Source organism: Trichosurus vulpecula, chromosome 3, assembly GCF_011100635.1.
Source record: "Trichosurus vulpecula isolate mTriVul1 chromosome 3, mTriVul1.pri, whole genome shotgun sequence".
NCBI lineage: Eukaryota > Metazoa > Chordata > Mammalia > Diprotodontia > Phalangeridae > Trichosurus > Trichosurus vulpecula.
The window spans coordinates 147445250-147517338 of record NC_050575.1 but is presented as its reverse complement, the minus strand read 5'-3'; the positions used below and the strand labels follow the sequence as shown (position 1 = coordinate 147517338).

The following is a 72089-nucleotide window of genomic DNA, read 5'->3' as shown; positions in this document are numbered from 1 at the left end:
AAGAATGATAGAACCTATAGAACCTAAAGGATAGAATCTTCAGGAATACCCAAATTTAAAGGGCTAGAAGAGAATGAGGAGCTAGTAAAAGGCACAAAAAAGGAATGTTTACAGAGGTAGGGAAAAAACCATGAGAGTGAAGTTTCAGAGGAACAAGAGGAAAGGGGAGCTATCAAGACAAAAGGAGTGGTCCACAGTGTCAAAAAGTATAGAAAAATCAAGACTACTCATATAAATGCATGATTTTATTGATTTAGGAGTTCCCTTCAACAATATAGATTAAAACCATCCATGTTTGCCCATTCTGTGTAACTCTTGTATATGTCCTCTTGTAGATTTGAACAGGAATGTTCAAATGCTCTCAATGTGCAGCAGGAGGCCTCTCTCTCTCTCTCTCTCCCTCTCCCCTGATATCTTAAGGATACCAATGGAACACTATGGTTATCCATCTGTCATTCCTCCCCCTCATCACATGATCAGGTCTTTTTTTCTTCCTAGTATACAATTCCTCAATTACATCTTTAACTCCTGATCTTCAGACTTCCTCTTGGTTATGTTGTAGCCAGCTCATATACACTATACTCCTCCCCATGGCCCTCCAGATGACATTCATTTTTAATACCCTGGATACTATTATATTCCGTGCTTTCTGCCATATAGCAACACTGGATATTGGAATTGAAAAGATGGGTCTTTGTTATAATAGGAATTTGGGGCTCATTTAAGAAGCTTTGCAGTTCTCTCTCTTTTCCTTTTCCACACTGTGGCTGCAGCCATGAGTATGCTCAGGCTTCAGAAGAGGCTTGCCTCTAGTGTCCTTCAATGTGGAAAGAAGAAGGTATGGCTTGACCCCAATGAGACTAATGAAATTGCCAACGCCAATTCCTGTCAGCAGATCTGGAAGCTGATTAAAGATGGTCTGATCATCCGGAAGCCCGTTACTGTGCACTCCTGTGCTAGATGCTGGAAAAATACTCTGGCTCGACGGAAGGGCAGGCACATGGGTATTGGTAAGAGAAAGGGTACTGCCAATGCTCGTATGCCTGAGAAGGTGACATGGATGAGGCGAATACGGATTCTGCACCGTCTGCTCCAAAGATATCGGGAATCCAAAAAGATTGACCGCCACATGTACCACAGCCTATACTTGAAGGTGAAGGGAAATGTGTTCAAGAATAAGCGGATCCTCATGGAGCACATTTGTAAACTGAAGGCAGACAAGGCCCGGAAGAAGCTCTTGGCTGACCAGGTTGAAGCTCGCCGGTCCAAGACTAAGGAAGCACGAAAGCGTCAGGAAGAGCATCTGCAGGCTAAGAAAGAGGAGATCATCAAGACTTTGTCCAAGGAGGAAGAGACTAAGAAATGATCCTCCCCTATCTCCTCTGTACATAGTACCCTTCTATTTGGCTTATACAATAAAACTTGACAGACTGTCAGCCCTGGGGAAAAAAAAAAGCTTTGCAATATCCTGAAAACAACCAAGTCCATGCTACTCCTTTTCATTTCTTAACCTGGTACTGTCTATCCCAGCCATATACTCTGATGGATAAGCTCTATAGGTTATCTATTTAAATGCATGTTATAATTGGGTCAATAGACATTCTTCAATCACTTGATCTTTCTTACATGGATGGTCTGGTAAAACTCCTTATAATGGTTACATCTCTTCCAGGAAGCTCGGTGATGTCCTAGGGCTTGTTACAATCAGCACAATCTTATCCATAAGCAGGAGCCTCTGGAGGATCTATCCAACCACAGGTAATCTCTCCAAACTCTACTCTAGCTCCCTATCACTACTGAAGGAAGGAAAGGAAATAAGCATTTATTAAACATTTACTATAAGCCAGACACGATGCTAAATGCTGTGCAAGATCTCCATTCTATCCTCACAACAACCCTGAGAGATAGGTGCTATTATTTTTCTCATTTTGCAGATGAGGAAACTGAGGCAGAAAGTGGTTAAGTGACTTGCCCAGGGTCACACAACTAGTGTTTGAATTGGGACTTGAACTCAGGTCTTCCTGACTCCATGGCTCAGTGCTCTATCCACTTTGCCTCCTAGCTGCCACCACAGTGGCAAATGCTTTTGGTAAACACATATTTCCTGTTTCATGCTAGCCTGATGTTTCTGATCAGAGGGTGGTAGAATAGGGTTAATATTGTTATATCTTGTAAAAGAATCTTGAATGATTTTGATATATGGACAGACGGTGCCTTGTTGTAAAAGCGATACTAAGGTAGTTTGTTCTATTAAATAAAATGCTTTTTCATTATTTTTAAAAAGCACAATAGAATTTTTTTGTTCTCTGCATACTTCAGTTAATTGCGAAATGGTAGCAATGTGATCCATTGTTTAATATCACTTGCAAAAGCCTGTTTGTTCCCTACTAATACCCACAGCAAGTATCTCCTTGGTGTAGAGATGATTCTCAAAAAGTTTTTTTTTTAATAATTGGGAGAGTAGACATAAAGGTTCATAGCTATTGAAGTTCTTTCAGTTACATTTTTCCCAGTATTTAAGGCTCAAGCCTTTTTTTTTTCACAGTATCCTTTCCCTTCAGATATTTTGTATATGTGACTCAACACCCTCACAAACTGTATTGCCTACAACACTGATCTCTATACATACACTTGGTCTCTTCTGGGTGCTTTCCCTGCTATTGTTCTCTTTAGTGCCTTTTCTACATTCTCTGTAAGTACAACCAGGACTCACAATGTTAGAGTTGAAGTATGGCACATCACTTGAAGTGCCAAGTATTTTGCTATGCCCTGGGGATACAGAGAAAAGAACATTGAGTCAGTCCCTGGTATGCAGAAACTCACATTCCAATAGGGGAAAAAACACTTGTAGGAGGTTAAATCAATCAATCAATCTTTATTAAGTACCTACTATGTGCTAGCCACTGTTAGGTGCTAGGGATACAAATATAAATAAGAAGACAACATATATAAATATATACAGAATATATTAGATGCAAGGGAGGGCCCTTAACGGAAGGATCAGGAAACACTTCATAGAGAAGGTATTGCCAGAGCTGAATCTTGCAGGAAGAAAAGAACTCTGTAAGGCAAAGGTGAGGAGGGCATGCACTCCACCAGGTATGAGAGACAGCCAAGGGCACAGAGGCTAGAAATGGACTGTCAAGCCTGAGGAACAACAGAAGACCAGTTTGGCTAAATCTAGGCTACTTGCTCAGGGTCCAAGTTTGAATGATGGGAGCTTCGGCCATTGAAAAATATGTTACAAAAGATCTTGAATTAAATTTATTATTAAATTAATTGAATTAAAGGTAAGCTCTGGTTTCCAACAACAAGTAGAAGACCCCTCCACCTAGAGACCCTTCAAAACAAAGGGCATCACCAACTCAATCTTGCTTGAAGCTTCATCTAACCTACTTTGGGTGGTGCAGCCCAGAGAAAATCACTAAGGTCTCTGCCAGAACAGATAAAGAAGTCTCTCTGGCTTACCTGCCTGAGTAGGTGAGGCATTTAACTGAATGCCTCAGGTCAGAAAGCAGTCACTCCAATGACTGGAACTAAGAGCAACTCTTGTTCGCTGGATTCCAGGGTTGTTGTGAGGATAAAATGACATGTTTGTAAAGCACTTTGCAAACTTGAAAGGGCTATGTAAATGTTAACTATTATTATCTTTTTGAATAAAGTCTTCCACAAGCTTCCTGTCTCCTGCAATCAATCCTGAAGAAAAGTGCTCCTGGTAGGTTGCTGGTTCTGTGAGAGGGAGCTTCAGGATAGACATTTGCATATATACATGTATACACACATAAATCTATACATATATATATATATATATATATATATAAGTACCTCTAATAATGACTTTAGGCCAAGTTGGAGGCATTTGAGCTTCTAATACAGTTTCTGATTTTCCAAACCACCTCCAAATCTTGGCTCTGCAGGGTTTCCCTTCAGACATGGCCAGTATCTGTCCCCCATACCAGCAGGGTCCCAGGCTGGACCTGGTGAAAGGGAAATAAATGAGGACATCTCACTAGATCATTATTCTGCTGCCCATGCTCTAACTCTGCTGAAGGTTCTTGGAGCAAAACCCGGGAAAGAAAGAAAAACAGCTACTTGGTGAAACATTTCCAGTGGAGAAAAACAAGTACCAAAATCTCCACATTTGTCCCACATAGCATCAGCCATGTTAATTTGGTCTCGTTGTAATCTCATAAATTCATAGTGGTCTGAGGATAAGGAGGAGGGAAAGAGGAGCTCCCTTTGCTTTACCAGCCACTTATCCTTTTCATCCTCCTATTGCTAAGCTCTTGTAGCAAATCTCTACTTGTCCCTGTGTACAATTTTTTAATTTCCCCGAGCGTTGTCTTCTTGCTGCTGTGTACTTTTAGCCTCTGCTTAGCACAAATGGTAATTCACATGGCAGAGCACAAAGTTCAGTAAGCAGGATCCATCTCAAATGCCCTCTGCTTGATCTCCATTTTCCAGCCTCAGCCCTAACAGTGAATTGGGCTGGGCTCAGCCAATCCTGCCTGCTATTGTCTGTCCCTGGCTTCTGCCTGGTCCAAAGCATTCACTCAGCTGGCAGATTGCAATGTCAGACCCAATCTAGATGCTCCTCCCTTGAACTCCGACAGACCTTTATTTTTAGGCTGACCCCGGCATGATTGCAGCTACAGGAACAGGGCTGTGGGAGCAATGGGAGGATTCCTTTATTTCAAGCAGTCTCCACCACAGAGTCCACATCAAGGACATGGAGGTAGACAAGGTCTCTATTCCCAGACAGCCACTGGAGCTAAATTGCTGCCTGATATTACCTTCTTTCATAAGGAGACCTCCTTTTTCTCTTCTCCTAAGCCGTAGATTACTCCCATCATGTTCTGAAGAGGGTAGAGGAGGTCACACAACTGGGTTGTGTACATTTTGGATTCGTGTTACCCAATTTCAGCTAGGCTGTGACAAGAAAGGGAGTCGCTTTATTCCTCCCTAGCTGATTTTCTTTCTCATACTCCACAAAAGCTATTCCAAATCTTCTCTTCCTTCTTCAAGCATCCTACACCTCTCCCTCTTGAGGACCTTGACTCTTAATTGAGAAAACTGAAGTCATTTAACATCATTTTCTACTCTTTCATTCTTTCTATCAGTCTCTGACAGAGGTGGCCATTCTTCTTGCCAAGGCCAATCTCCTTACCTCTGTGCTTGAATTCATTCCCTTCCATCTTCTTCAGCAGATTGCAACCTCCATCATCAACCCCATCATTCACCCTACTTTCTACTGGTTCTTTCCCTACTGCTTTCAAGCATGCCCAAGTCTCATCCTTAGTTTCCTTCATAATGAAATTTAAGTATTTATTACCTTCTCCATGAAGACTTTCCTGTTCTCCCCAACTCTTAGTGCTTTCCTCTCTCAAATTAATTTGCATTTTGCATATACTTATATTTATACACATCATCTCATTCAATAGAAAGCTTGAGGCCAGACTGTCTCATTTTTATTTTTGTATCCCTAATGTCTAACACAATACATGCTGGTAGATTTATCGATTTTGTAATTTGGGTGTTCCTAGTTCTGGGATTATCAGTATTCAGTGTGTGTATGGGTATATATATTTATCTCAGTGTATCATCTTTTATTTATCTCAGTGTATCATCTGTAAGCTTCCCTTCCTTTAATTAAAAAAAAAACACCTTTTTATTGATGCCTATTTTTTTGCAGTGAAATATCCTTCTTCCCCTTCCAGTGAACCCTTCCCTCTTTTACCAAAGATTAGAAAGAGAAAGGAAAAGAATGTTTAAAAACTAATCAACACACCAATAGTTTATATAAGCAACATTCTACACCTTGACTTCTTCAATGAAGGGAGGGATGTACATTTTATCCACTTTTCCAGGGTCAAAATTTGTCATTTTAATTTCATACAAATATAATTTTTTAGTTTTTTTAATTTATACACTTATCATTGTGTATATGTTCTCTTGGTTTTCCTTCTCATGCTTCTCTCTTCCTATTTGTTATTTCTTACAGTGTTATAACATTCCATCATAATCATGTACCACAATTTATTTAGTCCTTACCCAATTGAAAGGCATCTTGTTTCCAATTCTATGCTGCCACAAAATTCACTATTATGAATATTTTGGTGTACGTGGGCCATTTCATCCTTTCTTTGGCCTCCTTTAGGATATACGGGTAGCAGAATAGATCTGAATCAAAGCTTATGAACATTCTGCTTTTTTAAAAAAAAGAAACCATAATTCCAAATTGCTTTTGAGAATGGTTGAAATAATTCACAGCTCCAGCAGTACAGTGATGTGCCCTTCTTCCTCCATTGTCTGTATATTCTCATAGGGACTGAGGTTAACTATAATTTTAATGATTACTAGATTTTACTTTTAAAGTCTTCTCCCTTCCTAGAGGCCAAATGCCCTCCTGTCTTTTAATTCAAATTTAATTCCAAGTCCACACTTTCAAAAACATCCCAAATTAGTAAAATAGAATAAGGTAATGCCTACTCAAAAATATGAAAAAGGGCTTTCCTTTCCTCTATATAAACTCAAAAAAAAGGAAACAAAATTATATACAAAGTGAACACATATTCACATATGTATATCCATGGTCACACATATGTGTATGTGTGTACACACACACACACGTGTGTGCACATACATACACACACACACACGTTTCTTTAGAATTTAGGCTCCCAAAAAACCAAGGTAATATCCCCATGCTCAGTAAAACTTAGCATACTTTAATGTCTTTTGAAAAGTGTTTAACGGCTTTGGAATTACACATTTTCTTGCTACAGTTGCTCAACATTTGCCGAGTTGATAAATAGTGAAGAGAGAGCCGGTTTGGGCCAATTATCTGTAAGGAAAACGAAATGGTGAATTCAGATTCTTGCCTACATTTCTCCACATTTCCAACTGCCTACAGGGAAGCTCCATCTGAATATCCCATCATCACCTCAAAGTTAACATGTCAAAACTTAGCTTCTCTCTCCCTCTGAGCCCATCTTACTTCCAGCACACTTTGTTTTTCCTATTCAAAACCTTGGAGTTATTTTTGCCATTTCTCTCTGCCTCACCTTTTGTATTCAGTTAGCAAGACCCATTGATTGTACCTCCACATCTCTCACATCTGGTTTCCTCTTTTCTATTGCTACTGCCAACACACTTCTACAGGCTCTTGTTATTATTCGATAGTAATAGTATCCTACCAGACCTTCATCTCTCTTATATACTCTTCCCCCTCCAAACAACTTTTTTTAAATTTAATATTTTATTTTCTCCCAGTTACATGTAAAAACAATTTTAACATTCATTTTTAAAACTTTAAAATCCAAATTCTCTCCCTTCCTTCCTCCCCACCCTCCCTCAGTGAGAAGGCAAGCAGTTCAATATTGGGTATACATGTTTCGCCATGCAAAATATATCCATAACAGTCACGTTGTGAAAGAAAAACAAAAATTGAAGAAAAATAAAGTAAAAAAAAAGGATGCTTCAGTCTGTATTCAGACACCATCAGTTCTTTCTCTGGGGATGGATAATATTTTTCATCATAAGTCCTTCATAGTTGTCTTGCATTGTGAAACAACTCTTGATATGACTGTCAGCATAATACTTCTTATGTACAGCTTTGTTCCCACTAACCCACTACTCAAACCATCATTGGCTCCCTAATGGCAACCAATTACCTGGAAATTCCTTTAGGTTGCAAACTGAGGCCCTCAAAACCTAGCACCCCCCTACTTTTCTGGCCATATCACCTCCATGTTACTCCACACTGTAGCCAAATTGGACTATTTTGTTCTCCCATCACATCTTTCACTCTTTTGTCTACATGGTGCTTTTCCCTATGAATGGAGTATCTTACTTCTTCTACCTGTTGAATTCCTATCTATTCAAAGCCACCTGTTCCATGAACTAAATACTTACGCTTAGAGAGTGCTTTAAGGATATCTTATTCTGACCCACCCCAAGAAGGTAATGACCATCCCCCTCACGAATCTACACAGCACTTTTTCATTTTCTGATACATGCATGAAAAACCATACTAGTCCTTTGTGTTTATATCTTACACACCTACGGGGCTGTAAGGTACGTGATGGCAAAGACTATGTAACATTGGGTTTTTTCCAGTATCCAGAATGGTGCCCTGTTCACAGTAATCACTCTTACCAATGATCATTATTAAAACTAAGTCATGCTAAATTACATTGATAATTTCCCTAATGCTTTTTTGCTTCACCTACAAATGAGGAGGCCTATTCTGCTTGCCTCACATAGTTGTTGAGGATTAGATGAAGACTATGGATTTCAAAGTATTTTTGAGTCTGTAAAGCACCATTTCAGTGTCTTAGCACTTACACACAGCGGGATCGTAGGGATTATAGAATGTTAGAGTTGGAAGAGACCTTATAATACAACATGTCAGAACTGGAAGGAAGCTTAAGAGACAGTTTAATACAGTTGCCTATTAAACAGATGAGGACATAGGCCCAGAATGGAGAATCAGTTTGTCCAGGCTCAAGTAGCTAATTAATAACTAGTTAAGTGGTAGAACTTTGAATGAATGACTTAGCAATTAATGGTTTTTAAGAAGATTCTTCTCTTTTTTTTTAGCCACACTAGTCCCATTTAATTCACAGTAGATTCTTTTTTATTGCCACTATTTTTTAAAAGCATTTTTAGTCATCCCACACATAATAGGTTTCAATAAACAGGAAATGAATGAAACTCATAAGCTATTCTAAATATAATTCCCTCTATCAGTGAAATAATTACTACTTAGTATAGATTTGGGAAGAAATTAAGAAATCCAACTTGGCAGTGATGACATATATTTCCTGATCCATGATAAAAGTATAATAGATAAACAATACATTTAAGTCACTTGAAGTAATAACCATTCTATTATTTAACTACTTCTGAACTAAATTCAATAAATTGCTTTAGTCAGCTCTAAGGATATACAGGCTTAAAACACAGTGTGTGAATTATGAAATAGAAAACATATCGCCTCTTCAAAAAATGTGTTTCAAGCAATTAGAAAACCTATCTTATACAATCATTATTCATTCAACAAGCATTTATTAGTGCTTATGTACCAGGAACTGCTCTAGATCCTGGGGACATAGAAACAAAAATAAAGTAGCCCCTGTTCTCAAGTTTACATTCCTTGGAAGGAAACAATATGAACCTGGATAAATATACACGCAGAGACATTGTCATTTCCAGGGGGAGGACACAAGTAACTATAGGAATTAGGATAAAACTCATGGAGGGGCTTGTACTTGTCTGAGCCTCAAAGAAAGTTAAGCAAGCCATGAAGTAGGGCAGAGGGGGGCATGTATTCCCAGCCATAGAAGACATGAAGATAGTTGATAAAATGACTCAAATGGGGAAAAGGAGTTTGGATGGACTGTACATTGCAGGAAGAGAAGTAAAGTACAATAAGCCTAGAAAAAGTAAGGTAGATCAACATTATGAAGATCTGTAAATGTCAAACAGAGCAGACTGTATTATCCCGAAGGCAGTTGGGAGCCTCATGTTGGAGCTTCACATGTAAGAGGTGTCACATGGTTAATTTTGTGCTTTTGGAATATCAGTCTGGCAGCTATATGGAGGGCAGAATGAAGAGCGGAGATTTTAGGAGGGTGAACAATTAGAAGGATACTATAATAATATGCTTAGGATCATAGATTTAGGGCTTGAAGGGACTTTTGGAGGTCATCTAGTCCAATCCCCTAATTTTACAGATGAGGAAACTGAAGCATAGAGAGATTAGGTGACATGTTCAAGGTCACAGGGAGTTAGTGGTAGAGCTAGGATTAAACACTCAGGTCTTGGACCCTCCAAATTCAGTATGTCATGCTGCCCTGTAGAACTTATAATTTAAAAATTCAAGGTAAACTAAAAATATCAGTTGAGAAACCCCAAAATTTCTTCATTATCATTTTTATGTGGAAGTTTAGCATTTTGGGGAATTATTTATGGAACAGCAAATAAGGTATGAATTTTGATACAAAATATTTGTATGAAATAGAACAAGTGCTTTCATTAATATGATACAATGAAGAGTCCTTATTTAGCACCACAATTTTATGCTTATATCCTAGGAGTACATTAGTATTGTTAAAGGGAGTAAGAGGGATTAAAGGAAAAGAGATACTTTGATTAGGCAGATATTCTGAAGAAGGTAGCACTATGTAAGGGAGAACACTGGATCTTGAGTCAGAAAATCTAGGCTCAAAATCTAGCTCTTCACTTATACATGTGAAGTTGAGCAAGTCCCTGTGTCTACACGAGCCTGTTTTCTCATAAACAAAATAAGGCTGGATGAGATAGCCTCAGGTGTCTTCCACCCCTGAATCAATGAATGACACTTGTGTAAGTAAGGAAGCATGGCATAATGGAAAGAACGATGAATTTGAAGTTTGAGGACCTGCATTCAAATCCTTTTCAGCTACTTATTGTGTTTTGTTGCTCTTTTGTGTATACTAGGGCAAGTCATACATTCTGTGGGCCAGTTTCCTCATCTGAAAAATGAGGTAATTCTTGTCAACATAGCTATCTAAATTGAAGCAGAAAGCCCAGCTCCCACACACCTGGCTCTGGCAAATACCTAAAAATCTCACAGGACTGAATAATGATCAAGAAATGCAATGAGAAATTATGGTAAGTGACTTCGTCAACCCAGAAGGGTCCCCAAAATCGGAAGTCCACAGACAATTAAAAAGGTGGCCAACAAAGCCAATGCCCCACCAGGCAAACAAACCTACGTAATAGATTACCAGCTACAGAGACACTTATCTACAAGGCTCTTTCTCCCAAGGCAACAAGATGGAAAGCAACCCTAACAAAGTCCCAGCGTGACTGGAAACCCAGAGAGTAGACCCTGAGATGCCAGTGGGAGTGGCAGTGACTTATGCAGTTACAGGATTCAGACCCAGACACTCTAGACCCAGGTCTTCCAAGGTCCTTAGCATCCTGTCTTTAAACAGGAAAGAGGGCCCTGATGACAAAGAGCTCTGAAGCTCAAAGATCCAGGGTGTGGCCTAACCATTGGATGCCAATATGAGCACAGGAACTCAGGTGACCCAGATTGAGAGGCAGACCAAGTAGAACTGACCATTCCACCAAAAAGCACAGAAGGGAGAAATCAGCTCTGATATGATACCTCAATTCAGGAACAAAGATTAAAGCAGTATACACAAGAAAATACAGATGACTATAAAGACTTATAATAGATCCAGTGATGCCCAAACATCTAGAGAGTAACTCAGTAACTGCAAGTAGGGGCTCAATGGAAAAAAAAATGGATTCCATAAGGATTATATGAATACCTAGAAGACATGAAGCAAGAGATTTTTTAAAAATGAAATAAATGTTCTTGAGGAAAAACTAAAAGTAGAGTAAAACTTAAAAGATAAAGTAGCAAAGTACCCAAGTAGTGGACTAAAAGTAGAATGGACCCAAACAGGAACAATGGCTGTATAAGACAGCAAGAAATACTGAAATTTTTAGATTTTTAAAATTTAAAATTTATTTAAAATAAAGATTTTTAAAAATTGAAAATAGATGTTTGCTATAAAAAACCTCACATGGAAAATGGGATAATTTGGGAATCACTATCTCTGAAAACCATGACTTAAAGAAATAGGACATTGTGTTTCAAGAAATGATAAATGAAAATCATCCAGATCTATTAGTTCCATAGGGCAAAGAAAAAAAAAAACACGGAATCCACTGATCACCTCACAAAATAAATCCCAAAAGGAAAGGTCCCAGAAATGTCATAGCCAAAATCTAGAGCCTCTGAATCAAAGAAGAAAGAAAAAAGACTGCAGTCTGGACCATATAAAACCTGGCAGCATCTATTATAAACAAGATGTATTGGAATATAGTATTCCAAAAGGGAAAAAAGACAGACACCATCAGGAATAACTTATCTTGCAAAGCTGAGTATAACCCTACAGGGGAAAGGAGGGATTTTTAACAGAATAGAAGATTTTCAAGTATTTCTGATTAAAAGTCCACAACTGAGAAATAACTTTGAAAGTCAAAGTGAAGACCCAAGAGAAATCTAGAAAGGGAAATTCGAGTAACTGGCATCATAATGAGGGGTTAACATTCTAGTAGGAGGGGAATTTTCATTTCAGAACCTTAATGTCTTCAAAAGGTATTGATGGAGTTAATAAGAAAAAGGGAAGGTAAATAGAGAAATATACTAGTATGGAAAGGAGGAAGAAGCAGGGAAAACAGAACTGTTATTTCACAAGATTGGTGAGAGAAGAGTATACAAACGGGTGAATGGGAACCATGAACCTCACTTATCTAAACTGGATGAATACTCATACAACTTTTACAAATGACAAGTTGATGTAAAAATTAAAGCCAAAAACTACACTTAGACTTTTGGGCAACTTATATGTCAAAACGGGGAATGGATAGGGAGAGGAGGGTCAAAAGGGAGAATACTGGAGAGGAAATAGTCTCAATACAAACTTACTGATCCTGAATGGAGTATTTAAGGGGAGAACATGTGAAGGGACCATTCATCGATTGGGGAATGGCTGAAAAAATGTTAACATATGGATGTAATGAAATATGATACAATTTGAGAGAAAATGTGTGATGTACAGAGTGATGTGAGCAGAACCAAGAGAAACAAGATACTTTGAAACACTCAGGAATTGTAATCAGAGAAATAACCAAGCACCTTGAGAGGTGAATTTACCTATGATGAAGCTTATGTTACCTCCCCCCTCACAAAGAAGTGACAGACTCAGAGTTTGGAAGGCAATGTACATTTTTGGACATAGGTTACTGGGTACATGTTTTGCTTGATGACTTGGTTAGTAGAAGGGGTTTTTCCCCCCTTTGTTTCTAATTTGGCATTAGGGATTTTGAGGGAAGAGAGGAACACTGACGGTAATGCAAAAAGAAAAAAGGGGCCACTGAATCATTTCTTAAATGTGCACAGAACACAGAAGGAAGTTGAGAAGAAGCAAAATAAGGTTAGTTTTGAAAATAACAAGTTGGGTTTATTATACATGTTAAAAAAAAAAGCAGGCAATATGGAGATTTGTGGTTTTATACGCAGCCCTCTTTTTTTGTACTTTGTGTAAAGAAGTGTTTTTGTGCTGAGTTCAGAATAAAAATTTCTTTAAAAACCTTCTCAAAATGAACTTTTAAAAAAAGGCCATTCCTTCAAATATGAAGTTTCATGTATCATATTTATATCCCATAAACTCAATATTTCTGATGAATTTTTTTTCTTTTTGTACTCATAAACTAAACATTTAAAATGTCTTACTTATGGAAATTTTGTTTATATGCATATTAAAAATTCATTAAACAAATTATATGAAGAAACAGATTTGAACCCAACAAACTGTCAAAGTCAATAAAAGACAGGAATAGTCACTGTTAGAGGGGATGTAGACAGACCTACTAATATATTGTTGTCATACCTATAGATATGCTGAAATAGAAACTGAAATGCTCAAATCCTTTGATCTAAAGATACCACTGCTAGATATATAACCTCAAGAAGATAGAAAGGTCTCATACATATCAAAATAATTTTAGTAGCACTTTTAGTATTAGCAAATAACTGGAAATGTCTATGAATTGGGGAATAGCTCATCAAATTGTAGTACGTGAATATAATGAAGCTTAATATACTGTAGGGAATAATATGAATAGAGATAAACAAGGGAAAACTTACTAAATGCTGTGTAATTATAACTATCAAGGCTGGCAACTTTTCTCCTTTGCAGAAGTAGCAGAAAAATAGGTGTGGAACACATTGCATATAATGTTAGACTTTGTTAAGTCTATAATGTTAAGTCTAACTGATGTACTCATTAGTTTTGCTGAACTTCTTACCCCTCTCCACCTCTTTTTCTTTTAATTTTTTTTTTGTTATAATTAGTGGCTCTCTGGGTTGGGAAGTGGAGAGAAAGGTTATATTTGAAAATAAAGATGACATAAAAGCAAAAGATAAAAATTACATATAAAATTATTGTAAGTAGCCTAAAAAATTGGCGTTGAAGGAATACATAACCAAACACTTAACTGTTAAAAAGGTATTATTTAAACAGAATTCCTACTTCTTTGATATTACTAAAAGTCAAGTTTCCTAAAACGAGAGAGTATTCAACATAATCTACCAGGCGAATAATAGAAGTATTTACATGGACTTCCTAAAGTTTCACTTTATGTATTATTAGGAATTATGTGAACCAGAATCTCTTCTTGCTCTTATAGCTGAATTTGTCCTAACTAGGGTTTTAAGTGTAATCAAGAAAAAAAAATATTTTTTTTAATGTTCACTAGAACTACTGCCTTCCTTTTAATGTGGGTACAAACCATGTGACTTTATATTAAGAAAAGCTCAAGTTTTGAATATGATTCAAGACAAATGATTTCACAATGAAGAAGTTTTGATCTACAAGTAGATGACTTCTAAGGATTCTTCTCTCTAAATTTATCATCCTACCACTGATTTATGAGTCACTCAAGCTTTAATTTTAATGATGGGCAATATTCCAAATCCAAAGGCTTCTTCCCCTAAGAGACTACTATAGTTCTTTTGTGTCTTTCCAAAGGGTAAAATGGCTCAAACTAATTGCCAAACCCTGTTTAAAGTTAAAAAAGTAGTTTGAATAAAATACCACCTCCGTAGTAGACTAGAATTTCAGAAAACACAAGAATAATCAAAATTATTCTTGGTTAAACATAAAATTTATGTATTTTTGTCTCAAAGCAAACAAGAAATGATATTTGACCAAAATTTCTTACTACATTGAATCTGAGAGGTGGTGTGGTATAGTAAACAGCTGGTGTAAAAACCAGGAAGACCTGGGTTCAATTTCTGTTTTTGATCCTAGGTAAATCACTTAAAGTTTCATGTTTCTAAGAAGCTAAGGCTTGGTGGCAATTTGTGTTGATAAAAGGTGTTTCCTCAGGGGACAATTCACAGGTGCCTAACCTACATTCGATCTGTAAAAGCAAGAAGTAGGAAAAGGTGTTAACTAGGACAGGACTTTTTTGGGGGAAATGATTTCCATATAAAGAAATTAGTTTTCCTTAACAGCCCTCTCCTTCAATTCATGATAGAGGTATGCTCTGGATTGACAATATATTCATTATATTTAACTGAATTTTGGCAGAGTTTCTAATCTTCTCACTTATGACAAACTCTAAAATTAACCTAGCATTAGGTTACAAAAATATTTTTGATCTTGGGCCTCTTGTATTTAGTGTTATGTATGTCTACAGAACAGAGAGCCCCATTTGAAATGGTTTGGAATTAAGTCCAATGGATTAGGCAATTCAATTGTTCAGATCACACTTAAGGGAAAAAAACCAAAATATTTAACATTGCCATCTCAGAGAAAAAGCCAAGATAAGTTAGCTCTATAATAAGCAAAGCTTTATTTTTATTTGTTAGGATTTGAAAATGTACTTAAGATGAAATAACTTCCCAGGTTCAAGAGAATAGGCTTGTTCTTTTATTAGGTTATGATCGTGTTAAAAACTGACAGCAATAGGCAAAAAGATGGAACCAAGAATTCTTTTTCTAAAACAGCACATAAAGATTGTAAGGATGTTTAAAAGAAGTAACTGATATTGTTTAGTTCTGAATGCTTTTACTACCAATTAAAAAATTTACCTCTCCAGGGTAGCTAGGTGGTGCGGCCCTGGAGTCAGGAGGACCCGAGTTCTTTTGGGGATCTTTTTCAGGAGGCAATCAGTGGATTCTTTCAATTTCTATTTTACCCTCTGGTTCTAGAATATCAGGGCAGTTCTCCTTGATAATTTCTTGAAAGATGATATCTAGGCTCTTTTTTGGATCATGGCTTTCAGGTAGTCCAATAATTTTTAAATTATCTCTCCTGGATCTTTTTCCAGGTCAGTGGTTTTTCCAATGAGGTATTTTACCTTGTCTTCCATCTTTTCATTCCTTTGGTTCTGTTTTATAACTTCTTGATTTCTCATAAAGTCACTAGCTTCCACTTGCTCCAGTCTAATTTTTAAGGTAGTATTTTCTTCAGTGGTCTTTTGGACCTCCTTTTCCATTTGCCTACTTCTTTCTGCCTTTCAAGGTATTCTTCTCATTGGCTTTTTGGAGCTCTTTTGCCATTTGAGTCAGTCTATTTTTTAAGGTGTTATTTTCTTCAGTGTATTTTTCAGTATTTTTTTGGGTCTCCTTTAGCAAGTCATTGACTTGTTTTTCATGGTTTTCTTGCATCACTCTCATTTCTCTTCCCAATTTTTCCTCTACTTCTCTAACCTGCTTTTCTAAATCCTTTTTGAGCTCTTCCATGGCCTGAGACCAATTTGTGTTTTTCTTGGAGACTTTTGATGTAGGCTCTTTGACTTTGTTGACTTCTTCTGGCTGTATGTTTTGGTGGTCTTTGTCACCAAAGAAAGATTCCAAAGTCTGAGTCTCAATCTGAGTCCATTTTCACTGACTGGCCATGTTCCCAGCCAACTTACTTGACTTTTGGGTTTTTCGTTGGGGTATGACTGCTTGTAGAGTACTTTCTCCCAAGCTTGAGGGGCTGCGCTGTTTTCAGAGCTACACAGCAAGCTCTGCCACACCAGCACTCCTCCACCCCCAAGAACTGCCAACCCAGACCGTGACTCAGATCTAAGCTGGCTCTGCACTCCTGCTCTGATCTGCTGCTTAATTCCTCCCACCAGGTGGCCTGGGGCCAGAAGCAACTGCAGCTGTAGTTCTGTAGCTGCCCCACCTCCACTGCCCCTGGGGCAGGTGGCCGAATCAAGAACTCCTTTCACTCTGTCCCTGCAGCTTTTCCCACTAACCTTCTCTGTTGTCTTTGGTGTTTGTTGGTTGAGAAGTCTGGTAACTGCCACAGCTCAGTGATTCAGGGTGCAAGCGCCTGTTCCACCCTGCTCCTGGTCTGGTTGGTCTGCACTCCCAGGTCCCTGTGATAGACCTTACCCCATGACCATCCAGGCTGTCCTGGGTTGAAGCCCTGCTTCCCTCTGCTATTTTGTGGGTTCTGCAGTACTAGAATTTGTTCAGAGCCATTTTTTATAGGTTTTTGGAGGGACCTGGGTGGGAGTTTACGCAAGTCCCTGCTTTCCAGCAGCCATCTTGGCTCTGCCCCTCAGGAGGACCTGAGTTCAAATCTGACCTCAGACACTTGACACACTTACTAGCTGTGTGACCTTGGGCAAGTCACTTAACCCCAATTGCCCTGCCTTCCCCCCTCCAAAAAAAAAATGCCTCTCCATTTTCTTTAGAGACCTAATAAGAACTGCTACTTTTAAAGTGGGAAGTTAGTCAAGTTAATTTGCAGTTAAAGGGAATGGCAACTTTTATTTACATGGAAATAAAGGATGAATTAGAGATCCTCTGAGCAGAATATAATCTGTACATAGATTTAATGTAGGGGAACTAGGTGGCACAGTAGAGAGAGCATAGGGCCTGAAGTAGGAAAAACATCTTACTGAGTTCAAATGTGACCTCAAGACACTTCCTAGTTGTGTGACCCCGAGCAAGTCACTAACCTTTTTGCCTCAGTCTCCTCATTTGTAAAATGAACTGGGGAAGGAAATGGCAAACCACTCCAGTATCTTTGCCAAGAAAACCCCAAATGAGGTCACAAAAAGTCAAGACACTACTAAAACACCTGAATGACAGATTCAATATAATCAGGCATTGGCTTGATACACTTTAAAATGGGCACAAAATATATCGGGCAACAGAAATGAGTAGACATATTCTACAGGAATGAACCTTTTCCATATTCACAATTCATATGTATGGCTATGAAATATTAAACAATAATAAAACTAAAAAGACAAGGAAATTAAATTGACTATTTCAAAACCTGAATTCTATTAAAAAATACCACCCTTCATCTTTTAGTTTTTTTTTTTTTGGAGGGGGAAGGCAAGGCAATTGAGGTTAAGTGACTTGCCCTAGGTCACACAGCTAATAAGTGTCAAGCGTCTGTGGCCAGATTTGAACTTAGGTCCTCCTGATTCCAGGGCTGGTGCTCTATCCCCCTTCATCTTAATGAGCAAAAAAGCTCAAGGTTAAAAGCCAAAGCAGTGATTTTTATTGTTTTGTACTCTAATTTTTAAAAATACACTCACATCATTTAAGATAACTCAGGTATGGGGAGCTTATTTTATTAAAATTATACCACAAATAAAGTCTTCTGAAATCCAAAACATCCATCTATATATCCTTAGTATACCTCGCCGAGAGATCTTTAGTTTGTATGTCTCACACACACACACACACACACCCCACAAATGCCAGTGGATTCCTCTGGATGATTTATAAATAAACAATGTCCATCTGCATTGTCATACTGCCCTCCTACACTAGTAGTACTATGCTAGTAAAATAAGGTTTTACTGTTCTGCAAAGACTACTGCATAAACAGCTTCAGATATAAAATAGATTTAAATATCTTCCTTTTCCATTTAGTTGGGACATTCTAAATTAAATAGTACCAAAACTAAATTAAAATAGCTATTGCTCAGTTGAAATGTCTTCACCCTCTTGAAAATTTTTTAATCAATTTAGCCTACTCAACCTCCTCTTTTGTAGAAAATCAATTTCTGGGGAGGCATAGCCAAGATGGCAGCTGGAAACCAGAAACACCCTTAACCTTTCCCCCAGGACTCTCCAAACACCTATAAAAAAGGGCTCTGAACAAATTCTAGAGCTGCAGAACTCACGAAATAGCAGAGGGAAGCAAGTTTCCAGGCCAGGACAGCGTGGATAGTTGCTGAGGAGGGTCTATCACCCCATGCAGGGAGCAAAGCACAGCCTGGTGTGGGCTATGCCAGGCCAGACCAGTCAGGCTGGCGGAGCAGGCCTAAGGGCCATGAAACACTGTGATATGGCAGTTACCAGACTTCTCAACCCACAAATGCCAAAGACAACGGAGCAGGTTAGTGGGAAAACTGCCAGATCAGGGTGAGAGCAATCTGGCCCCAGCCCCGGGGGTGGCAGAGGTGGCACAGTGGTAGCAGCAGAAAGCTCCTATGGCTGCTTCCAGAGCTCCAACTGCAGTTACTTCTGGCCCCATGCCCACCTGGTGGGAGGAATCAAGTGGCATATCAGAGTGGGAGTGCATGGAGCACTTTGCTGGTGCAAAGGCAGGGTTCTCTTGCTTTGCCCTGCTTTGATCTGGGTCGCGGTCTGGGTTGGCAATTCTTGGGGGAGGAGGACTGGTGTGCCAGTACTTGTGGTGACAGTGGAGTAGAAGTAGCTCTGAAAACAGCAGTGCAAGGCTCCTAAAGCTTGGGACAAAGCACTCTCTACTCTACAAGCAGTCATATGCTGACAAAAAGCTCAAGGGTCAAGTAGTTGGCTGGGAACATAAACAGGCAGTGTAAAAGGACTCACACTCACTCTAGAATCTTTTATTGGTGATGCAGAAGATCAAAACATACAGCCAGAAGTCAACAAAGTCAAAGAGCCTACATCAAAAGCCTCCATAAAAATATGAATTCGTCTCAGGCCATGGAAGAGCTCAAAAAGGATTTGGAAAAGCAAGTAAGTGAAGTAAAGGAAAAATTGGGAAGAGGAATGAGAGTGAGGCAAGAAAACCATGAAAAACAAGTCAATGACTTGCTAAAGGAAACCCCCAAAAAAATACTGAAGAAGATAACACCTTAAAAAATAGACTAACTCAAATGGCAAAGGAGCTCCAAAAAGCCAATGAGGAGAAGAATGCCTTGAAAGGCAGAAGTGACCAAATGGAAAAGGAGGTCCAAAAGACCACTGAAGAAAATACCACCTTAAAAATTAGACTGGAGCAAGTGTAAGCTAGCGACTTTGTGAGAAATCAAGAAATTATAAAACAGAATCAAAGGAATGAAAAAATGGAAGACTGTGAAATATCTCATTGGAAAAACTACTGACCTGGAGAATAAATCCAGGAGAGATAATTTAAAAATTATTGGACTACCTGAAAGCCATGATCAAAAAAAGAGCCTAGACATCTTCTTTCAAGAAATTATCAAGGAGAACTGCCTTGACATTCTACAGCCAGAGGGGAAAAGAGTAATTGAAAGAATCCACTGATTGCCTCCTGAAAAATATCCCAAAAAGAAAACTCCTAGGAATATTGTTGCCAAATTCCAGGGTTCCCAGATCAAGGAGAAAATACTGCAAACAGCTATAAAGATACAATTTGATTATTGTGGAAACACAATCAGGATAACACAAGATCTACCAGCTTCTACATTAAGGGATGAAAGGGCTTGGAATATGATATTCTGGAGATCAAAGGAGCTAGGATTAAAACCAAGAATCACCTACCCAGCAAAACTCAGTATCATGCTCCAAGGTAAAATAAGGATTTTCAATAAAATAGAGGACTTTTAAGCATTCACAATGAAAAGACCAGAGCTGAATAGAAAATCTGACTTTCAAATACAACAATCAAGAGAAGCATGAAAAGACAAACAAGAAAGAGAAATCATAAGGGACACACTAAAGTTGAACTGTTGTGTTTACATTCCTTCATGGAAAGATGATGTTTGTAATTCATGAGACCTTTCTCAGTATTAGAATAGCTGAAGGGAATATACATATATATGGATAGAGGGCACAGAGTGAGTTGAATATGAAGGGATGATATCTAAAAAATAAAATAAAATTAAGGGGTGAGAGAGGAATATATTGAGAGAGAAAGGGAGAGATAGAATGGAGTAAATTATCTCACATAAAAGTGGCAAGAAAAGCAGTTCTGTTGGGAGGGAAGAGGGGGCAGGTGAGGGGAAATGAGTGAATCTTGCTCTCATGGGATTTGACTTGAGGAGGGAATAACATACACACTCAATTGGGTATCTTACCCCACAGGAAAGTAGGAGGAAGGGGAGAAGAAAGGGGTGATGATAGAAGGGAGGGCAGATAGGGGGAGGAGGTAATCAAAAGCAAACACTTTTGAAAAGGGACAGGGTCAAGGGAGAAAATTGAATAAAGGGGGACAGGACAGGATAGAGGGAAATATAGTTAGTCTTTCACAACATGACTATTATGGAAGTGTTTTCATAATGATACATGTGTGGCCTAAGTTGAATTGCTTGCCTTCTTAGGGAGGGTGGGTGGGTGGGGAGGGAAGAGGGGAGAGAATTTGGTACTCAAAGTTCTAAAAGCGGATGCTCAAAAAAAAAAAAGTTGTTTGTGCATGCAACTGGGAAATAAGATATACAGGCAATAGGGTATAGAAATCTATCTTGCCTGACAAGAAAGTAAGGGGAAAGGGGATGGGGGAGGAGAGTGGGGTGACAGAAGGAAGGGCTAACTGGGGAATGGGGCAATCAGAATATATGCCATCTTGGAGTGGGGGGAGGAGGGTAGAAATGAGGAGAAAATTTGTAACTCAAAATCTTGTGGAAACCGATGTCTAAAGAATATGAACTCACCAAGAGCTGGGACTGTCTTCCTTTCTATCTGTTTTATTTATTCCCTGTTCATAGCACAATACTAGCACATAGTGAATGCAATATAAATGTTAGGTATCATTATTCTAAAAAAAAAATAAACAAAAAAAGAGAAGCAATTTCTGTGTCCATCAGTAAATTTACAGGTTGATTTTCACTGGTTACAAGTACATATAACTACTGAAGACTACAATACAACATCACTACAAAATGATGCCAATCAAAAGAGAAGTGTAGTTTTGGAAACATACCTTATGTCACATGATTCATTTATTGAATATTCTTTATTTTCATCATCTAATATCCAATCTACTTTCTTTACCTTATCTACAAGAAATCTGAATTATGTATGCAAATATTGTAAAAGAAGACAGTATAAATGAAATGTGGAAAGGAGCTAATTATACAAAGCTATAAAACTAGCTAATTAAAATTAATATGGTGTTCATTATCACTTCCCAATAGACTAACTGTGCTTAAACAGTTAAGATTTGAGATAGACACTTCAACAGAGGTGTTGCTACCATGCCTGCCCTTCCTTCCCCACCAGAGGAGAATGACCATCTGGTAGTAGCCAGTCCTCTCTTCTACATTTCTTACTACCCAGCAACTGTAAATCCTCACCTTCCGATCCTCTAGTCTCAAAAAGGACTTGAGAGAAAGTTGGTACTCTTCAGAAAAAAGGCTGGGAAGCTCTACTATATACCTTATATATCTTTAAAAAATGCTATATACATTAATGAGTATTCAAAGTCTGAAACCTCCAAGTTATTAGATATCTGTACAGTTTCAATATGAAGTTTCTCCCCGTTTCCTAAGCACAGTAAAAAGAAGGGGTGAAGTTAGTATTATAACTTTGATTAGATTCTTTATCAAATTCTCACAATTACTACATACACTATTATTAACTTACTTAATTGCAAATTCCAAATTGAATCAGATCACAAAATCAGAAAAGATGAACAGGTGGTAATTTGCTCTTCTATGTTTTTTTTTTTAAGATTTAGGAAATGATATTAACTTCCTATCATAAATACTACTGTTGAGAATATCCATTTTGCAAAGTTCATTTAAACATGATCATTTAGTGGTTTCTCTACTACTCAGTTTAGTTAAGAACCATCCAATTCCTTTAAAATACTACTTTCCCTGTGAAATAATGACTATCCACAACAAAATATTTTAAAGCACAGTATCAAACTGTGTAGACCTTACCAAAGGCATTAAAAACTTATTTCTGCCATTTTAAAAAATATTTAAGGACTGCAAATATGCAGTTAATTTTTAAAAACTGCATATATTCTAAAATATATGTGACATTTAAGACAAAGTAAAGGCTTCAGTTGTACAATAGTAAACATTTTGTGGCAATTAAAATGAATTAAAGGAATCAGTTCAAGAATTTAATTTTTTCTCTACAGTCTCCTGATAAGCAATAAATCTTCTCAAGTTCATTTTCACATTGTCAAGAACACAGAGTTGATCTGTACTATATTTTCCTCTTCCTTCTTTTCGAAGCTGTAAATGGAAAAAAAAAAAGAGGAAAATTTGTTATATGTGACAATCATTTCACTAAAAAAACATGACTACTATAAACATAGTGGAGAATCTCTGACATGACAGCTACTAGAATATGGGTGGTATCTCCATTTTCCTCCTCTGAATATGACAGAGTACACTTGAGGCATGTAAAGCTCAAAATTAGTACCTTCAAAATTGCATTTGCAAGTCTGTGGTGCATTAGCAGTGAAACAGACTGTTACACAGCATAAACAGCTTCATAACCATGAGAAACAGAGCATCACTGACATCTGTTTAATACTATTGCCAGTATTCAATTTCAGTGTTTAACCTCAAGCATATACTAACCTCTAGAGAGTTCTTTGTTAGAAAGCAGTGTGTTTTGTTTAATGCAATTTGGGGTTAAAACATTTAATGAAGAATGTTTAATGCAACTGTGGTTTCATTTTACATTGTGCCATTTCACAGAAACACAAGCTTGATCTTAGAGTGGTTAATAAAGTACTCTAGAAACAAAACTTTTTTTTTTAAAAGAAGAATTAAGTGTGTCATTATTATTCAATAAACTGTTTAATAATTTGAAAATGCAGTACAGGTAACAGTTTAAATTAAGATTAGAGACATGTTCCCAAAACAGTTTATTTCTGTTGCATATGTAAAGCCTTAAAAATTATTTTGCTCTTAAAACTGAAAATATTTTGTGTTAAAAAAATTTAGAATACTGAAAAAAAAACTTTAAAATAGCCAACCTGCATAACCTCAATATGATTAATGGAGAGATGTTAATGTAAAATTACAAGCACTAGATCTTTTATCTCTTGTTACTCTGGGGATAAGCAGTAGAGACTAGATCTCAAATGCAGGAGGAAGATGTATTTCCAGCCCAACAAGACAAAATACATACAAAGTAATTTCTAGAAATGGTAAGATCAAAACTGGTTTCTTGTATGAGTAGGCACTTCAGTTTGAAAACTAGGGATTCTATGAACCAGAAGAGAGCATCATTATAAAAACCCAGGGAAAAGAAAGTAGCCAACAGTACTAAATGCTGCCAAGAGGTCAAAAAGCAGGACTGGGTGTCCAACTCAACCTATAAACTTGTGTTTTGTGGTTAAAAAAAAAATCATCTGATCAGTCTTGGCCTTGTGGTATTGAAAAATTATTTACAGTTAGTACAGGGTGTATATGTATGTTCAGAGAATCCCATTCTTAAATGTGTAAATGCTACTGGTTAGTATTTGTCAGTTAACCTCATCTTCAGTGTTAGGGTTAGATCAGGCATTAAGCAATCTGAGTTCAAGTTTCAGTTCTGCTTCTAATGAGCTATGTGTTCTTAAGCATATCAATGAATTTTCCTAAGCTTCAACTTCTACATCTGTAAAGAACATGTGGAGATTCATCCAAGTGCCCTTCTGTGACTTAAACTGTATGCTTCTGAATGCCCTGTCCTCCAACCAAAATATCAATACATGGAAGCTATCTGTGCTGTTATTTTGGAAAAAAAAAAAAGATTTGTACATTATCTTGAATTAAAAATACAACTCCATATGAGGCTTATTTATACACAAAGTTCCATTTAGCAGAAGTGATTCTTGGAGTTTTATCTTTTTTCCCTATCAATTTCTTTTTAGAAAGTGAGTGCTTGATACTCTGAAGTTGTATGTATATAACATACAGCAAACATAATTTTGTTTTACTGAAAGCTAAATTTTTGTTTCTACTTATGAACAGGAAAAAAATAAGAAGGTAAAGTACTTAAAGTTCAGTGACTTATATACCAATTTGTAACTGAAAACGAAATTACTTAAATTTCACTAGTATCAAATCTAATTTAATACTAGATAGTTTGAGTACATCCTAAAATAGTTCTCAATGAATCTACATACTGAAAAATTATGGTTAAAATATAAGTTATATTAAAATAAACTGACTTATTAGTGAATTCCATGCTAGGTGCTTCTCAGAATATTAAAAAGAACAGCTGTAGGAAACAAGTAAGTTAATTTTATAGAATCCTTATTTCTCCTCCTGTTTTCACCAAGGGTTTAAAAGAAATAAAACTGCTCCATATTTAAGAGTTCTAGATATACCAAATTACAACTTAATGTAATTTTATAAAGATTTTACATAAGAGAAATAATCTTTAGTATTAGGAATACTCAAAAGAAAAAGGGATTTAGTGTCTGTCTGGGTGATCCTCACTAAACAAATATGGAAAAGACAAGAGAGTAAAGTAGCATCAGATTACTTAACCTTTTCTTTAAATGGTAAGTAGAAGACAAAATTAAATTACTAATTACAATGAACTTAGTCTATACCATAATATTGTTAAACTGTTAAACCCTAAGCTACTTTTCCATAATGTCAAACAAATTATGAATTAGAGCATCAACATGATAAGTCTGGGTCAATTTAACACAATGTTAGAAATGGAAAGAAAATAACCTTCCCAACCATAATCTTTCCTTCCTTTTGGCAAGAAACACCTAATAAGTACTCCATGGAATATCTACTAGTTGGCGAGTCAAGGGAAATGTATTAATAAGCACATGCATGATCAGCTGAGAATCAATGGGATATAAGGATCCTATGCTCTAATTCGTGATATACATGCCCACTAAAATACATGATTTATGGCTGTTAAACCATATCCCCATAGCATGCTGAAACTCAACTGATTCTAAGCACAGGGCTATTACGTACCTTCATTTTGAAAACTGGCTGGAATTCTTTTAGGGCAGATAATAATTTGATCTCAACTGCTGCCTTCTCAGCCTCTTTACCATCTGCAAAAACATCAAAGATGGCATCCAGAGTTTCTCCAGCTACTACAAGAGAAGAATCTTTGGTGGCAACTTCAAGAAGAAATTTTCCAATAGTCTGAAACAAAACAGAATTATTCAATATCCGAAAGTTACAAAATATTTTTTAAAAGTACATATAATAAGAATACTATTGCATATAAAATTGTTTGAAAAACATTTAATACTCTTAAAAGAACAAGAGATTATAACAAAATTCATCTGGAAGAAAAAGAGATCCAGAATATCTAGGGAATTAATGAAAAGAAATGCTAGGGAAGGTGGCTGAGCCATACCAGATATTAAACTATACTATAAAGCAGCAGTCATCAAAACTACTTGGTACTGGCTAAGAAACAGTGGCGGATCAGTGGAATAGGTTAGGTACACAAGACGCAGTAGTCAATGACCATAGCAAGCTACTCTTTGATAAACCCCAAGAATCCAGCTTCTGGGCTAAGGATTCACTATTTCACAAAAACTGCTGAGAAAATTGGAAAATGGTAGGGCAGGAACCGGGCATTGAGCAATATCTTACACTGTATACCAAAATAAAGTCAAAATGGGTTCATGATTTAGGAATAAAGGCTGATACTATAAGCAATTTGGGAGAGCAAGGAATAGTTTACCTATAAGAAAATTGGGAGAAAATCTTTACAACCAGAGTCTCTAATAAAGACCTCATATCCAAAATACACAGGGAACTGAGCCAAATTTATAGGAATACAAGTCATTCCCCAATTGAGAAATGGTCAAAGGATATGAACAGGCAGTTTTCAGAGGAAGAAATTAAAGATATCTATAGGCATATGAAAAAAAATGCTCAAAATCACTACTGATTAGAGAAATGCAAATCAAAACAACTCTTAGGTACCACATCTCTCCTGTGAGACTGGTTAATATGACAAAACAGGAAAATGATAAATGCTGAAGAGGATGTGGGAAAAGTGGAACACTTACATTGCTGGTGGAGTTGTGAACTGATGCAGCCATTGTGGAGAACAATTTGGAACTATGCCCAAAGGGATATAAAATTTATGTTCATACCCTTTGACCCAGCAATACCACTTCTAAGGCTGTATCCCAAAGAGATCACACAAACAGGAAAAGGATCCATGTGTACAAAAATACTTATAGCAGCTCTTTTTGTGGTAGCAAAGAATTGGGAGTTAAGGGAATGCCCATCAATTGGGGAATGGCTGAACAAGTTGTGGTTCATGAATGTAATGGAATACTATTGCCCTATAAGAAATGGGGAAGATACGAACTTCATAATAACCTGGAAAGACCTACATGATATAATGCTGAGTGAGCAGAGCAGAACCAGGAGAACATTATACACAACCACAGATATACGGATTCTGTGAAGACTAACCTTGATAGACTTGGCTCTTCTCAGTAATACAAGGTTTAAAGGCAACTCCAAAGGACTCATGATGGAGAGAGCTATCTACATCCAGAGAAAGAACTATAGAGTATGAATGCAGATTGAGGCAAACTATTTGCTGTCCTTTTTTTCCTTTTGTTTTTTTTTTCCTTTTTTTTCAGGGGAGGAGGGGTTTGTTTCTTCTTTCTCATGATTCAATCCATTGGTCACAATTCTTCTTTAGAACTTGACTATTGTGTAAATAAGTTTAATGTGAAGTTATATTGGATATATAGAAGATACATCAGATTCCATGCCATCTTGGGAAGGGGAGGGGAAGAAAATCTCGAACTCAAAACCATGTAGAACTGAGTGATTACCCCAAAAACCAGATTTTTCTTCTTAAACTTCAATTTCTACACTTTCACTCACAGAGAAGCAACAGAATGAATTGTGAAAATGTATTTAAAGGCTGCAGCAGTGGTGCAATGGATAATAAGGTGGCTTTGGAGTTAAGGCCAAAGTTCAAGTCCTACCACCGACCTACCCCAGGTGTGTGAGACAAGTCACAATTTCTCAGTGCTCTAGGTAATTAATACTACAAATTTCAAAACTGGCATCTTAGTCTAGAAATATATTTTACCTTCAGTGTTTCAAGTGTACCATCTTCTTTGGCTAGGACACAGCCCGTGATTCCTAAAATACTGACAACATTTACTCTAACACCAATATTACTGCTATGAATCCCAGCTTCACATAATGACATCAGCTGCTCAGGAGTCATGCACTGTTGAGAGATAGTAGGGGACATATAATTTTAAGTTCAGTCAATTCAACACTCTAGGGCAACATGGACTTGACATTAGATTTCATAAACACACTTCTACAAGACAGACAGAAACCACTTGCTGTGAAGATACTGCATACTAATTAAGAATCCAGGGAATCAAAAAGGCAGATTTCTCATTAAACAATTTATTTGACTACCTAGAACTTTGCAGCTATTGCCAATATCAATGCTATCATAGCTCTACACGTAAAGTCTTACTCCGTATTATTTTTATAAGCCCTTCTTTTCTGCTGATTCTCAAATTATGTCTTAGATATATTAAGAATGTTATGAACAGCATAGTGGAGCAACTGTTCTGTTGCATTTGAAGATGTGGGTTTGTATCTTGCCTTGAGTCATGAGCAAGTCATCTAACCTTTCCATAAAATATTTTTTTTTTTGCTTTTTTGGCAGGGCAATTGGGGTTAAGTGACTTGCCCAAGGTCACACAGCTAGTACATGTGTCAAGTGTCAGAGGCCAGATTTGAACTCAGGTCCTCCTGACTCCAGGGCCGGTGCTCTACTCACTGCGCCACCTAGCTGCCCCATAAAATATTTTTAAAAAAATAAAAAATGAAGTAACAGATAAGGAACATGAATGAAATCAATTTAATTTCCAAGTCATTTGGATTCATTTTCTTCAATCTAGATTTAAAGTACAGATTCTGCGAATCTGTAGCACTGAAATCTGAGCATTCTGGATAAGGCAAAGTGAAATCCAAACATTCTGGATATAAGGCAAAGTGAAGGACAAAAAAGTATTCTCTACTATCATCAGAGGGTCAAAATCCAAAGGAAGGTTCTTATTCTGGAATTCATAAATTTTGGAGTTTTTTAAAAATGTATTTTGATAACTCTATCAATATACTTAGTTTTCTTTGTAATTCTATGCATTTAAAAACATATAAGTGGTCCACAGATTTCATGATACTGTCAAAGGGATCTATGATTAAAAAAAAAAGGTTAAGAATTTAACTGTTCAAAATTGAAAATCCCCAATTAGATACCAAATTAGAAAAACTGAAAATCAAAGAGATTAATAAAATTGAAATCAAGAAAACTATTGAACTAATAAATAAATCTAAGAGCTAGTTTTATGAAAAAAAAAAAAACAATAAAATTGATAAACCCTTGGTCAATTTGATTAAAAAAAAAAAAGAAAACCAAATTACCAGTATCAAAAATGAAAAGGGTGAATTCACTTCCAATGAAGAGGAAATTAAAACAATACTTAGGAATTATTTTGCCCAATTGTATGACCATAAATTTGATAACCTTAGGAAAATGGATGAATATTTACAAAGATACAAATTGCCCAGGTTAACAGAAGAGGAAGTAAATTACCTAAATAACCCCATCTCAGAAAAAGAAATTGAGCAAGCCATCAATGAACTCCCTAGGCAAAAATCTCCAGGGCCAGATGGTTTTACATGTGAACTCTATCAAATATTTAAAGAACAACTAATTCCTATACTTTATAGACTGTTTGGAAAAATAGGTGAAGGAGTCCTACCAAATTCTTTTTATGACACAAATATGGTACTAATACCTAAACCAGAAAGAATCAAAACAAAGAAAGAAAATTATAGACCAATTTCCCTAATGAATATTGATGCAAAAATTTTAAATAAAATATTAGCAAAAAGACTGCAGCAGGGGCAGCTAGGTGGCACAGTGAGTAGAGCACCAGCCCTGGAGTCAGGAGGACCTGAGTTCAAATCTGGCCTCAGACACTTGACACATGTACTAGCTATGTGACCTTGGACAGGTCACTTAACCCCAATTGCCCTGCAAAAAAAACAAACAACAACAACAAAAAAAAACCAAAAAGACTGCAGCAACTTATCAGGAGAATAATACGCTACGACCAAGTAGGATTTATTCAGGAATGCAAGGCTGGTTCAATATTAGGAAAACAATCAGCATAATTGATCATATCAATAACAAAACTAGCAGAAACCATTTAAGATTATCTCAATAGATGCAGAAAAAGCTTTTCACAAAATACAACACTCATTCCTATTAAAAACACTAGAAAGCATAGGAATAAATGGAGACTTCCTTAAAATTGTAAATAGCATCTACCTAAAACCATCAGCAAGCATTACATGTAATGCGGATAGGCTAGATGCATTCCCAATAAAATCCGGGGTGAAACAAGGATGTCCATTATCACCCCTATGATTCAATTTGGTACTAGAAATGTTAGCTTTAGCATTAAGAGAAGAAAAAGAACTTAAAGGAATTAGAATAGGCAAAGAAGAAACTAAATTACCACTTTTTGCAGATGACATCATGATTTACTTAGAGAATTCAGTAAAAAACTACTTGAAACAACAAAAAACTTTAACAAGGTTACAGTTTATAAAATAAACCCACATAAATCCTCAGCATTCCCATACATTATGAACAGAGCCCAACAGCAAGAGATAGAAAGAGAAATTCCTTTTAAAGTTATGGTAGACACTATAAAATATCTGGGAGTCTACCTGCCAAGACAAATACAGGGCTTATATCAACACAATTACGAAATACTTCTCACACAAATAAAGTCAGATCTAAATAAATGGAATAACATCAGTTGCTCACGGTTAGGTTGAGCTAATATAACAAAAATGACAATTTTACCTAAATTAATTTACTTTTTCAGTGCCATACTAATCCAACTACCAAAAAATTATTTTACAGAGCTGGATAAAATAATAACAAAATTCATCTGGAAGAACAAAAAGTACAGAATATCAAGGGAATTAATGAAAAGAAATGCTAGGGAAGGTGGCTGAGCCATACCAGATATTAAACTGTACTATAAAGCAGCAGTCATCAAAACTACTTGGTACTGGCTAAGAAACACAGTGGTGGATCAGTGGAATAGGTTAGGTACACAAGACGCAGTAGTCAATGACTACAGCAATTTACTCTTTGATAAACCAAGAATCCAGCTTCTGGGCTAAGAATTCACTATTTCACAAAAACTGCTGGGAAAATTGGAAAATGGTAGGGCAGAAACTGGGCATAGACCAGTATCTTATACAATATACCAAAATAAAGTCAAAATGGGTTCATGATTTAGGAATAAAGGCTGATACTATAAGCAATTTGGGAGAGCAATGTATAGTTTACTTATCAGATTTATGGAAAAGAATGCATGACACAACAAGAAATAGCATTACAAAATGCAAAATGGATAATTCTGATTATGTTAAATTGAAATGTTTTTGTATAAAAAAAGCCAATGCAACAAAGATTAGGAAGGAAGCAGAAAATTGGGAGAAAATCTTTACAACCAGAGTCTCTGATAAAGGCCTCATCTCTAAAATATACAGGGAACTGAGCCAAATTTATAGGAATACAAGTCATTCCCCAACTGAGAATTGGTCAAAGGATATGAACAGGCAGTTTTCAGAGGAAGAAATTAAAGATATCTATAGGCATATGAAAAAATGCTCTAAATCATTATTGATTAGAGGAATGCAAATCAAAACAACTCTTAGGTACCACATCTCTCCTGTCAGATTGGCCAAAATGACAAAACAGGAAAATGATAAATGCTGGAGAGGATGTGGGAAAATTGGAAAATTAATACATTGTTGGTGGAGTTGTAAACAGATCCAGCCATTGTGGAGAGCAATTTGGAACTATGCCCAAAGGGCTACAAAAATGTTCATACACTTTGACCCAGCAATACCACTCCTAGGGCTGTATCCCAAAGAGGTCACAAACGTAGGAAAGGGACCCGTATGTACAAAAATATTTATGGTGGCTCTTTTTGTAGTAGCAAAGAATTGGAAATCAAGGGGATGCCCATCAATTGGGGAATGGTTGAACAAGTTGTGGTATATGAATGTAATTGAATACTATAGTGTTATAAGAAATGGGGAAGGGGCGGAGCCAAGATGGCGGCTGGAAAGCAGGGACTTGCTTAAGCTCTCCCCCAGGTCCCTCCAAACACCTGTGAAAAATGGGTCTGAACAAATTCTAGAGCTGCAGAACCCACGATATAGCAGAGGGAAGCAGGGCTCCAGCCCAGAAAAAGTCTGGATGTTCGCTGGGAAGGGTCTGTCACGCATGGAGCTGGGAGCGGAGCTGAGCACAGCCCAGAGTGGGCCACGCCAGGACCAACCAGACCAGGAACTAGGCCGAATAGGCGTTAGCGCCCTAAATCGTTGAGCTGTGGCAGTTACCAGACTTTTTAACCCACCAAATGCCAAAGACAACAGAGAATGTTAGTGGAAAAACTGCTAGAACAAAGTGAGACAAGTGCACAGTCAGCCCCAGCCCTGGGGAGTGGAAGTGGTGCAGCTCTGGGGATGCTTCCAGAGCTACAGTTGTGGTTGCTTCCGGCCCCAGGCCCACCTGGTGGGAGGAATTAAGTGGCAGATCAGAGCAGGAGTGCAGAGCCTGCTTGGATCTGGGTGGAGCTCCAGGTGGGCGGTTCTTGGGGGAGAAGGAGTGCTGGTGTGGCAGTTTGTTATGTAGAAATATCTCTGGGGGCAGCTAGGTGGTGCAGTGAGTAGAGCACCAGCCCTGGAGTCAGGAGGACCTGAGTTCAAATCCAGCCTCAGACACTTGACACATGTACTAGCTGTGTGACCTTGGGCAAGTCACTTAACCCCAGTCGCCCTGCCTTCCCCCCACCCCCCAAAAAAGAAATATCTCTGAAAACAGCAGCACAACCCCTTAAGCTTGGGACGAAGTACTCTCTACAAGCAGTCATACGCTGACAAAAAGCTCGAGGGTCAAGTAATTGGCTGGGAACATCAGGCAGCCAAAACGGACTCAGATCCAGACTCAGACTTTGGAATCTTTCATTGGTGACAAAGAAGACCAAAACATACAGCCAGTAGAAGTCAAAAAAGTCAAAGAGCCTATGTCAAAAGGCTCCAAGAAAAATATGAATTGGTCTCAGTCCATGGAAGAGCTCAAAAAGGATTTGGAAAAGCAAGTAAGAGAAACAGAGGAAAAACTGGGAAGAGAAATGAGAGTAATGCAAGAAAATCATGAAAAACAAGTCAATGACTTGCTAAAGGAGACACTCCATAATACTGAAGAAAGAAATGGGGAAGACACAGACTTCATAATAACCTGGAAAGACCTACATGATATGATGCTGAGTTACAGGAGCAGAACCAGGAGAACATTGTACACAACCACAGACATATTGATTCTGTGATTACTAACTTTGATAGACTTGGCTCTCCTCAGCAATACAAGGCTCAAAGACAGCTCCAAAGGACTCATGATGGAAAAAGCTAGCTACATCCAGAGAAAGAACTGTGGAGTCTGAATGCAGATTGAGGCAAACTATTTGCTCTTTTATTTTCTCTTCTTTTTTGGTTTTATTTCTTCTCTCTCATAATTCATTCCATTGGTCATAATTCTTCCTTGCAACTTGACTATTGTGTAAATAAGTTTAATGCAAAGGTTTATATAGAATCTATACCAGATTGCATGCCATCTTGGGGGGAGGGGAAGGCAGGGAAGAAAATCTGAAACTCAAGAACATGTAGAACTAAGTGTTCTAAACTAAAAATAAAAAATCTAATTAAAAAAAAGAATTTAGCTGTTCTAATGTATGATTACTGTCAGAGCAACATCAGAGTACCTAGTACCTTCAACATATGAGGTGCTGAAGAAGATGGGTTTGCCAAACCGTTTCGGCTGCCTGTGTTTATAATCTTAACATATAAAAAGGTAACCTGTTAAATGAAATCATCACTACTAGCTTTGAATTATTTTTCCAGTTGTAATGGATTTGGGCTCAGATGTCTGTACCTACTGACCAAATGCTTATAACTGCAAAAGAGCTGGTCAGGTTTTGAAGTACAGTCCACTATGTATAATACTACAAAGATTTATTTTTTTCCAAAGCACTTTCACAGGGAACCTTATGAAAAAGACAGATTGTTTTCCCCGTTTTACTGAAACCCAGAAGTTTCCACATGACTTGGCTTCCAGAGTGACTTGCCTAAGTTTACATGGTTAATATCAGTCCAAAAAACAAAACCAATATCAAAGTGTTAACAATTTCAAAAGAAACGAGAGGCTTTGAGTTCCACATTTTCCAAACACTTGCATGTCATATAGGCACTTCAAGCTTAATATGTCCAAAATGAAAATTGTTGTATTTTCCAGAAAATTAATCCCTGCTCTAAGGTTCTTATTCTGTTTGATGTTTGCCATCTCAGAGTTAACCTTTGGTTTTTCATCACTCCCATTTTCAATCATTATGTCTTATCACTTCATCTCAATTCCCTTTCCCTTGTCAACATGTGCTTGGACTACTGTTATCAACAAAACCCAGCAGGAAGAGCTGAGAAATTTTATCCAAATAACTACAGAAAAACTATAAAGTACAGGGGAGTGTATCTACTAGGATACACCAAAGAACCATATTAAACCAATTACAAAATACTCTTTGCAGAAATAAAGTTAGAGTTAAAAAATTGGAGAAACATTACTCACATGTCAAGCCAACATAAAAAAACTCAATAATACGATCTAAATTATTCAGTGCTGTACCAATGAAACTACCAAAAGAATATTTTATAGAGCTAGAAAAAATACCAAAATTCATATGGAGGAACAAAAAGGTCAAGAATCTAAAAGTTCAATAAAAAATGGGAAGATCTCAAACTATGCTAAAAAGCATTAATCATTAAAATGATTTGGTAGTGATTAAAAAACTAAGAGGTTGTTCAAACAGATTAGATAGCTATCATACAGAAGCAAACAGTAGTATAACATTTGATAAACCCAAAGAGCCCATTTACATGGGGAAAGAATAACTGTCTAACAAAAAACTTCGAGGAAAACAGAACAGCAGCCTGGCAGAAATTAGGTTTAGGCCAATAAACTCATACGTATTTGAAAAGCTCCAAATGGATACATGACCTACGTATATAAGAGCACATCATAAATAAATTAGAAGAGCAAAGAAGAAATTATCTTTCAGATCTACAGAGAGGAAGAGTTCACAGACTAGCAATATAGAGGACCACAAGATAAAATGGACAATAGTTAAAATTATAAAGGAAATAGGTATAGTAAGTTTCTCTAATAAGGTCTTATATGTAAGATATATAAGAGCCACTTCCAAATTGATAAAATAGTCAAAAGATATGAAAAGTATCCTGAAAACAGGTTGTTTTCAAAGAAATCCAAGCTACCAACAACTATACGAAAAAATGTTCTAAATCACTAATAATTCAAGAAATGCTAAGGTCCCATCCATCAGATTGGCAAAGATGACAAAAGAGGAAAAGGACAAACACTGGAAGGGCTATGGGAAAACTGGCACACTAGTGCAGTGGAATTGGTCCAGCCGTTTTGGAAAGCAATTTGGAACTGTGCCCTAAAAGTTACCAAAACCATGCACAGTCGTTGACCCAGCTATAACATTACTAGGTCTGGACCCCAAAGTAATCAAAGCAAGAGGAAAAGGACATAAATGTACAAAATATAGCAACTCTTTTCGCAGTGACCAAAAAACCTGGAAACTAAGAGTGTCCTATTGGGAAATTGTTTAACAAATTGTGGTTTACGAATATAATGGAATATGACTGTGCCATAAGAAATGATCAAATGGATCGTTTCTGAGGAAAGTGGGAAAACATTTATGAAATGATGCAGGGCAAAGCAGCACTAGGAAAAAAAATTTTTATGACAACCATGTTATAGAGAAAAAGAACGCTGAAATGCTTTAGAATTCTGATCAGTGCAATGACAGAACAAAAGACTATATTAAGATGAAACAAACCACTCACCCCCTGCCAGGGAGATAAACTTAAGATGTAGAGAGGGATACACATTTTTGGGAGTGGTAAATGTGATAATTTGTTTTGCTTGAACATGCATGTTCGTGATGGGGATTTTTTCTTTTTTTTGTTCAATCAGGGGAAGGGGAGAGGAAAGTGGGGATAGATTAAGAATGCATATAAAAATAAATCTATTTTAAATAGGAACCTCAAGCAACAAACATTGGACTAACAAATTCAGAAGTCTTACTCTCACTGATTGATGTAATATTTTCTTTAAAAGGTAGCACAGCCAGTTACCAAAGTAATATTCAATTAGGCCTCAGTTACTGTCAATTGAGTTTATAAACTTTCTACCTGCTTTTTCCTTCAATAGAAGTAAAAAGAAGAAAAACAAACTGGTATCAGTTAGTTTACTTATTCATAATTCTAGAGAAGATTAAACCAAATGGTTAATTTAAAAAATAGTCATTGTCCATGATCCTCTCTAATTTAAAATCTGATTAAAATCTCAAGGCTAGTGATGTTTTAGAACTAGAATTTTTAAAATTTCATTCTCTATAATATGCAACTAAAAACGACATACATACATACATTTCTTCTTAATTTTTTAATTAAATTTTTTCCCCATTTCATTTCAATAGTAAAACCACATTCCATTTAAAAAAACAAATCAACAGAAAAATTTACCAAACTCAACTAATGCAACACAACTTCCACCTAATAATTATTAAATTTATTATAGATGCCTTAAAAACTAGAGTTTGCCCATTCAGCACTGGAAATAAAATTTCTCCTTGTCTACCCTCTTCCAGGCACTGGGGTAGGGAAAAGGGTCAAAATCATTATTTTTTTTTTTTATTAATCACCAACCACCATTAATACTAAGCATTATTGGGCCAATGACCATTTGTACAGCCAAGGGCTTAGGTGACACAGTGAACAGAGCGCTGGAATAAAAGGCAAGAAGACTTGCATTTAAATCTTGCCTCAAAGTCTTACAAGCTATGTGATCTCTGGCTTTGCAAACCTTCATATGCTATGTAAATGCTCAATCATTTTTTAACAGTTTTCTGCTTCAAAGAATTTGCTAGAAAGATCATTAAAACTACAGAAATAAAGCATTAAACTTTGCTTGTATATGTAACAAATACCTTCTAGATCACCCCAAATTTTATACAAAAAGAAAAAAATCTCACCTGAGAAATGTTCTTGGATGCCATTATCTGCAGGAGAGTCCTTAAAGCACTACTTACGGCTTCTAGGAATTCTGTGTGTTTGGCAAAATCTAAACACACAAAACACAAAAATAAAATCCAAAAATTCAGCTTGTCAGTGTTTTATCTAAGTGTTTCTTACGAGAAACAGTGATGAAATAAGGTAGCACTCTTATACCAATATACAACTAGTATAATTAGAATATATTTGATATCTGAGTTATCCTATAATCTACAAACTTGAAATCCACATAAGCCAAATATTTTGAGATGCCCTCCTTTCTCTGCATGTAACTGATTTATCTGTGGTAATAAACTATAGTAATGAAAAAATCCAAAAAGGAATGCCCTTTAAAATTTCTTGGGTTCCCCAATCTGCCCCAGGATCAGTTCTACTCTGTTCTCCATTCCTTACCGGGGAAGAACAGCAGCACCTCTTTGATTCAAAGTACTAGTTTAAACCAAACTGCCTTTTGAGTTTTCTTGCTGACTCACACTATCCTTTTTATTGGAGAAGAAATTTAAAAAATCTTTTTTTGTAAAGTTGTCTCTGGCTTGAAGATAGGAGGAGTTAAAAAGAAGAGAAGTAAAAAAAAGCAGTGTCTTTCTTCCATATGCCTTTATAAAGTGGGGATTTGCTGCAAACAAAATAGGTAATCTACCCAATAATAATCGTCATCAATATTATAAATGAATTTGACTTGATTTTATAGTTGAATTTAGTCTTTAACATTTGGATTAATAAAGGGTGGCACTGTCATTACAAAGATGGACAATACAGAACTGGCTTTCCACCCAAACTTTTAAAGTTTAATCTGCATAATTAACATTTTCTTAAGTCGAGATAATTTAGCAAACTGCTCTTGAGAGCCCTATGAAGTTGGCTCTAGCACATTCCTGCCTCCACTCCTCAGTTCTTTTACAGGCTATCACTCCTACATCTTTTCCCTCCCTCATCTATACTCCCTGGTGAATACATTCAACTCTCCGGAAGTTTCTTGCCCTATTCTCCTATCGAAAGTCTTGCCTCAAGGTTTACTTCAGCCTTGGATTACTGCCACAATCTGCTCTCTTTGCTCCTACTCACATGTTACTGAATGAAGCTGGAAAAAAATTATGCTGCCTAGGTCCATTATTAATTTATATTACATAATCTCACTACTAGGTCCTCCCTCCTTGATTCATTATCTCACTCACCACAGCAGTTTTTCTAAACCTTTTCAACTCTCCTAAAACCTCACATAGCTTTGATATGAGAACCCTCCATATTTCACTTTGAAAAACTGAGACTTTTCACTAAGATCTTCCCTTCAATACCTCTTCATCTCACATACCTAACGTGTATTCTACCACTGTCTTTACCTCTGTCTTATATGAAATATCTCATGTCCTTGCCAAGTCAAACCCAAGTGATCCCATTCCATCCTATATTTTCCAGTAGACTGCCCCCTCTATCCCTGCTTTTTTGTTAAGTTGTTTTTTAGTCATGTCTGACTCTTCATGACCCCATTTGGGATTTTCTTGGCAGAGATACTGGAGTAGTTTGCCATTTCCAGCTCACAGGGTTAAGTGACTTTGTCCCAGGTTATAAGTGTCAGAGGCTGGATTTGAACCCTGACTGTAGGCCTGGCACTCTATCCACTGTGCCACTTAGCTGCCCTGTATCATTGCTATTCTCTCACTAATCTTCATTCTCTGGCTTAGAATAGGCTTTCTTAATCATTCTGTGGAACTATCTACTATATAGACATATATATTTACCATCCTTTAAACTTATGGGAATGATCTCCAGAGAAAGAACTGGTGGAGCCTGAATGCAGACTGAAGAAGATATTTGTTCTTTATTTTCTTTGGTTTGTTTTTTTCCTGTGTTTTCTTTAACAGCATGATTTATGTGGAAATGTGTTTTGCATTACTACACACATGTATATCCTATGTCAAATTGTGTGCCTTCTCAATGATGGGAGGGAGAGAATTTGGAACTAAAACTCTGAAAAAAAAAGAATGTTAGAATTGTTTTTACACGTAATTGGGAAAAAATAAAATATAAAGTAAAACATATATGAGAAAAAAGAAAAACTTTATGGAAAGATGAAAATCATCTGAGAAAATTTATTATTTTTGAAAAATGTGTAGAGTACATGGATTCTGCATATTTTCAACAACGAGAAGTGAGAAATGAGTAAATGCCCCTGAAGTTTTAAAATACACTTAATACTTCTCCTTGAAATTAAATAGTTTTTAACAAATGGATAAGACAGCAATTTAGGTTCACATTATATAGTAATTATTGAAAATTACTCTTTTCACTATCAAATATGCACTGAATGCATTCAATGTTAAGGGTCTTATTGTCTTATTGCTCAAGTCTTATTTGTGCAGTCAAGGGATGGGAGGAAGTAGACCAAAAAAAAAGCACACCAGCGTTACACAACCCAAACAATACTTCTGACTCACAGAGTGTGTGATTTCTCTATCTGACTCATTCTGATTTCTATGGCTTATTCAAAGGATAAGGTGAGAGCCAGGACAGCAAAAAGAAGGCAAATGTGAAGAGTACAGGATGTTGTAAATACTGCCTTGATGATATAGATGTAAGGTGCCTTTAGTAGGGAAAAGCTGAGCGACTTTTTAACAATGGCTAAAACCAGGAGAGCGAAAGGAAGGAGGCAAGGATGAAAGGTACAGGACGCAGGGTGCAATTTTTTAATCAATAAATAACATTTAGAAAATCACAAGTAGTGTTTTGAAGAGTAGACTATATTGTGTTATTGCAGCCTTTGTGTATAGATTATCATTGAGCTCAAAAAACTGGATCTACAATTTAAACAATTCTTAAATCATGTGGGTTTTTTCTCCAAATAAAAATATTAAAAGATACTAAGTAAATAAGCATAGTATAATTGCAACACCCTTGATTAAGCTCTTTAGCCCACAATTATATGAAAGTTATGTTCCATGAAGTAGTAAATTTACCTGTTGATAATGCCAATGGCTAGCATAGAATATGTATTTACAAATCCTTGTTGAATTGAATCTGAATGGTTGTATGTTCTGTCAGTGCTGATTACAATTCATGTCAAATTAGACTATAAAATACAATATAGAATAAATTCTAGAAATGGCATTAGTTGGGGTTGGTAATTGCTACTAAAATAATAGTAAGGGATAATAACATTTATGTAGTGCAATCAGTATAAGCTACACATGAATTCTAGGATCGAAGTAGGATCATAGGATTTTTGCATTAGAAGGACCTTAGAGATCATCTAATCCAATCCCTTCATTTTAAAGATGAGGTAAGTGAAGATGAAATTTCACTGATTTTCCCAAGGTCATGCAGGTTCTAAGTGGCAGAGGAGGGATTCAAACCCACGCACTTTATCTAGTACTTATTCAAAAGCACAGGGTAAGAGAATTTTTCATTTACTTTAAAGTCCATTGATTAATTTGCCCTTTCAAAAAAAGATCCTTACCAAAGCCATTCTCCAATAGATAGCTCAAGGATATAAACCATCAGTTCTGAGAAGAACTGCACATTATTAACCATATGAAAGAATTCTAAGTCACTAAAAGAAGTACAAATCAAAACAACTCTGAAGGTTTTTACCTCACACCCTGCCAACTGGCAAAAATGACAAAAGATGGGAATAGTTATGTTGAAGGGTTGTGGGAAAATAGGCACAAAAGTGTACTGTTGATGAAATTGTGAAATCAGTACATCCGTTTTGAAAAGCTATTGGAATCATGCAATTAAAGTGTCTAAAATGTTCATCCCTTTAATCTAGCGTCAAAGGCATACCATAAAGGCATTACTAGCCTTACACCCCAACAAGGCCACAGAAAAGAATATATCCCAAAATACTTACAGCAGCACTTTTTGAGAAAATAAGAAATTGGAAACAAAGTAGATGTACATTGATTAGAGAACAGCTAAATGAACTGTGGTCCATAAATGTAATAGATTATTATAGCAATGTAAAAAAATAACAAATGTGATGAATACACAGAAGCAAGATCTACACAAGCTGAAGCACAATAAAAGTTAACAAAGCAAAACAAACAAAACAAACAAAAAACCAACAACCCCCAAATAAACAGTAAGTTATAACAATGGAAATAGAAAAAACCACAAAACTTCCAAATTTTTTCCTTAAAAAGTCCCTATCAATAAAATAGTCAAAAAGCTGGGAATTTAATCTCCTTTTCCACTGAGATAACAATAAAAAAACTTAGCACCCCCCCGACTCTGCTGAAATATATGTATGTTATGTCAGAATTAAGTTTGCTTGTATAAATTGGGGGGGAAAGGTTACTACTACATAGGGAAAAAAAGCTAGGAATAGGGACAATGAAATTGGAAATTAACAAAATTTCCTTTAAATGGCTGATTTTTAAAAAAATAAAAACTGAAAAATACAATCTATAAAACAGCTACTTTTCCCAGGCTACTGATGCCAACAGCATTAGATATGTGATGGCTGTTTGCCTATGTCACCCCTTTTGCCTCTCCTTTATCAATACCACCCAACAAACTGGTCTGAGAGGGAGAGTTGAAATACTTCTTGCTCCCCACTGCCACTTTTAAATTTTCTTTCTACTACGGGGATTCTTAGCCTGGGATCCATGAACTTATTTTAAAAATATTATAACTGTGTTTCAATATATTTGGTTTCCTTTGTAATCTTGTGTTTCTTATTTTGTGAATTTAAAAAGATTTTTATAGGCTTCACTAGATTCCCAACAAGATTCATCACACCAAAGAAGTTAAGAAATCTGGATTTACCACCACCACTCAGGAATCTCTTCTTTGAATGTCAAAGTATTAAACTATTCTACCCAATCCAGATCATGGTGACTGCTAGCCCCCAAGTCAGGAGGTCAGCTCCTGGCTCACCCTCTTCCTCTCCTCAATTTCTACCCTTACACCAGAGAATTTCAAAACCATGTTGATTTAACTCTCCACCTCCCCAGCCTCTTAATTCCTCAGTCTCCTTAAGGCCTGTGACCTACAGCTTCAGCAACACATAAGGATAGTCATACCCGATTACACAGAAATGTTCTAGTTCCACTTGGACACTACTCTATCCAATTCTCTCTCTTCCTTCACACAACAGGCCCTTATTACCTCTCACCTAAGTGATCACAACAGCTTCCTAATTGGTCTCCCTACCTTAGATCTCTCCCCACTTCAGCCCATCCTATACACTAATACCAAAGTGACTTTCTTTAAGCACAGATCTAGCCATGTCATTCCCCTATTTAATAAATTCTATTGACTCCTGCTGTTGGCCTTTAGGATAAAATATAGATTCCTGTTTTAGCTTTTAAAGCCTTTTATAACCTAGCCTTAACCTGCCTCAATGGACATTACTCCCTATCCCAAACTGTGACCCTGCCAAACTGGCCTTGTCTCTGCTCCTCATACACAATAATTCCATCTCCCATCTCAGTGTCTTTGCACTGACTGTTCCCCACTCCTGGAATGCACCCCCTTTCTTTGAGATACAGCTCAAGTACAGCTTCTACATGAAGTGTTTTTTTCTTAATTATGTGCCCTCTTCTTAAGTTCTTTTATATATATATATATATATATATATACATATGTATACATATATATATATATATACATATGTATACATATATACACATGTATTTATACACGCCTTTTATTATCTCCCTCACTAGAGTATAAGCGCCTCATGAAAAAATTTCCATTATTATTTTTGTATTCCCAGCACTTAGCATAGTAACTAGCACATAATAGGTATTTAATAAATGCCTGTTAAGTAATTAAGTTTGCAGTTTGGTTTATCAAAAATTCTAACTCTCTGACCCTGGAAAATTCTGATTAGGGCTGCCTTTCACAATACAGCTTAAACATTTACCTGGCTGAGAAAAAACAAGCTGTGACAGGTGCTGTGCAAGTGTCTGAAGTACTGGAGCTCCTCCAAGACTGTCCACATCTAAAACAGATAAGATACTGTGGAGGCATACAAGCGCCCTACACTGTATAGTGTTCATCCTGAAACAAAAGTACAATGATGAGTGATGTTCAGTTCAATGATCTACCATGAATTTTTAGTTTTTCTAAAGTGTCAAGATAATGGAACTAGATATTAACATTTAATGTAAGTTCTGCATTAAAATTAATAATGGCTATACACTTGGCGAAAAGGGGATAAAATTTGTAGTACTCAGTACAGGATCTTGAAGTAAACTGAATTTTAAGGTCTTCCAAATCAAATTACTTGTGCAATTGAGATGTCCCCAAAGTAGCTGATTCTTGAGTCAGAGATACAGTGTGTGCTTATAAACTGAAAAATTACTTAGTACACTCTAATTAATGAACCATAATTTCCTGGAAGATGAAAATGCACTAAAAGTAAATTCTTACTTTCGAATTAATGGCTTCCAAGCAGGATTCCTGGAGCAGATGTCAACTGCCACGCTGTTTGGAAAGGTAATTTTCTCAAAAATCTAGGGAGTTAAAAAAGGGGCAATTAAGCAATAAATTACAACACACTAGTATGATTTTATAAGTTTTCACTTTGCTAGTAATGTTCAACATGGCTAGAGTCTCATAGTTAAGAACTGACCTAGGCTCACAATGCTGTTCTTTAAAGGGGTTAATTAGCTAATTCTTATTACTCACCCTCTAAATGAGGAAATCTAGACTTATTTCTTAAACTCTTTCCAATATCCCCAAAATACTAGAAGGAAATCGTTTACCTTTGTGGGAATGAGGTAGTTTGTAAGAGCAGTATGAACCTCAGCAGAAAGGCACAGTGGGGACATTAGTTGTCCATTGAGTTCATTAAAGGAATTATCCATAAATGCATCACTTTCATCACTGCTAGAATACTCATCCCATTCATCGTCAGAAGGATCTGGGCATGAACAATACAAATCACAAACAAATATAAAAAACAAGGAAGTTCAAACATAACCTAGTCTCCTGCCCCATTTTCACATGGGCAAAAAGCTACAGCTAAAATGACAATGTGAAAAGGATTAACATACCATCACTGCAGCACATGTTGACAATAATCTCTAGGGCAATCTGCTGAGCTGTGAGTAAGGCTACTGTCTGCTTCAATTCCTTTTCAGTTGGCTACAAAAAGAAACAAAAAATTTTCAATTTTTGAAAAATAATTTTGTGATGTTCTTTGTCTGAAGTCAGAAAGACTACCTTCTCATTTGGAACTGGGCATTGTAGAAAAAAAGTCGTAGAAAGGCTCAAGGAGCCAAAGCTGCAAAAGGCTAGCAATTAATTGTAAATTATATTTACCTTGAAATTAGGGTTGCATTAAGATGAAGTTATTGATAATTAAGTTTAAGACAAGAGTTAATTCATCCTAAATATATCCTTTTTCTAGGAAGAGGATAAATTGTTATGACCTTCTTATGACATTAAATTATGACCTTACGACTAAGAAAACTTGGCTAAAGAATGTAATTTGTAACTTAAAAGAAATGTTTTTTCAATCAGCAAAATTCTTTCTCTCCCTCCTACCCATCAACTCCCAACTGAGAAAGAAACACCAAACTCCAATTAGAAATCTGTACAGAAGAGCAGAACAAATTCTCACATGGGATAAGTCCAAAAAAAACCATGTCTCATTCTGCCTTCTTGAGTCCTCTGGAATCATGGTAGGCTAGTATGATGATCAGAGTTTATAAGTCTTTTATGTGTGTCTTTGTAATAATGCTGTCAGTGTATAAACTATTTTGGCTCTACTCACTTCACTTTGCATCAGTTCATATAAGTTTTCCTAGGTTTCTGTGAAACCTTGTTCTTTATTTCTTACAGTACAACAGTTTTCTGATTCTTTGCCACCTCTAAAAGACCTACAAACACTTTTATATAGGCTTAGGATTTGTTTTGCTTAGGACTAACCCTTCCTGTTATCTACCCTAACTCTAAATCCCCCTTCTACATTCCCCTTCTATTTCTCTGTTGAGTGAAATGTATTTTTGTAGCCAGCTGTATTCTTTCCTTCAATGACCAACTCAAATAAAGTGAGGTTCAAGCATCAATCCCTCCCCTCACCCCTTCCTCCTTGTTTGTAGAGAATTCTACTTGGGTACTCTGTTTATATGAGAAAAATTTCCCTAACTTGCCTCTCCTTTTCTCCCCTAGTGTACTCCTCTTCCATTTTTTCTTTTAAAATCATCAAGACATAAAACCCCTCTCAGGCCCTGTCTAATTAGAATCCCTTGATGATCCCTGAAGATAGAGTTTAAAGAAGATGCATTTATCATTTTCCCATATCAGAATGAAAATAATTTATTCTTGTTTCATCCCTTATGATTGCTCATTCATGTTTACCTTTTTATGCTTCCCTAGTCTCCAATATCTGACATTAAAAAATTTCATGCAGCCCTGGTCTTTTCATGAGGAATGCTTAGAAGTTCTCTATTTCATTAAAGATCCATTTACTCCCCAGTAGGATCACATTCAGTTTTGCTGAGTAAAGTATTGTTAGTTGTAAGGCCATACTTTTACTTTCTGGAATATAGCATTCCAAGATATCTGCTTCTTAAAAGGGAGGGCTACTAAATCTTGTGTCATCCTGACTGTGGCTCCTAAGTACTTGAATTATTTCTAGTTGCTTGTAGTATTTCTTATTTTACCTGGAAGCTCTAGATTGTGACTATAATATTCTTGGGAGCTCTCATTTTCATGTTTCTTGCAGGAGGTGACCAGTGGATTCTATTTCACTTTGCCCTCTGGTTCTAAGAGATCTGGGCAATTTTCATTCATAACTTCTTGAAATATGATGATCTAGGCTATTTTATTATCGTTATTATTATCATCATTTTTTGGGTTCTGGCTTTTAGGTAGCCCAATTATTTCTAAATTATCTCTCCTTAACCCATTTTCTAGATCAGTTGTTTTTGCTATATCTTAAAATTTCTTCTATTTTTTTCGGTCTTTTGACTTTGTTTTAATATTTATTGCTATCTAAGAGAATCATTAGCTTCTATTTGGTCTATTCTGATTTTCAGGGAGTTTGAGGTAGGGGAGGTTGTAAGGTGTGAGAAGACAGGTATGTGTACTATAAGAAATAACAAACAGGATGATTTCAGAAAAACCTGGAAAATTTATGTAAGCTGATGCAAAGTCAAATGAGCAGAACTAGGAAAATATTGTACACATCAACAGCAATGTTGAATACAATGACCCACGACAATCCCAAAAAACTAGTGATGAAGCATACTATCCACCTCCAGAGGAAGAACTAATACTGTCTGAATACAGACTGAAACATGCTATTTTTCACTCTTTCATTCTTTTTTTTTTAAAATTCAAGTCTTCTTGTACAAAATGACTAATATGGAAATGTTTTACATGACTGTACACATATAAACTATATCAGACTGCTGAACATATCAGGAAGGGGGGAGGGATAGAATTTGGAATCAAAACTTTAAAAAAAACAATTAAAAAATTAAAAAAATTTTTTAATATGTAATTGGAGAAAAATATTATATATTGTATCTTACGGAGAAACTTAAAAAAAAATAGGTATATTTATGTGGGGGGAGGCTGTTGGGGGGGCGGGGCACCTTATGAAGGGTTTTAAACACCAGAGGATTTTCTATTTGATCCTGGAGAGGACAGGGAGCCACTGGAGTTTAACGAGTATGTGGGTAACAGTTATTCTGCTGCAGGCTACAAACTGGTCTGAGGCTGGAAATGAGACTCTACTCATCTCCTCAGGTATAAATCATATTCTCCTTGCTCAGTACCCAGCCTAGAACCTATCTTCTCTTCATCCTGGAATACCCTAGGCATAGGTCCTCTCCTCAATCTGTCCCAGACTTATGAGTAGCAAACAAAGAGAACTGCCAGATACACTCATATAAGTTGGGGTCTTTTTATGCTTCACCTGGGACTTCTTATTGCTTCAATATACAGATTCTTCCTACTCTGGAATGGTCTGTGCCACATACTAGTAACATATTCTATCTTTAGAACCAGCATACCTGTCTCCTCCCCTATGTCCACCTGGGCTGGACAGATGACTCACTGATTTTCTCCTTGAATTTCCTGATCAGGATTCAGTCTGGCATGTTCTAGTGTCATACAAACTAGAATGCAAGTGTAAGTAAAAAACAACATTCTAAAGTTAAAAAGATTTTTTTTCCTACTATACAACATTGTGAAAAAATTGCAGCTATTCTGCAAAGATGATTTAGAGTTAACTCACAAAGATTTTTTGGTTTCCATTCAAGACAGAATTAATAATTGATGTATCAACCATATTTTAAAAGAACAAAGGTGCTAAGTTTTGTCATTAATACTGTTCAAAAAATTACCAACCAGGGTGGAGTCAAAATGGCAGAGTAGTAGGAAAGGCAGTGAGTTTTTCTACTCTCCCCTCCCCCAACTCCTCCAAACACGCCAGACATATTGGTTCAATTTCCCTATGTTTCTCTCCTGCTCAGGACCCTTTCCTGATTCTCACTTCATGATTTAGAACACTATGAACAAAAAATAACAACTTAAGCTGAGTGGCTACATATGTACACAGAGGGTTATATCTTTCATAGGTTAGAGTATGTAAATGTTTTAGTTAAAAAAAGATTTCCTATATAAATTGCTAAGTAAAAGCTTAAGATGGTATATCAACAAAAGAATTTTAATCATCCAATCTGTTTAAAAAACCTGAAAGCAAGATTTGCTCAACATAAACTGATCTTTTCTTAAAGTATAATGCATGTATCCCTTTAAGAATTTAGGAACATAAAGCAAAGGTCTAATACTGGAGTCACCAATTTCAAGTAAATGGCATCTAAAGAATTTAAATTACAGAACTGATTTTTAAAATGGAGGCATTAATCTGTTTAATAAAACTTGAAGCATATCAGATTTTTAGGTTAAAATACAACACCTAATGATTTGCCACATATGACAAATATTTTCAATACAAGAAGTCATAAGATTATTTTGGTGGCATGTTAACCAGAAATGATAAATGAACTTTGTCTGTCATTCTAAGGTCTACAAAATAGTTTATACATAAGCACATCTGAGCTTCAGAGCAGTGTGCACAGGTCATTATGTTCAAGATGGAATCCAACCTCTTGTCCTGAGGACAAGATCCCCTAGGACCCTAAGGCTCAGGGATATCAACAGAAGAATATCTCTGATAACAATTCTGTTGATAGGCTCAGCCAGGCAAGCTCCCAAATATGTGGCTTCCACCATTCCAGCTTCTACTCTAAGTCACTGAGAACTACACTGCCTTTATGGTAGCAAAAACTGGAAATATCATGTGGAACTGAGTGCTGTAAACTAAAAATAAAAAAAACTTAAAAAAAAAAAGACAAAATAAAAGAATAAAAATTTTTTTCTTGTAAAGAAAAAAAAAACTGGAAATAAAGTGGTTGCCCATTAATTGGAGAATGGTTGAACAAACTGTGGCATATGAATGTAATGGATGAGACATATTGAACATGATGAAATCACAGAAACATGGGAAACTGTATGAAATGATAAAGAATGTAGACAAAATCTAAAAGGCAGGAGAATTTTTGATTAGGTGTAATGACTAATCTTGGTCCTGGAAAACAGATGATGAAACAAATTTCCCTACTCTTGATAGAGTGGTGGGAGAAATAGAGATGTGGAATGTTCCATAAACATCAGATGAGGGGACTCAGTCAATTTTTCTCAACTGCTTTTCTTTCTTATAAGTAAGGGTTCTATGTGCATGTTCTATCAGGATAGACTGAGGTATAAAAGAGCTATCAGTAAACAAAGATGGTGGAGAGTTAGAAAACAGCAAAGGAGAAGATATGGTTCACGGTTGGAAATACAGCTTGAAGAAGTTATCCTATGGTTTCATTTTATAAAGACAAATATTTTTGTTTAAAAAAAAAGATCACAAAAGATTAGTTTGAGGACATAAAATTAAAAATCTTTTGCACAAAAAAATTCAATGCAAATAGGATGAAAAGGGAAAACTACCATTTCAGGAAAAAAAAATCTTTGCATCAAATATCTCTGATAAGGGTCTAATATACAACATATATAAGGAACATAAATGTGTAATATCAAGAATGAAAGATGGATATGAGTAAACAGCTCTCAAAAGAATGACAAAATAGGAACCATATGAAAGATGGCTTCAAATCACTAGTAATAAGAGAATTACAAATCAAAAGCCCTCTTAAGTGGGAACAGAGGTGATATCCAGCAGTGGAGAATGATTACAAATTATGGTATACGAATGTGATGGAATACTACTGTTCTGTAAGAAATGATAAAGAGGATGGTTTCAGAAAAACCTGGGAAGACTTATATGAACTGATTCAAAGTGAAGTGAGTAGAACCAGGAAAACAATTTACACAGCAACAGCAATATTATAATCAAATGTGAAGGATCAACAAAATGACCTATCATCTCCACGTATCATCAGCTCCAAAGAAATGATGATGAAAAATACTCTCTACTTCCAGATAAAGACCTATCACAGAACACTCTGATGGATTCAAAGTGCAAACCGAAACATTTTTATTCTGTTTATCTTTTTTTTTCTTTTCTGAAATTTGCTTTACATGACTTCATATTGTGCTTCTTGCCTTCTCAATGGGTGAAGGAATGGGTAGGAGGAGAGGAAGAGAATCTGGAACTGAAAATAAAACTGAATGGAAAAAACACATTATATATAAATAATGAGTATAATATGTATGTACATATATGTCTGTATATGTATGTGTGTATAGACACATACATATAACAAGAATATATGCATATATATTTTTTAAAAAAACCAAGAAACAAAAAAAAACCCTTTTAAGGTTTCACCCCATATGTGGCAAATTGTCAAAACGTCAAAGATTATGAATGATAAGAACAGTTAATGTTGCAGGGGCTATAACACTACTACAATGCCAGTGGACCTATGAATAAAAGATCACATTAAAAAAAAACTGCTATCATATCAACAAGCAAGCATCAACCACCACTACTCCCCTTGCTTAAACAAAAAGGAACAAATACTTCGAGAGCTATGTTGAAGAGGTGATTAGAGGATGATATTCACTGGCAAAGGGCAACAATGATGAAATTTGCTAGAAGACATCGTAAACAGTGATATAAAAGAAGAGTTGCTAAGTTCTGGGAAATGCAAAACAATAACCAGACATTAAATTCCTATCATCTGAAAAAAGACTAAGAAATAGTTTATGACGGTAGAGGGGAGATTCTAGAAATTGAAAAGAATTGCAAAAAAGTATTCTAATTTGTTGGTAGCATTATGTTTTACTTAATACTGGCTAATAAGTTTATTTAAGGCTTTTGATGCTTTTCTGAATTCTTGATATTCATTGTCTCTTATAATAGTATTAAGACAATAGCTAAAGTAGTACAATACAAAATACTACTCCCCTGCCCCGCCTCATCCAACATTTCCATGTAGCAATAATAAAATCCAGAAGGAAATACCATTCAATGGAATTAGAAAATACCTACCATAATAATAACAATAATAGCTAACATTCATATAGCACTTACCACGTGCCAGGCACTATGCTAAACACTTTTACAATTATTACCTCATTTGATCCTCGCAACAACCCTGGGAAGTAAGTACTATTATTAGCCCCATTTTACAGATAAGGAAACTGAGGAAAACAAAGCTAAGCAAGCATCTGAGACCAGATCTGACTTCAGGCCCAGGGCTCCATCCACTGAGGAATCTAATATAAATTATCTGGAAGAAAAGTATTGCAGAACTCGATCAATGTTAAGAAAGCACTTCAAGTACATCATCAAGCATCACCCAGACCTGGTAATGACCACAATATTATTCCACCAAATGTTTTCCCATCCATACCTTATGGGATTTGTTGGGGGATGTGGAGGGTGGGAACATAGCTCTAATGTTGTCATGGAAACAGGAGAGACATAGGATTGATTTTAGCAGTCAATTTCACTGGAAAATTTGTAAAGGAAAGTGAAATAGTCAAAGGAAAGAGATGGATTAATTAGTTTTAGTTAGCCTTCACTTAACTTACTGGAAGTAGATCTGAAATGAAAGTTTTTCTTCTGACTTTTCTTTTGTGGGGAATTTCTTCCATTTCATCATCTTCATTCACAGTATCACCATTCATTTCATCCGTTTCCTCAGTCTCAGTCTCTGAGGCTGCATTTAACCTCTGAGTTTCAGCTTCCTTCATCTGAATAACTACCTCCCCAACATCCACTTCTAAAACATCAGACAAAATCTTCAGGAGTGCATTTATGGTATCTGCTTGACTCTTGGATGGAAGGATATCCTTTAGATTCCACACTGTCCCTAAGAAGAACAAGTACATGAACAATGGATATGTCACTCAGATTACTTCTAAGAGAAAACAAAACTCCTCTGGTTGGCATCTAAAACCCTTCACAATCTGGCTTTGCACCTGTGTTACACATTACTGCCATTTATATACTCTAAGGGTATAGCAAAACTGGCTTTCTTGCTATTTCTCACACAGGACATTCCATCGTCTGAGTCTGCCTTTGCACAGGCAGTAACCCATGCCTAGAAAGAATTCCTCTCTTCACCTGTCTCTTAGAATACCTATTTTCCTTCTGAATATAGCTCAAGTGCCACATCACCTACGTGAGGCTTTCCTTGGTTTCTCCCAAACTATTTTCTATTTATTTTACATAAGCTTAGATGTTTACATATTTTCCACCCTGACAGAATATAAACTCCTTAAGGGGAGGAACTACTTCATTTTTATCTGTGTATCACCAGTGCTTTAGCACAAAGTAGGCACTTAATAAATGCTTCTTGATTGAGATCTGTAATCACTGTCATTTCCACGAGACACTGGGTACTATAAAGGTTGGGTGTAAATTTCAGCACTCAAGTCTCATTACCCTAGCCAAGGTTATATTAAATGTTAATAAACTTCAAGTCAGTGGCAGCTTCCTTTTTCACAAGGCTTTCTTTCTCCCGATTAAACATAATCCTTTCTCTTGATGTGCTTACATTTATTAGACAAGTATACCCAGAAAACACTAATCAAATTTCTTTTTAAACCAGACAGATTGTTTGGCTTTCTTTTCCATCCTAACATGAGCTGCCCTATTCAGTAACATCTTATATTCCAAGAGTGGAATGGAATGTACTAAAATTCCAAGATCTCTCATCTGTTATATAGTTATTCTGAAGGCACACTTTCATTATTTTGCACATTTTGATAAGCAAAGGAAGTTAAACAAAGAGGTAAAGCAGAGTAATATTAAAAAAGGGGAACTATGAAAACAAATGCCCCTTTCAAAATAAACAGGCATTTGGTTCGTCTAAATGCAATACAGGATCTGTGGAATTATAAAACGCATTTTACTAAGAAAAGATACGATGTAGGAGACAAGGGAGGGAAATATTCAGAAATTAAAGTGATATAAAGAGAAACAGTATCAACAAAATGTTTTTTTAAAGAAGCCTCTGCCTTTTTTCTGTATACTGACACAGTGCGGTGCATGGGAAAAAAAGAGAAGGGACTGCAATAAAACTATTGGCCATATAGCTTCAATTTTTAAAAATCAATTCTACTTTCGTTAGTTGATAATTAAGAATAGAAAATCCATAAAACAATTTCTTTAAACTAATAATGGAAGTTCATTCAACCTATGACAAATCTTAAAAACAGGCTTCTCCTTAAAGAAGAAATTACATAAACTTAAGTCCTCTAGACAAAGATAAAAATTTTTGAAATATAAGAAACCAATCCAACCTTTGCTTCTCACTACAGCATTTTAATTATTTAATAATACTATAAACTAGTGAAAAGTTCCACCTGCTTACAGGAAATTATTAAAAATATATACCAATCTAGGGCATCTAGAAGTCATAATGGATAGAACACCAGCAAAGGAGTCAAGAAGACCTGAGTTCAAATACAGCCTCACACTTACTAACTATGTGACCCTGGGCAAGTTACAGTGATGTAACCCCAACTATCTCCCCCCCCTGCCCCCCCCCAAAACCAAACCAAACCACATACCATTCCCCTCAAACTAAAATTATACCTGCCACTAATGTTTTCAGAAGAGTATATTCCATAGAAGCAATGGGTGAGAACATTGCTGATTCTAGCACCTGCAGAGCTGGAGCATTAAAAGATTTTAAGAGCTCTGGATTATCCTCTGTCACTGCTTGTAAACAAAATGCTGCGGAGACAAAAAGTGAACAATTAAAACAAATGAAATCTGCTTAAATATATGATAACCGGACAACTTAAAAAATATCAACATCCTTTATTTTCTCTAATCACACGTTTAACTTGCATATTTGCTTTTCTGGTACCACTCTAGCTACAAAACAGCATTAAGAAAGCAGGGACTAGGTTTCAAAGGTTGCTGAATCTGGATACGACTGAACTACTTCACTTAAAAGCAGCCCTATGAGTGACATAGAGTCATGTGAAAAATATGATCACCCTTACAAATGGTTGAGATTTTAATATAGTGAAATCATCATTAATTCATTTTTAACTCCAGCCTGTCCCTAAAGAAAGGAATCAGACCGCACCTTATCACTTGGACAACAGCTTAAGGCCATTTCTATCTAACAGAACAGAATCCAAAAGCACAAAAGGGAAATTTACCTTACATTTCCTTCTTGAAAATCTCCTGTAGTGCAAATACCAACCTAAATCTATCAAATTAAAAACAAAAAAGCCTGCCCAGATCAATAAGAAAACACAAATTTTTATGTGAAGTGGCTCTAATCTACTCTGCTCCCAAGATAAATTCTGAGATTTGCAACAATTTTTTTTTCTCCTTCAGAGGTTAGTTAAATCTACCTATGTGAAGAGCTAAGAATCACAACCTCCAGGCCAGGAGAATCTTATCACATTCTAAAAAGATAACATAAGGAATATGATATTAAAATAGAGACTATAGCCTAGTAGGATTTCTTAACTAGTTTTATATTAGTTTTGTTGTTTTTTTTTGCAGGGGGGGAAGGGCAGAGCAATTGGGGTTAAGTGACTTGCCCAAGGTCACACAGCCAGAAAGTGTGTCAAGTGTCTGAGGCCAAATTTGAACTCAGGTCCTCCTGACTACAGGGCCAGTGCTCTACTCACTGCACCACCTAGCTGCCCCTTGTTTTGTTTTTTCAAAACAAAAGCTGTAAGACTAAGTGAATATATAATCCACTGAACAGCACAATGAAAGTAATTAAAAACAGGTGACTTTATATAGAACATTAAGGTCTTCAAAGTGTTTTATTTTCATCATATCATTTGAATCTCACAAGAACACTACAAGGTAGGTACACCAGAAGTATTACTATCCCCATTTTACAGATAAGCAAATAGGAATGAAAAGATTAAGTGACTGGGCCTTGATCAGACAGTGAACTAAGTGTCAGAGGCAGGACTCTTAAAGATGTGGAAAGTCTTGAAGGTTTTGTTCTATAAGGCTGGCAACTTTTGTTAAAAGTTCTTTAAATTCATTTTTATAAATTAGTTACTACGTTGGTGTTTTTGTTGTTTTCTTTTAAAGCCTAAAATAGCTAGTAGAACCTTCCCTATTTTAAAAAATATTCTCAAATGGCTTTCTGGAGAGTGAAGAAAGAAATATGTTGATATGAAACAGAAGATATCAATGAAAATTTATTTTTAAAAATCTTAAATTAAAAACACCGTCATCAGTATTATTTCTCCCCTTTACATTTCTCTTTTATCTTCTCCATTTTGAGAGGAAACTTTGTAACTTTTCCCAGCATGATTTTTTTTCACAAACTTCTTTTCCCCCTATAAAAGGGCATTCATTATTGCCAAATATGGTCTAAGAGGAATGCACCTTTTGTCCTTGTCAGGGGAAACAAACAGTTGAATCAAAGACCAGCTAAATGCTCACCACTCTTTAGGGTAAAGGGGAGAAGGGGGAAAAACTGATCAGTATATACTCAATTCTATTCTCAATAAGAATATTTTTGACTCTTCTCACCCCCGTATCTTTTTTCCTCTCACCTCTTCTAGGCTGAAAGAGGAAAAAACAAAAATCCAGTAAGCGTTCTCAGTGACCTCTGTGTAACTCTGCTTAATCAAAATTTTTTAAGAGGGATATAAATAGCAGAGATCAGTGACTATAGCTGAGGATGTTTCAAATGATTTTATAACTCCTATTTAAAGTGAGAGTGGTGGTGGTTTATATAAGTAAATACAATAATAAGAAACTAAAAACTATCATTTTTATACATTAAAGAATATAATAAACATGTAATTCTATGAAAACTTTTTTTCCCCCCAGACTATACTGTAAATACTTAATAAACCATCACTTTTTCTTCACTTACCTACTGAAATAGCCAGGTCAACATTGGTGGAAAACCTACTTAAATACTTTAATACAATCTCCAAGCACCCTTCTTTGTTGAATATAGATACTGCTCTACTACTGCATTCACTAAATTGAAGGGGGGAAAAAAAGTTTTACTATTCACATTTTAACATGAAAAAACCAAACATATATAAGCCCATGAACTAACAAATTTCAGTGACTAAACCATGATATTTACCAAACTTCAAGTAAACTCAACATTAGGTATTAAGTTAAAAATACTAAAAGGATCATCTGGATTTATCACAGGAAAATTAAAAGTAAAAAAAGGTAAACAGAAATAACTTTGAACAATATACACGAGTTCAATTATATTTTAAAACTCAGGTACAATTTATGGTCTGAAACAGAGACTTTAAAAACAATAATCGTTTAAAGTTACTCTCCGTAACACAGAAGGCTAAAATTCACATTAACAAAGCATAGCTACTCTGTCCAAATATCCATCCATTACAGAGAAAGTTACATTCATACTGCATTGATGTCTATATCACGGAAATATTCTATCATCTTTTTAAACATGTGCATATACACACAAAGAAAACCAACATGTTTTTCAACAAAAAGGCTGGAGCTGGGAATTCTTCTGCTACTTTAAGGCTTGCACTGAATTCCTATGGCTATATCTTATTGTGACAAGGACTTAGTCTTTGGTTCATATTATGCTAGTAGTATATACTTTGGCATCTGAGATCAGTCAAGTTCAAAGCCTCCTGGCTTCTTATGAGGAGAGGCTGGCAAATTTTGTCCACAGAAACTCATGAAAATATCTGGCAAGGTGTGGAAGGATTACAATCTCTGTCAAAAGGAGTAGCAATGCCAATGAAACCACAGATCTACTGAAGTATTTTTGAAATCTCAATTTTATAAACAAGTGTTTATTATGTACAAATTATTGCGCTAAGCACTACAGGTTCAAAGACAATGCAGGCTTTCAAACTGACATACTGCAAGGTTACAATGTATACACAAATAGGTATATACAAAGTTACTTAAGAGGGAAAAAGAATATACTAACCATAGAAATTGGGAAAGCTTCATAGTCTATGGCACCCTAGTTGAACATTAAAAGAATATACGGATTTTAAAGCAGATTGAGGAAAAACTGTGTTCCAGGTATGAGGAAGAAATTCCTGGGTTGACTGCTCTGAGGCAGGAGACAATATATTGAATTAAGAGGAACATTTAGTAGTCCAGTGTGGCTAGAATGTATAGTGAAAAGTAGGAAATGGAATAATGTGAAAAGAGACAGCCTGAAATGCTAGGCTGAGAGGTTTTATATTTTACTTTAGAAGCCACTGATTGTGTCTGAGCAGGGTAATGATATGTTAGACGTATGGTTTAGGAAAATTATTTTGGCAATGGTGGAGGATAGACTAGAAAAGGCAAACACTAAAAAGCAGGGAAATAAATTAGGCTATTATAATAATCTAGGTGAGAGGTAAGGAAGACCCACCTGAATGAAAGTGGTTGGGTAGTGGACAAATGAAAGAGAACGTGGAGATAAAATTGATGGAAAGTGGCAAAAGTTAGCACAAGACACTTTCAAGTGAATCTTCCTTCATATTTCAAAAGATCCACTAAGTTCATCAGCATACTCCATGTATAGATACAAACTGTAACTTCTTCATACTCCAGAACATGGTTATCATAGTCCAGTATAACCAAAAAAAAATCATCTAGTCAGTTTTCTTGTGACAAGCTGCTACTCTGTTTGCTCTTAGCTAGATTGGTTGTCACATGACATCCATTACAACATGACAGAACCTGCCAGAGTTTGCTCTTTATCGGCACACACTAGCACAGAATAGCATTAATAAATTGCTTCCAGTGATTTTTTGCCATCTTCCAAAGGTATTTATTATTCATTTTTCTATCAGTTTGTTAAATCTAAAATCCTTTCTCAATAAGGAAGGGGTAAGGTCAGTAGGACCAGTCAGTGAAATACATACATTCAATTCCCATCCTCAGTATCATTCTTTCTGCCTAGCTTCCTCCAATTTTTTCCCCTGGGAATAAATGCATTTACCATTTTAATAATGAATTAACAGGGATATATGGCTTGTTAATAAAGGCTTTTGATTTATGGGCAACTTTCTAGGAACTTTTATTCTTTACAACAGAAAAAAATGTTACTCCTCAAGGTCAGAAGGTATGAATAAGAGAAGGTGGAGCAGTAAAATATAGGAGCAAAAATAAGGCAGGGAAAAAACAAATTTACTGGATATTCCCAATGGTGTGTCCATTACCATTTCTACTGGCTACACTCCTATGGGAATGGAATGGAAGATCAAACATATGGTTACTAAGAATGGTGGATAGTGGAGTAGCAAATCTGAGAATCTACTTAGTCTCTTCTTCCTCCTACCAATCAGTTTCTTTCTTTTTAAAATTTTTTTTTTATTTTTCCCCAGTTATACGTAAAACAATTTTAAACATCCATCTTTAAAACTCTGAGTTCTAAATTCTCTTCCTTCCGCCCTCCCCACCCCCCATTAAGAAGGCAAGCAAATCAACATAGGTCATACATGTGTAGTCATGCAAAACATTTCCATATTAGTCATGTTGTGAAAGAAAACACAGATAAAAAAACTGTCAAGAAAAATAAAGAAAGTTAAAAAATTATGCTTCAATCTGTATTGAGACACCACCAGTTCTTTCTTTGGGGATGGATAGCATTTTTCATTGTTAAGTCCTTCAGAGTTGTCTTAGATCATTGTATTGCTGAGAATAGCTAAATCATTCACAGCTGATCATCTTACAATATTTCTGCTACTTTGTACACAGTACATTTCGCTTTGCATCAGCTCATGTAAATTTTTTCAGGTTTTTCTGAGGGCATTTTGCTCATCATTTCTTATAGTACAATAGTATTCTACCATAATCACATATCACAATTTGTTTAGCCATTCCCCAATGGATAGGCATCCCTCAATTTCCAGTTCTTTGCCACCAGAAAAGAGCTGCTATATTTTTACCAGAAAAGAGTTAAATATTTTTGTACGTAAGGTCCTTTTCTTTTTTATCTCTTTTGGGATACCGACCTGGTAGTGGTTTTGCAGCATTTCAAACTGCCCCCTAGAACGGATGGAAGGAGTTCACAACTCCACCAATAGTGTAATAATGTCTCATTTTTCCCACATCCCCTCCAATATTTGTCATTTTCCTTTTCTGTCCTATTAGCCAATCTAACAGGTATGAGGTAGTACCTCAGAATTGTTTTAATTTGCAATCCTCCAATCAATAGTGAGTTAACATTTTTTCTTTTTTTGGCAGGGCAATTGGGGTTAGGTGACTTGCCCAAGGTCACACAGTTAGTACGTGTCAAGTGTGTGAGGCCACATTTGAACTCAGGTCCTCCTGACTCCAGGGTCAGTGCTCTACTCACTGCGCCACCTAGCTGCCCCCTAGAACATTTTTTCATATGGCTATAGATTTGATTATTTCATCTTAAAACTATTCATATCTTTTGACCATTTACTAATTGGGCAATGGCTCTTACTTTTACAAATGTGACTCAATTTCCTCTATGTTTGAGAAATGAGGCCTTTATCAGAGAAGCTTGCTTCAAAATTTTTTTCAGTTATTAATGCTAACTGTATTTCCCTCTATCCTATTCCCCTGTTTATTCTATTCTCTCTCTCCTTTCACCCTGTCTCTCCTCAGAAGTGTTGTGCTTCTGGCTACTCCCTCCCTCAGTCTGTCCCCCCTTCTAGCACGCTCCCCCTTTTCTCTTATCCTCTTCCCCTATTTTACTGTACAGTAAGATAGATTTCTATACCCACAATCAGCTTCTTTCCTATGTCAAACTGCCAAACTGCTACTGCCAGAATAATGCCCCAGGAGAAGTTTGTATTTCCTCCCTTCTTCTAGCTGCCAAACCGGTGCAACTATACTTTACCATGCCTGCCACGTCAGACAGAGACTGCTCGTGTGCAAAAGACTTGGGGCAGGGGCACTACTGTTGTCTTCAAATCTCTGAAGGGGTGTCATGTAGAAAAGGGATTCTATATTACATCTTGCTTGGTCTTCGGGAGAGAACTAGGACCAACTAGAATACTTCATGGTCAATATAAGAGAAAAATTCCTAGAAATTATAGCTACACAAAAAATGTGATGAGCAGTGCTGTGAGGCAACAAGCTGGGGGAATTGGGGTTAAAAAGCAAAGTGAGGGTCAAGTTTCATTGCAGTGGGGTATTCACAGCTCCAGGGGAAGAGAGGCAGGAACTGGAAATGAAAGAAATAGCTGATATGAACAAGAGATCAGGGCTTGGACCACACACACAGGACCACTGTAAATTCCACAAAGGGGACAGTTTCCCAAAAGAACAAAAATGGTTAACTAGGTACTGTAGGAAGGCTCTACTGTAAATGGATAGAATACTCTTACCATATATTCCATAGCACATTCACAGCCTCATTAGCTATGTCTTCAATGTAATTTTTATTCAGCTCTTTGGTTTTCTTCAAAGAGACTTCACTGGAATCTAATCCAACGCTACACTGTAACCAAATGTTGCAATTAGCTCCTAGCTTCATAAAAACATGAACAAATGAAAAAGCTAGTGTAAAAAACAGAAAGGGATCAAAAACAGTGCTAAAGGTGGTTAACATGCTAAATTGTTTTGTGTCAATTTCACCACAAATCTATTTCCCTCTTTGGGATAAACAAATGAAAATAAAATACTTAGAAATCACAGTAAAATACAGATATAAAACACTTTTAATTTCAAGGAAAACTGAGAATTATCTAAAAAAAAACCTGACCTACATATAGCAAAGACAGCAAAAATAATTTCACTGATAACACAATGTACTCTTAAAAGGCAATATAAACAGTGTGTATCATTAAAAGTTTATTTTCTTAGATATAAATCATGAAATGATATAAAAAAGAGCAGCACCTCAGAGGCAAATCAAAAGATTACTAAAAACAAGAAAACTAGGTGACCACCAAATTGTCAAGATGCAGAACTGATCACAGTCATATAAATTCAGAGAACGGTTAGGCAGATAAGGTATTCCACTCTCTCCAGGATACTATGAGAATAAATTTTTCTAAGACAACAATCACATAAAGGTTTTATGTCAAGATGATAAATCAAGGAAAGAACCTTTTAAGGAACTAAAGACTTTACCTTTTCAGTGGCAATTCAGTACAAGTTAAGAGTTCTAAAGAACAAAAAATTCTAATGGTTTTTGGCACAGCTTTCTCATAAAGGGAAAATTAGGGAATATTAAGAAGTGGTATGAAAGGAGAAGTAGGATAATGAATACTCCTTCACTTATGTTAGTTCTTCACTAGAAATGTACCAAAAGTCCCATAGATACTCTATAGGAGAACCAAGAATCTGCTTTAAATACTGAATAAACACTTCATTTTCACAAAAATGAAAGTACTTAAGTTTATATTTTCAAAAAGTTTACAATTTTAGACTGCCATCCATTACCATCAGCATATATTTTTAAAAGTACATACCTCTTTTAACAGTGCAACAAGTGGTGTCATGATGTCCTTAGTAACCATGTCATCACAAACTTCAAAACCTCCACAAGCACTGAGATTTCTAAACAAGGAGTTAAAACAATCACATTCCATTCTTGGATCAAACGTTACATAATGTTGTTAGCCTCAACCTGAAATATTCCTATTTTAAATAGTTCTTAATCTATTTCTTAAGTCACATTGTCGGTGGAACAAAGACAAGCTAAAGAGAGTACAGAAGTGGACTAGGATGAAGGGACTGGAAACTATGCCAAAAAAGGGCCAGTTTAAGAGAAGGCATGTTTAGTTTGGAGAAGGAAAGGTTTGAAGGGGAAGTAGAGAGACAAGCAAACTATTTTTAAAAGAGTTGTCATATGGAAGAATTATGTAACTTTGTCTGGTCCTGCAAAATAGAACTAGGAGAAAGAGGAAATGTTATCATTGATATAATTCAGCTCAACATAAGGAAGATCTTCTTTATAATCAGGCTTATTCAAAAGTAGAAGGCGCTGCCTGGGTAGGTACTGAGTTAAACACTGGTAAAGAAAGTAGTAGGGCAAAAAGTAGGTGTAGAGCAATTATCTCATGCCCTATACCAACATAAGCTCCAAATGGATCTATGATTTAGACATAAAGGGTGATATTCTAACAAATGAGAGGAACAAAGAAAGAATTAATTTCCATATCTATCAATAGGGGAATAGTTTCTGACCAAATAAGGGTTAGATAGGATCACAGAAGATAAAATGAACAATTTTAATTATATGAAATTTAAAAGAGTTTGCACAGACTAAATCAATGTAGCTAAAATTAGAATTAAATAGGGAAAAATTTTTGCAGCAAGTTTCTCTGATAAGGGTTTTATTTCCAAGATACATATATAGAACTGAATAAAATCCATTCCCCATCTGATTAAAGGATGTGAACAGGCAGGTTTTTTTAATGGTATTTTATTTTTTCCAATTACATGCAAAAGCAATTTTAACATTCATTTTTTATATAAAATTTTGAGCTGCAAATTTTTTCTTCCTCTCACTTCCCTCCTCCCTAAGATGGTAAGCAATTTGATATAGGTTATATATGAGCAATCATGTAAAGCGTATTTCCATATTAGTCATGATATGAAAAAAGAAACAGAACAAAAGGAAAAAACACACAAAAAAAAAGTGAAAATAATATGGTTTGATCTGCATTCAAACTCTATCAGTTCTTTCTCTGAATGTGAATAGCATTTTCCATCATGAGATAGACTTTTGGACTTGCCTTGGACCTTTGTATTGCTGGAAGAGCTAAGTCAATCATAGTTGATCACTGGACAATGTTGCTAATACTGTGTACAATGTTCTCCTGGTTCTGCTCAGTTGACTTTGCATCAGTGCACGTAAGTCTTTCCAGGTTTTTCTGAAATCTGCCTGTTTGTCATTTTTTATAGCACAACAGCATTCCATCAAAATCCTATACCACAACTTGTTTAGTCATTCCCCAACTGATGGGCATCCCTTCAATTTCCAATTCTTTGCCACCACAAATAGAGTGGGAATACGTGGTTTTCTAAGGAAGAAATTTAAGTTATCAAAACCTCTATGAAAAAGTGCTATAAACTATCAACAATTAAAGAAATGAAAATCAAAGCAATTCTGAAGTTCTACCTCACACTCAGACCAACAAAGTTAACATAATGGAAAGTGACATATGTTGTGAAGGCGTTTATGGGAAAATAGGCACATTAATGCACTGTTGGTGGAGCTGTGAACTGGTCCACCTATTTTGGAAAGCAATTTACAACTATGCTCCCAAAGTTACTAAACTGTGTGCATACCTCTTGACCCAGCTATACCACTGCTAGGCCAAGAGCCCAAAAAGATCAAAGGAAAAGGAAAAGGGCTCCTATAGAGAAAAATATTTATAGCATATTTTTGTGATGCCAAAGAATTAGGAACTGAGGGGACATCCATCAATTGAAGAATAGCTGAACAAATTATGTGAATAATCGAATACTATTGTGCTAGAAGAAATGATGAAGGGCATGATTTCAGAGAAACCTGGGAAGATTCATGAGGGAAGTGAGCAGAACCAGGATAACAATTTATCTGGTAACAACAACAATGTAAAGACAAACAACTCTGAAAGATTTAAACTCTGATCAACACAGTTAAGATTTTCAAGTACTGATCATGCTACCCACCACCTAACAGAGGTGATGGGCTCAGGTTGTAGAATGAGACATCTTTTCTGGACATGGTTAATGGAGGAATATTTTTCTTGACTTATTACAAGAGTCTGGTTTTCTTTCCTTTTTTCATTTCCAGTGGGGGGAAGGTAGAGAAAATAGGGTTAACTGAAAAAAAAAACCATTAAAGGTTTTAGAAGTTATATTTTAAGAGAAGGGTTTAAGAAATAGCTGGATGACCATCTGTCCAGGATGGAGGGGATGTTAAGTTTCAGGGCCTTGGTGTCCTCAGATTTCTTTTAACCCTAAAATGCTAATATTATTGCACTTCACATAAAGTTGTCATAATGTAGTAGATAAAGAGTCATCCTTAAGAGTCTGGAAAATGTGGGTTCAAGTGGCTCCTCTCACCCATCTTTCTAGCTGTGAGAGAATTACTTAACTTCTCAGTGCCACAGGCAATTTTAAGAGACTGTTAAGTTACAAAAGACAGCAATGGTATGTACAATGGTAAGACTGTTAAGTTACAAAAGACAGCAATGGTATGTACAATGGTAAGCAAGGCCACTGGATTTTGAGATGGAGAACCTAAGTTTAAAATCCTTGGTCTGTGGTTTACTACTTGTGTGATGCTGGACAAGTCCATTAGCCATTCTGTACATCTGTTTCCTCCTCTATAAAATGAAGGGACAAACTAGGCAACCACTAACATCCCCTTCCAGCTCATACTCCCTTACTAAGTAACAATCTGTCTTAGGAGTAATTCTATACCACAAGATTCCGTGTCAGAACAAAAAATTAACTATAAAACCAGCGCTCTTGCTTCCATCAGTCTGGATTCTCTGTCATAAGAACTAGTAGGGAAAAGATTTTGACACTAAACAATCTATTTAAACTAGTAGGCAACAACAGCATCATTTATTAAGTGCCTATTATGCATGCGGTGCTATGCAAAGCTGTAGGTGTAAGAGGGGAAAGGGTTCCTACCTACAAAAAACTCATATTCTCATGAGGAAGATAATAATAGCTAGCATTTATGTGGCTCACAAAGCACTTTACATGTTATCTCTGCTGGTCCTCACAATAACCCTGTGAGATAGGTGCCATTAACTCCATCCTGCAGATGAGAAAACTGAGGCTGAGAGGTTAAATGACTTGCCCACGATCACACAGCTATCTTCTGGGGTGGCATTTAAACTCAAAAGTCCAGCTTTATCCATTATACCATCTAGCTGCCTCCTAATTTATACCTAGACATCGAGCACAAAAGTAGGCATATACCAGGCACAGACAATAATCAAATACAAGATAGCCTTGGTGTGGAAGGTGCTGGCAGCTGGAGAAAGAGGGTGGGTGGGTGTATGGGTGAAGCACTAGAGAGGAAGGAGATCGAGGAGACCACGCCCCATCCCTGGGGACTTGGGGGATCCCGACAATCCTCCGGATCACTAGCTCATCTCCCCCTCAGGAGGACGAGGACCCCTAAAATCCCCGCTCTCACCTAGTTCTGCTAAGGAGACTGAGAGGAGGGATCCCGATCCCCACTGGACGCTCACCTGGCTCATCCCAGGGGACTGAGGATTCCTACACCCCCCCCAACCTGGCTGGCCCTCCCCAGGACGCCCACGATCCCCACCTGACCTGGTCCACACCCCTCCCCAGTTCCCCGCTGAGGATCCCTCCCCTCACCTGAGGGGGGGGGGGAAGGCCGCTTTCGCCCCACGCCGGTCGGAGCCCAGCCACCCTCCCGTGCCCTCCCCGCCCTCTCCACTCACCGCAGCGCGCCGGCCGCCGTCTCCCGCACGGCCAGGCTGGGGTCGAGCAGCAGTGGCCCGAGCTGCCGGACAGCATCCCTGCGGGTCAGGGCCGAGATGGCGGGCTGCTGCTGCACCAGCCGCGCCAGTGCCGCACAAGCGCACTCGCGGACCTCGGCGCTCGGATGCTGGAGCTGCGTGAAGAAGGAGAGGGGGTGTCAGGGGTCTAGAGGCCCGCGAGGGCGACGGTTGAGAGCACGTCCTGGGGAGGGGGGAAGGAGCGGAGGGGAGAACAGGACACTAGCACGCGAGAGCGGGGAGGGGGGGGGGAAGCGTGCTCAGTCCTAACCTCTGCAGGCGACCCCTCGCGGCGGGGACGGGGAAGGGAGGAGAAAGGAAGAGGCGAGAAAGAGGGGTTCGAATTCGGCCGCTTCACCTTCTCGAGGAGCTCTACCGCCGGTGAGTCTCCCAGTCCGGCCTCCTCGTTCCCCGCTGCCTCACATTCACCCGTGGGAGAGAACGGGGGCCGTCTGAAGCGCTTGTTCTTGCTCTTGCCCATGGCTGCGGCGCCAGCTGGGAGACGCGGGAGTCTGTGGGTAGAGGAGCCGTAGGGGTCGCAGACTAAAGTTGCAGACCTTAAGAAGCTCAGCTGGACAGGCCGGAGCCAACTAAAGAGCACACATGGCGAAAGCAATGCGCAGGCGTGGCGTGAGGGCAGGTGGGGGTGGGGCTGGAGGCGTGGAGGTTGCGCAGGCGCAGAAGAGAGGCAGAAGGGGTGGGCGGAAACAGATCCAAAAAGTGGGGGAATCGGGTACGTACGACACTAGGAATTTTTTAGGTGGAAGAGTCTAAGATTTTAAAAATAGTCTAGCTGGAAAGGGCACTAGAATTTACCTTGCTGTCGGGTTACAGACCCCAGGAAATTTTGTCGCTTGTCTGTCACTCAGTGGCAGAGCTGGGATTTGAACTTGGGGCCCTCTTCGAAATCGGGGCCCTCTTCGAAATCGGGGGCCCCCTTCGAAATCAGTGCCCTTTCCGCGATACGATACCGCCTCAGGGAAGTTACGGGAACCTCGATTTAGTCCTATAAGAGACTCGAGAGAGCAATGAGTCCCAGCCCCTCATTTTACAAGTGAGGAAATTTAGGACAAAGAGGTCACCCGGGGGTAATGAATTGGCAGAACCTGCATGGAGCCTTCCAATTACAAATTTGGTCCGCTTTCTCCTCGGCAGAGCGGATTCTTGTTAAAGGTGTCTTTTCCACATACATAATAGCTAAGAATCTTAGACTCCGGGATGAGAGTTTCACTAGTTCCAGAGAAGGGGTACCAGGGGTGGGGAACTCGAGGCCACATATGGCCCGCTAGGTCCTCAAGTGTGGCCCTTTGAATCCAGACTTCCTCACCTCTGGTAGACAGTCAAACATCAGCTCTACGTCTTAGAGCTGATGAGCAGTTGCTGAAGAGAAAGGTGATTATCCCTCTATGACCAGCAAGGATCCAAACCTTTCCAACCCGCAGAAAATTAAATCAACAACCTTCTTGGAAACTGGGTGGAGCTGCCTTAGCTTTCCAGAAAGTGGCCGGCAAACTTCATTCTCTAATTCAGAGCCACGGGCTGCCTGGGACAAAATTATCTTCCACCACTCCTTACTCTCTCATTCCCACCTACTTTATCCTGCCCCTTCCCATATCCTTATCTTGCTTTACAGTCCCCATTCATGGTACCCCCTGCAGCTTCTGAAATGTTATATTTATAAACCATCTCTCATATTAAACTACTTCTCACACTCCTTACATCTTACTCAATTCACAGAAACCTGGCTCTCCTAGAAAACACTGTGTCTTTGACCTGTGTTGGTGGAGGTGTTTCCTAGCAAGGAATTGCCTGTATCAATGAAATGACAGTACCAATCCCATTCCTTTACCCTGTAAAACTCATTCAAAAAGACAAAAATTAAAAAAGATAAGATAAAGCTAAGATGGTATTTGATGACAGAAACCATAGGGAGCAACTGTAGTTTACTGAGTAAGTGAATGAGATGATCAAACCAAACTTTTAGCAAAATCACTTTGGCAGATTGGAGTGGGGATAGGTTTATTTCAGGGAAAGCAAAAAAGAGGTTATTTCAGTAGTCCAGGCTGTGGTGGCTGTACGAGTGGACAGAAGGAAAAGATATATTTGGGAGATGTTGTGGAGATAGATTTTTGGCAAGATCTGGCAATGGATTGACTATAGGGGATGAAGGAGAATCAAGAATCAAGAATGACACTGAAGTTTCAAACCTGGGTGATTAAAAGGATCTTGGCCTCCTCAACATATAAAGAAGTTTGGAAAAGTGATAGGTTTTGGGGAAAAGATAAAATAATGAACTCAGATGCAGATTGCAACTTCTCCATAACTGAGCATAGAGTGTCTCATTCTGTCCTAACAAAAATGGAAAGAGATGTAACATCTTTCAGTGGCCGCTTCCTAGGGGTGCAAAGCCCACTCAGCCACAGGCATGAAGTGATTTGGGGAGCAGGGTGTGGATATGCTGGATGTGTATGTTGGGGGGGTGGGAAAAGGATTTGGTTTGTGCCACTGCAGGTGTGGGTTCCTAGGTTGTGCTTAGGTTACAGTTACCTTAAGGAACTTTTTCCTAGAACAAGATGGGAGAGGCTAGGGGGAGGGGTGTTTATACAGCTAAAGGAGCCTAGCAGTGAGAAGAAGTAGAATGGGTTTAATGAGTGGTAATGAGTGAAGGCAGGGTGGAGTTGTATTGTAATCAAGCCCCACCATCACAAGAAGGTTGGGATATGATCAATCTTCATGCTTTCTGAGGGGTTACCCTTTGGAGTCATGCTATTTCTCCCCTTCCCGAGCTTTGGAGTCCAGTACTGTAAACCAATAACAATTTGTTCTCAGGATAAGATTTGAAATTGATTTGCACTGAAATATAATAAACGTTAGTCTTTCAAAGGGGAATTTTAATGGCCTTAGTTAATAGAATTTAAGGCCTAACTATGGTATTTGGGTTTGATACCTACCTGAAATGTACAACCAGGGGATGAATTTGATTGGGAAGCATAGCCTTGTTTCCTATTTGCCTGTTGTGATTTAAATCGCTTATTCACTTAAGGTTAGTCCTGAAGCTACGGAAAAAAAAATCTGAAAGAACTGTATATGTTAAGGGTGGCTTCAGTGGTCAGCTACATTTTAATTTCCTATTCAAATGTTCTTACCAAAAGTAAAAAGGTGATGAATGCAAAAAGCATTTTAAAAATCTGATGTCAAAATAAGAAACCATACACCTCCACATAGAGAATTTTCATTATCAGTATAAGTCATCCACGGAAAGCAAAATTAAGGACCTAGATCAATATTGGAAAGCCAAAAAAAATCCTGATGTAAATTGGAAAGATACTTTATGCAGGACAGACCATAATAAAGAATGCTAGGACTGGCTTTGCAATATGCAATTGGCAAAATAAAATATACAATGAAAATTTTCATAATGATGTTGCTGTCTTAGACAAGTAGAACTGGTTATTTTAAATGAATAACTTGGGAACATTGTTATATTCTGATAAGCAAAAAGGATTACAAACTACATTGTTACTGAGTCATAAGTTCTTTGAGCATTCTGCTATAACCTGAAACATCTCACTCATTTGAAATGTTTTTTTTTTTTATTTTCATTGGCATTAAACTGAAAAGGGGGAAATCTATTATTGTGTTTCAAAAAAAAGTAGCATTTCTACTTTCACATGCACAATACTATTAGAAGTCAGCCAAACTCAGTCTAAAATCAAAACGAATGGATTTATCTCATCAGCTATTCAAAGAACTTGATTATAAACATTCTGGCTACAGATTTAACATTAGCAAGTCCATTTAAGAAATATCCAATAGGTGACTAAAATGATTTAGAGACAAATCTAACAAAAAGATACCGTATTTCCCCATGTGTAAGACACACCCTTTTTCGTAAAAATTTGGGGTCTAAAAACTGAGTGCATCTTATATAGTGGTTGTAGATTTTTTTTACTTGCATTTCTCGCTTTTTCGCACTTTTTATCTTTGAGCTCATTGTTTTGCATTTGTTACCGGCATATTAGGTTACGTTTTGCCACATTCTGCCCAGAAATGGCTCAGAAAAGATTTTTTGTACAGTGCTGAATTCAAGTTAAAAGTGATCCAGTTTGCAAAAGTGAATTGAAATCGTGCTGCTGAACCTGTGTGGTCCTTCTCCAACTGAAAAATAATCCGAGACTGGCTACGGGAAGAAGAAACCCTACTGAAAATGCCACGGCAGAAGAAGGCCATGAGAGGCAAGTCAGCAAAATGGCCTGATTTAGAGAGGCAATTGAAGATATGGATTGAAGAGCAAAGAGCAATTGGAATTCCTGTGTCCACAAAGAAGGTTCAGCATGAGGCAAGAATTGCTGTTGAAAAAGAAGTTACTGATTTCAAAGGAGGACCCTATTGGTGCTTCAGGTTCATGAAACGGAATGGACTAAGCATGTGTATATGCACCAGACTTGCCCAAAAGATGCCTGAAAGCTATGAGCAGATGAATAAAACTTGAGTTCAATAACTTTATGTAATGTATTTTTTTTCAAATTTCGGGCCCCAAAATAAGGTGCAGGTGCATCTTATACATGGGGAAAATGGTAAATAGGACAGAAATTAAGGACCTCAATAGAATTTTAGAAAAGTTGGATATGACAAATGTTTGGAGATAATGGAATGGAAATACAAAGTAATATACATGTTCTCAGCTATGCATTGTATTTTATAAAAACTCACTACGTGCTATGGCATAAAAGCCTCATAAACTCAGAAGAGCAGTAATACTAAACATCCGTTACTAACTAAAATGCAAAAAAAAAAAGAGGGGGACTTTCAAAGAAAGAATTTAAACTTAAATAGAAACTAAAATAATACCAAAGAATTAGTAATTTTAAAAAAATCATAGAAACAATAGGTTATTTCATTAAAGAAAATGACAAGAATAAGAAAACATACCAGAACTTTTTGAGATAGATCTGTGGTCCTTTTCTACAGCCAAAGCAGTCTTTAGGGAGAAATTCTATCTCTAAACACCTTTAAACATTAATAAGAGAAACAATAAATGGGGCACACACTGACCATTCGTAATTTTAGAGGACTCATGATAGTAGTCTGTTATTTTCCTCATGACAGACAGGGATGGATTCAGGGTATAGAATGAGACATTTATTTTTTGAACATGGCCAATGAAGGAATTTGCATATTTGTTACAAGGAATTTATTTTTCTTTGGTTTAACTATGTCTTCAATATAATTTTTATTCAGCTCTTGGTTTTTCTTCAAAATGACTTCATTGGAATCTAATCCAACGCTACACTGTAACCAAATGTTACAATTAGTTCCTTGTTTCATAAAAATATGAATAAATAAAAAAAGCTAGTGTAAAAAACAGAAGGGATCAAAAATAGGCTTGAACTGCTGGTGCCAGTATAGAGAACTAAGGAACAGAGAGAGCAGCACAGGTCATCAGGATGGGACACAATACATGTGGGGAGCTGTGCAGCATACCACTAAGCTTGAGGGTAAAAGCACAGCATCCACCTAGGGCCAGTTCTGACCACGCAAAACTCAGTTGGAACAGAGAGTTAGGACTGAGCTATGAATTGCCCAGTATAGGTGGAAGCTGAGACAATTTGAGATATAGCCCCCAAGGAAACAGAAGAGGAGAGAGACTTAAGAAGTGAGTAATAAGGAAAATAATTAGGGACAAGGGGAGGACTGGAAGTACCAAAGATTCCATGAAGAAGAAATCTCAAAAACCTTGCACATAAACCTATAATTCAACAGGAAAAATAGAAGGAAATATGCCCTCAGGAATCTAGTAAATTAATTCAGCCCGCTACAAATGAATACTTCAAAATGAAAGAACAGGATCCAACACTTGATGAGACAGAGAACCCTGTGGAATTTGAGGAAAACATGGAACCACAATATACTGTTTCAAAGTGGTTTAAATGAGAATTATAGAGCAGAATTTATGTTCTGTACAGCAAAAATAATGAGCAGAATAGAAAAACTAGATTCTATAATGACAAGCCCCACTAAAGAAACAAAAGAGAGAACAGTAGATTTGGAATATAACACAGAAGTGAAGAAGAACTTAGAAGAAAAGCAGAAAAACAAGAACATTAAAAGAAGATATGCTCACTTTTTCTTGGCAAAACATGGAAATCTCAAAGGCAGGAGGCTCAGAGGCAACCTAAAGAACACACCAGGACAATAAACCTTAATAATGAAGAAAATAATAGAAGAGAACTGCCCAGAATTCTGAACCTAAAAAATTAAATTCCAATTGAATGAATCCATAGACCATCTCCAGGAAAGGGAAAACAAACAAAGGGAAAACAAAAACCAAGGCTGAAAACTCTAAGACATAAAGTGGTTAAAGTTAACGATTCAGTCAAGATCTTCAAGTCATCATGAGAAAGACCTTCAAATATCGAAGATAAGACATTCAAGTATCATAAGACTATTTCAGACTCACTAGAAAAAGGTGGAGAGAATAGAAGAATGTATTGTGAAGAGCAATGTAACTCAGGATGCAGCCTAGCCTTAGGTAACCTATCCAACAAATCTGAGCTTAACCATATGGGACAAAAAGATGAACATTTAACAATAGAGTTTGGAACATTTTTAGAAAAAAAAAACAGAACTGAAGAGATTATTTGCTTCTCAGATACCTTAAACAAGAGAAATGCAGGAGGTGTGAATAAATACAGCAGGCATGGACGACAGCAACAGAAAGACCAGTAAGAAATTTCTTTCTAAACATAAAAAAGGAGACAGGGATAAAGGTGGAAATCAGATAGAGGTAACCGGGGTAACAGGTAATCTGGTAGAGGTAACAGGCAGACAGGGAATTATGAACAGAACCTAGCAACTCCCTGCCTAAAAGCTTCTTTTGTGAGACTACATGACAGTATTGGAGGGTACATAAGGGGGAGGGGAACAAGAGATACAAAGGAGTGATGTACCTAGGTCAAATCAAAAGCTAGCAATGAGGGGAAGGGGACTCTATGGTGCTAGAAAGAGCAAAGCTTACAAGTGTGTAGATGAGACTGAGGGGGGAAAAGATTAAAAATGGAGGGTAAGAAAGGAAGAATGCCTTATTTTGGTGGTGGGATGAATGCTCCTATGAATGAAGGGAGATGAGAACTTTACACTGGATGAGGCCTGAGGGAGTGGGAGAACATCCATATGTGGAGGAGATTTCCAGGCAAATTTAGAGGAAAAAACTTAATAAGAGGTCAGTAGGTAATAAAAAGGTCATTAGATCTGGGCGGGGCGGGGGGGGGGGTATGGTACCCATCATGGGGCAAAATCCTGTCAGATACCATCAA

General features: G+C 37.0%; 2 protein-coding genes across 2 annotated transcripts; one reads left to right on the top strand and one right to left on the bottom strand.

Annotated features, from left to right (window-relative positions):
• The first annotated feature begins 771 nt into the window (after nt 1-771).
• On the top strand, nt 772-1436 carry LOC118844024 (60S ribosomal protein L19-like). Its single transcript, XM_036751834.1, has one exon. It carries the CDS (start codon nt 776-778, stop codon nt 1364-1366), a length of 591 nt encoding a protein of 196 aa, XP_036607729.1. The 5' UTR covers nt 772-775; the 3' UTR covers nt 1367-1436.
• A 19988-nt stretch (nt 1437-21424) lies between these two features.
• HEATR3 (HEAT repeat containing 3) lies at nt 21425-65368 on the bottom strand. The gene is made up of 15 exons (XM_036752860.1): nt 65132-65368; nt 64717-64889; nt 60766-60853; nt 59677-59789; nt 55242-55351; nt 52967-53107; nt 50956-51236; nt 43947-44037; nt 43656-43813; nt 43321-43403; nt 42812-42948; nt 36906-36994; nt 27764-27907; nt 25657-25833; nt 21425-22950 (listed from the first exon to the last, which is right to left on the bottom strand). Exons 1-15 carry the CDS (start codon nt 65252-65254, stop codon nt 22828-22830), a joined length of 2031 nt encoding a protein of 676 aa, XP_036608755.1. The 5' UTR covers nt 65255-65368; the 3' UTR covers nt 21425-22827.
• Nucleotides 65369-72089: the final 6721 nt, after the last annotated feature.

What these genes read in the sequence shown, in the direction of transcription:
- LOC118844024 (XM_036751834.1), top strand. Translation starts at nt 776, where the DNA reads ATGAGTATGCTCAGGCTTCAGAAGAGGCTTGCCTCTAGTGTCCTTCAA.
- HEATR3 (XM_036752860.1), bottom strand. Translation starts at nt 65,254, where the DNA reads ATGGGCAAGAGCAAGAACAAGCGCTTCAGACGGCCCCCGTTCTCTCCC. An exon ending in ACGGCGGCCGGCGCGCTGCG is followed by an intron (nt 60,854 to 64,716) that starts GTGAGTGGAGAG and finishes CTCCTTGTTTAG; the next exon opens with AAATCTCAGTGCTTGTGGAG. An exon ending in GCTTGTTTTTTCTCAGCCAG is followed by an intron (nt 36,995 to 42,811) that starts GTAAATGTTTAA and finishes TTGTGTGTTTAG; the next exon opens with ATTTTGCCAAACACACAGAA.